This window comes from Meriones unguiculatus, chromosome 16 (assembly GCF_030254825.1).
Source record: "Meriones unguiculatus strain TT.TT164.6M chromosome 16, Bangor_MerUng_6.1, whole genome shotgun sequence".
Lineage (NCBI taxonomy): Eukaryota > Metazoa > Chordata > Mammalia > Rodentia > Muridae > Meriones > Meriones unguiculatus.
Genome location: NC_083363.1, coordinates 57,968,151 through 58,038,459, shown reverse-complemented (window position 1 = coordinate 58,038,459; position 70,309 = coordinate 57,968,151). Strand labels below are relative to the sequence as shown.

At 52.3% G+C, this 70,309-nt stretch overlaps 2 protein-coding genes and 2 long non-coding RNA genes across 4 annotated transcripts; 3 read left to right on the top strand and 1 right to left on the bottom strand.

Moving 5' to 3' along the window:
- Nucleotides 1–6,053: 6,053 nt before the first annotated feature.
- On the top strand, nucleotides 6,054–6,993 carry LOC110563656 (MICOS complex subunit Mic26). Its single transcript, XM_021660825.2, has one exon. It carries the CDS (start codon nucleotides 6,103–6,105, stop codon nucleotides 6,697–6,699), a length of 597 nt encoding a protein of 198 aa, XP_021516500.1. The 5' UTR covers nucleotides 6,054–6,102; the 3' UTR covers nucleotides 6,700–6,993.
- Nucleotides 6,994–11,814: 4,821 nt separating this feature from the next.
- On the bottom strand, nucleotides 11,815–50,681 carry Hs6st1 (heparan sulfate 6-O-sulfotransferase 1). The gene is made up of 2 exons (XM_021660824.2): nucleotides 49,943–50,681; nucleotides 11,815–14,714 (listed from the first exon to the last, which is right to left on the bottom strand). Exons 1-2 carry the CDS (start codon nucleotides 50,467–50,469, stop codon nucleotides 14,006–14,008), a joined length of 1,236 nt encoding a protein of 411 aa, XP_021516499.1. The 5' UTR covers nucleotides 50,470–50,681; the 3' UTR covers nucleotides 11,815–14,005.
- LOC132648398 (uncharacterized) lies at nucleotides 30,628–31,829 on the top strand. The gene is made up of 2 exons (XR_009586810.1): nucleotides 30,628–30,792; nucleotides 31,713–31,829. It is a non-coding gene; the product is annotated as an uncharacterized LOC132648398 (long non-coding RNA).
- Nucleotides 50,682–56,793: 6,112 nt separating the features above from the next.
- On the top strand, nucleotides 56,794–61,885 carry LOC132648397 (uncharacterized). Its single transcript, XR_009586809.1, has 2 exons — nucleotides 56,794–57,355; nucleotides 57,981–61,885. It is a non-coding gene; the product is annotated as an uncharacterized LOC132648397 (long non-coding RNA).
- Nucleotides 61,886–70,309: the final 8,424 nt, after the last annotated feature.

The window sequence follows — 70,309 nt, the reverse complement described above, 5'->3', positions numbered from 1 at the left end:
AAATGGCACACAGGTATAAAGATGAAGTGCTACACTGCAGTGGTATCAATGAGGACAGCACCCAGAGGCTTATCTATTTGAGTGCTTGGTCCCCAGTTGGTGGGACTGTTTGGGAAGGATTAGGAGGTGTGGCCTTGCTGGAGCAGGTGTGTCAGTGGGGGTGGGCTTTGTAGTTTCAAAAAGCCCACACTTCCAGCTATCTCTCTCTGCCCGTCCCTGTGGACCAGGGTGGGAGGTCTCGGCTACTGCTACGGTCCTATGTTTGCCTGCCTGCTCCTCACCAATGTTGTCTTTCATAAGTTGTCTGGTCATGACGTCTCTTCACAGCAATAGGAAAGTAACTAAAGCACCTACACACAAAAAGAAATAAATAATTTAAAAATTAAATTAAAAAAGATTAGCTGAGCTGGGGTGATTTCATTTCAAGAAAACACCATTTTGCAAACTGCTTCTGCACACACATAAATCTCTAGTGTCTACTGCCTGGAGTCTAACTTTTGATTCTCCTGAGTCTTTCCTGTCCGCAGGAATGTCAGCTACTCCACACACTGTGCAATAGTATAACAGTGTGTCCAGAGTAAAAGGCGCAGAACCCTCGTGTTAGGAATAAAACCCCAGCAGGATCCCCACTCAGTGTGCATGTTGCTAGAATTTGTCGTGATTCCCTCCCCTTCTCCAGAAGAGGATGTCGAGATACTGCAGAGATACTTTAGACTGTGTAGCCATCTTGTGACACTCTGATCCCCAGCCTCTTTCTTATATCTGGAAGCCTGTGGGCCAGCTAGCCGAGCCCCCACAGTGAGACCCTACCTCAGAGAAGATAGAAGGTAAGGACTGACATGCAAGGTTGTCCTCTGACATAGGAACTTGTGCGTGTGGGTGGGCGCGTGCGCACGCACGCACGCACACGCGCGCACACACACACACACACACACACACAGAATGAAAAGGTAAAAAAGACTGAAACAAAGACTCAAAAACAAAAAGATGAAAGAGAGCAAAGACAACAAATAGAAAATGGCAACTGTCTTGGGGTTTTATGGCTGTGAAGAGACACCATGGCCACGGCAGCTCTCATAAAGAAAACATTTAATTGGGGCTGCCTCACAATTTCAGAAGTTTAGTCCACCATCATCATGGTGGACAGCATGGCATGGCAGCATCTAGGCAGACACGGTGCTGGAGAAGTTGCTGAGGGTTCTACATGTTGATCCACAGGCAACAGAAGGGGCTGTGTGCCACCCTGGTCACAGCCTGAGTATATGAGACCTGTGGAGGTGGTGACCCCAACATGCTGGAATTCTCTGCAGAATAAACACTGGATAACCCCTACCCAAGGTAGTGGAGCGTTTGAGGGATCCTTTTCCTCCCTAGCCAATCGGTAAGTCTTGGGATGCCCCTTGTCTGGTCTGGTGTCTTTGTGTTCTGGAAGCTGCTTAAGTACAGTCTGGAGGCCAAAAGGGACTTAGCAGACATGCGCACAGTCCAACAGCCGGGGGGGGGGGGGAAAGGGAGGATGCTTCCAACCCCTAGAGAGGGCCTGGAGGTCCTGATCAAGTTCTGGGAGAATTGGATGATTCTTACCTGTCTTGGCGGCAGGTCTTTTTGCCTCGTGCGTGGAGAGCAAGGCCAAGAGACATCAGGGTTTTGTTTTTGTTTGTCCTCTTATGTCTATCTGTCATTGTGTCATACTCATCATTGTCTTACTGTGGACTTTTCTTGATTAAATGTTAGTAGTAATAGGCCAAACTTCATCTGCTGACTGTTTGTTTAGCTCTTAACTTGGTAAACATAACTAGCCAGTAGCTTATTTCAAAGATTTTTCAGAGAAAAGCAGCTAAATTGGGACAGGAAAAAAATGATCAACTGGCTCTGGCCTCGGAGCCCCGCTCTTGCAGCGGGAGCCTCCTGCCTGGATCTAGCTGGCAGCCGCCGGGGCTGCCTGTACATGCTGCTCGTGGAGGGTCACCAGCAACTTCTCAGTTTCCCTGGGCAGAACACTACTGGCTCGTTATGCCTCCGTGGCTGTGAGAAATGGATCCAACGAATAGCAAGAAGCTCCTCCCTTAAACTTACAGCTGAAAGAAGTAAGGAACGTTTTGTCTGTCTGTTTTGAATGTATAAATGTATGTGTGGCCACAAGTTTACTTCTGACTAGCTTTACATGTATAAGTTTACTATATTCTGTCTGTCTTGGTTATAAATGATTGGTTATTGGATATAATTAAAAACCTGTAACGTCTGTAAAGTTATCATAAACTTGCAACTTAGGGTTGGAGCCATTCTGAACAACAAATAGCATGAGCCAACTAAAGAAACAGGTCTCCAAAGTTATTTTCAATTGGGATAAGAGTTTACCTAATTCCTGTCTTACCTTAAAAACCAGGTTTATAACAAATAAGATGTAAAACTCTGGTTGATTAATGAGGTGTTAGAGCTGTACCTCCATGTGTTTGCATACAAGAACTTTTCTTACTGGTAACTAAACTTTATATCATCAAAATAATTCAGTTTGTATTGATTTTAGAGACACTAAATTGTTTACACTGATAAAATTTGGTTTTGACTTCTAAAATTATGGTTATGCTTTGTGACTTCACTCTTCAAAAAGGGTGCTTTGTTTTGATGGTTATAAAAGATAACTCTGTTCTGTCATAGTTTTGTTTTTTTTTTCACTTGGCCTTTCTTTTTTTTTTCTGTCATAGTTTGTTAATGGTGACTAAACTTATGACTAAGAAAAAATTAAAATACATCCGGGGACAAAAATGAACTACAATGAAACAATGACCTTGGACAGTCTAGCAAAGAACTTGGAACAGTTTCTCAACCCTTTAGGGGAGGTCAAAAGACCTTTTTTACAGAATGGCTTAAGATTGCCTGCAAATCAGATATTTATTTTATTAATTTTACCAAAGTGAAACCGAGCCATACTGTTTGAGCCAATTAAGAAGACAGTTGTTACAGTGTATCATATCAGGATGGTAAAGACCCTAACTCTTCCTCTAGTTAAAAACCTTTGTTTACACAAGGACCCCGCTGCTTTCTCAGATCTTAAGTTGACCCCTTCCTGATTTCCTGCACTTTATGTTGTTTCTTTTAAAAGTAACCAGTCACAAAAGACGGTGAGGCTGGATTCCAGCCTGTGTGGAAAAGACACACTTGCATTAGGGTAAAAATCAAGAAAGCTGCCTGCTCCCGTGTGCTTGCTCTTCCACTTCTGTGGGGAGCACATCCTCTTGACCAAGGGTAAAGCTGGCCTTGTTGAGATGCTTCAGCTGGAGTGGTGGTTGTTTTCTTGAACTTATTTCTAATAGTATTTACAGGAAATAACTGAAAACATGGGTCCCCAGAAAGACCTTCACAATGGTTGTTGCTGATGGCATCCTCCTGTCTGAACCGAATGACTTTCTTACATGGGAGTTTGCTGAAGATGGCTACGCTGGAATTGAACCAGGATGGAAATCATTGTTAACCACCAGAGAATGTTATTGGTGTGAAGGATTGGTGAATCAGACAACTGACTGTTACAGACCAGAAGGGGTTTGGCTTCCCTGACGGGAAAGCTTCATAGAGAAAAGGCCTGTGGGCATTTGCTTTTGCTGTGTGAAAGGCTGAAGAGCAGGGGCCAAGGGCCATGAGGTTTTTATGAACGCACCAGAGAGGACCACTCAGACACTGTTTATAGCCAACTGAAAGTCTCTTCCAGCTGGATGGGACTACACTCAGGTATTTGGGGTCTAAGTAAGTGTGGCCCCAAACATTTAAAGCAAGGGGATTTTAAAGGCAAGACCTACATCTTTGCATCTTGCTCAACAGTTTCGGGCGAGTTTGCACAAGCAAGCAGTTAACATAAGCTAAGACTAGTTAGCTGGGGCATCTTGGCCTTGGGTCCTAGAATAGAGGTGGGTAATTTTCCAGGGGATTCTCCATCAAGGAGATCAAATTCTAGTTAAGCCAGAAATGGCCACGGAGGAATACAAGATGGAGGAACCTCCGTACTGCACAATCTTGTCCTGTTACATTCCCCATTGGTTCTACCGGAGTGAGTCAAATGGTTGACTCTTCCTGTCAGTGGTGGGACATAGTCGGTCCTAAGGACTAGTAACTTAACTGAGTCTATTCTCTCTTTGACATAGTTGGCTGTGAAGTTGAGGATGCAGTGTCCAACCATTAACCAGATCAAAATAGGAATCCACTAATGCTAACAGTAAGGTGGTCAGCTCTGGGGACCTGGTAAATAGAGACTAATACCAATTTCCTAATCTATGTCCTTTTTAATTTTTCCTTTTCATTGAGGTTTGACCTGACCGTGGCAAAATTTTTCTAATTACCACTGGCTGGTTGGCATAGCATCAACAAGTTTCTAAGGCCATGAAAGGTCCTTCCTGTTTCATGTAAAAGGTCTAGTCCCCTTCAGTTCTATAGGACTACTTCTGTGAGGGAGTCAGTAGAGCTCTCCAGCCTGGAAACAGAATTTCCCAAATGGCCCTGGTCTAAGTCTGTTTGAGAACTGAGCTTGTTTAAGTTCTGGTTCCCCAACATTCAAGGCTTAGATGCTTATGGCAGTTGCATTGGCCCTTCCTGCCCCTATTAGGATCAGGACCAGAAATGGGACCCGTTTGGCCATTGTGAGCATTGAGTGAAAGCCAAGATGAGCTCTACGCCTTCTCCATTATAAGAATATACCTGGGGGATAATATAGCCCCAAATAGGGAGTGTGGGGGCGTGACTTTTTAGTGAGTCAGAGGAAGAACATTTAGTCAAACTGTTAGTGCAAGCAAGCTAGGTAATTTGAGGACATCCTTGGCAGGCTGACTCACCATTAGCAGGGCATGCATAAAAATTGTAATCTCTGAAGGCTTTTCTCTAGACAGTCTTCTCCACTATCTGATTTACTGTGCCCCATCCACCCCCAAACTCATATTGTGTCATGCTTGAAAGAGACAGCAACAACAGCAGCCCAGTAGATCAGATTTCAATAAAGCCCAACTCCCAATGTCCCCCAGGCCCATCTCCTCAAGCCCAGATCCCTCGTGGGGTCTTCCTTTCTGCTTTTGGGGTCTACCTGAGCACAGACAGCATACCTAAAGATGGCATCTTTAATCAGACTTTCCAAATTTGGAACATAAAACCTGGGTCTGAGGAGGCCAGCAGTTTTCATGGGCCCCAGGTGGGTGGCATCTGTAACCAGTTGCCTTCCCAGATTCAGCATCCACCATGCTTGTTTGTTCTATTTGGCCAATTCTTGTTTAGCTCAGTCAGTCTTGCCCTGGGGCATATTCTGGGCAGTCTGCTAAGCTGGGCTCCAGCAGGTTACCAATACCTGAAGGGGACTCCTTGGTTCTGTGACCACTTCCTTGAGCGGCCAAGTCAGCTGCTCTGTGGCCTCTGGCTTCTGAGGAATCCCCTTCTTGGTGTCCTTTGCAATGGACACCCTATGGGGTAACCAGAGACTTTCCAATAGGATTAAGATGTCCTCTCCATTTGTGATTTCCTTTCCTGCTGAGGTCAGTAATCCTCTTCCCCTTTGTGGAGCCCCATGGACGTGGGCCACGCGGACGTGAGGAAAGCATACCCGCTGTCAGTGTACATGGGGATAGCCTTGTCTCTTCCACACCACAGTGCTTGAGTCAAAGCTTCAAGCTCAGCTTGTTGAGCTGAGGTTCCCTTGTTTCAAGATTGTGCCCAGATAGTCCTATCTTGGGTCACCTCTGCTGCCCTGGAACACCTAATCTTGTTTCAGGGAGAAACTGCTCTAAACTGAAAACATGACCTTGTCTGGTGTCGCCAATGGGACGTCAGTCAGATCAGGCCTGACAGATGGGCTCAGGTCAGTCACCTCAAGACAGTCATGTAGGAGACCCATGGAGTCATCGTCATTGTAGCAAATTAAAAAGAGGCTGTGGGCTATATAATGTTTGTTATTATCAGCCCTATGATTATCACGGCGGTATTATCTAACCTGTTATCACAAATAATAAGACACAGACACATGTTAGATTTATAATTGCCTTATTTACCTTGGGCTGGGCAGATATTTCATTACACTGTCTCAATATCCTCACGATCGGTGACCCTGCCGGAGTCGCGGCTGCCAGCGACATGTTCAAGGTAATTCAGAGATCTGTTGGGCCAGCCAGCCTGAGCCTGCTCACCTTCAGAGTCTATGCAGCTCCCAAAAAGGATTCAGCTCACAAAAATTGCATAAAGGTTGATGAGCTTTCACTCTACTCAGTTCCTGAGGGTCGGTCTAAATATGTGGAGGAGCCAAGGACTCAACTTGAAGAAAACATCTCAGAACTCCGACATCATTTTGAGCCATATACAAGTTGGTGTGAGGAAATATATTCCCGAACTAAACCAAAGGTGGAAGGCTTTGTCCAGTGGGGAGTAGACAAATATGAATATCTTCAAAATGCGCCTCCTGGATTTTTCCCAAGACTTGGTGTTATTGGTTTTGCTGGTTTTGTTGGACTCATTTTTGCTAGAGGTTCAAAAATAAAGAAGCTGGTGTATCCTCCTTTTTTCATGGGATTAGGTGCCTCTATCTATTACCCACAACAAGCCATCTCCATTGCCCAGGTCAGCGGAGAGAAGTTATATGACTTGGGATTACGAGGGTACATAGTTGTAGAAGATTTGTGGAAGGAACATGTCCAGAAGCCAGGAAATGTGAAGAATTCACCTGGAAATAAATAGAAAACTCCATGCTCTTCCCATTTTAATCAGTTATAGGTAAACATTGGAAACTCCAGATGGTAAATCAGTATTTCTACAGCAAATGGCAAAATCAGTATTGGATATAGTAAACTGGCTTTCTTCTTCAGGAAAAACAACACTAAGCCTTTTTGCTATCTTGGTTGATGCCATGTTATAGGCCAACTAATCTGCAATCCTTCACATGGAAATAATGTACAAGCCTTAGAACTTCTCGTTCTTATATTACTATTTATGTACATAATTAAAATCCAGATTCAAACAGAAAAAAAAAAATATCCTCACGATCCATCTCCCAGCCCCCATCCAATGCCATCCACCTTAATTGTCCTCATTTGGTCTACCTTCCATCCATAATCCCATGGTACTTGCTTGTATTCTTCATTTGGGCCTTTTTAAACCACTGGGCCCTTTTACACCATTAATGGAGTCCTTCCTTCAGGCCCATGTCATTTCTTCTCCAGGTTAACCCATTGTGGCATCCTCCTTCTTCCTCTCCTCCTGTCCATCTGTTTCCTGTGATTCTCCTCAAAAGCCTAGGAACCCTAGCCATGCCTACCCCATTCTGCCCTGCCCAGGTATAGACTGTCTAATCCACCAATCAGGTATGTCTTAGGCAGGTTTATACAAACAAAGATGGGTGTATCCTTTGGGAAGTAACCAGATCTTGAGGGCCAGTAATTAGCATTAGATCAACCTCCAACACATCATCCATCAGGAGACTGGTAGAGTTAAGAGCTGATGTCTTGTAGAACCAACCCGGGGGTTGATCCAGAAGCAGGGCTTGGCATTGAGTCACCCAGACATTAAATCTTCATTTCTCAGATGGTCCCCCATCCCCATCAACAGGGTTCCAGTAGACCATGGGCTGGGAGGAACAGTTTGTGCCCTAAAGCTAACTTGTCATCTCACACCAGCAGGGTGGCTATGGCCCTTGTGCATGCCACCTTCCAGCTGCAACTGGGTCTCTTGGACAGATGCCACCTGTCTTTTCCAGGGTCCCAGGGTTTGTGTGAGGGCCCCCCCACCCAAGACAATGCCTCTGGCCTCATACATACACAGAATGGTTTAGTAATGCGTGGTAGGGCCAGGCCTGGGGCAGTCACCAGGGCCTTTTTCCTGGCTTTGAAGATCCCTCTGCTCAGTCTCCATCCATTCCAAAGGCTGCATACCCTTGGTGCTGCCATAGAGGGGTTTAGCTATCTCATCGAACCCCATTCTCCATAGCTGGCGGTAGCCAATGCCCCAGGAATTCCTATACTTGTTCTTCACGGAAGTGAGGATTTGCACAATGGCTGAACTGTGGTCATCAGGAGGCGTCTGCGTTCCTTCCTCTAGGACCTAGGCATGTGACCTGAGGGACACACAGCTGAGTCTTCTTGGCTGAGACTCTGTCTCCCAGGACTTGGAAGGTTTCTAAAAGATCTTCTCTTTCCTGTCCACCTTTCCCCTCAGTGGTGGGAGCCCTGAGGAAGCCAGGGCACAGTGCTCTGTGGATAGTTTTGTCTAAATTCCTCCAGATATGGACTCAGATCCCCATCAGTGTTGGGGGGTCCCTGAACCCCCTTTCCTGGCCTAGTTTCCTAATTTTTTTGCTTGTCTTTTTCCACAGCATGGGAGAGTTTCTTCCCCTCTGACTTCAGCCAAACTGTCGCTGTTCCAACGGTTGGGACCTATCAACCCTTCAAGTCTCTGATTTCTCCAGCTTTCTCCTTATATCTGGGGTCAACTGCATGACAAAGGTAATTTTAGTGGCTCACTGGTTTTCAGGGGCATCTGGGTCCATGGGAGTAAACATCTGATCTGCCTCAGCGCTTTCCCGGAAGCCCAGCAGGTGATTCATCAGGTCCCTGAATAACCTGACCTACCTTTGGTAAATTGGCGTATTTTCTGACTGAAGCTTTTAAAATCCTCCCACTAATGTTCGGGGGTGGGGGGAAGGGGCATCCAACACCTTCTTACCTTAAAACAATTATGAACAGGCTGATCAGGGCCCGTGGCTTCTCTGGAAATGGAGGGCTCTTGAGTCTTCCAATTATACAACCCATTGGTACAAAAGGAAACCCAAACTATGGAGAGAGGAGTCAAACTTCTACTTTTCCTCCGAGTGTGACTGGGAATTACTTCCCCACTCCCAGGCACAACCAACTGCATAGAGCAGGCCAGGGAAGGAACAGAGGGCTGATGGCTTGAGGACCTATTTCTCCTCCCAGTGAGCACTCTGAGACCCTCCAAGCTTCACACAGAGGACTGGATCAGTACCCCCAGGACCTCAAACAAGAGCCAAGGGGTTAAACAAGCCAGAAGTGAGTGCAGGAAGTGTGTGTGTGTGTGTGTGTGTGTGTGTGTGTGTGTGTGTTTTGGGGGGGCAGGTCAATTTCCTCTGGCTAGGCTGAGAGAACAGATGAAAGTTCTTGGGGTTCTCTGGACAACCTGATTTGACCAAAAGGATTCAGGTCCCCAACGAGAGGGTACAGGTCTTAAGTCGTGTGTGTGTGTGTGTGTGTGTGTGTGTGTGTGCACGCGCGCATGCGTGCCCGAGCTTCTTGAACCAGAGAAAGCCAGGAAATTGGTGGCTACTGCCATAGCTTGGGAGCCACTGGCATTACCATAGCAATAGTAGCAGCCAGCAGTCACTTAGGCCACTGTTACCTCTGGAAGCAGGGGCACCACGGTGCAAGTGGGTGGCTCAGCCCTGCCCTTGAGCCTGAGGGGAAATGGTGTCCTGCCTAAGGAGCAGCTACCGCCTGGGGATGACTCACCCTCCCTCCGTTTCTGATGTGTTTCCTCAATCAACAGCACTGACAGAAACACACAGTGCCAAGCCTTGCCTGATCCCTCTTACAATTTTGTTGACACTTCCTTGCATGACTCAGTGGTGGAGGGAGGCTGGGATCTTCACGTCACCATTAAGTGACAAAGGTTGCTTTTGCTGCCAGGTTACCAGTCCCTGGGGGTTCTGCAGGATGGCTGGAGTTCCTTGTGACTCTTCTCCAGGCCCCAGGATGGAACCAATGCTCAGCAGCACCAGGCCTCTGCCTTTTGTTTAGGTTTAAGACACTTAAATAACTGGATCAGCGGGGAAGGGGTCGTGCGCCTTTTAAGGGACCCGTGGTTCATTTCAGTCGATAGTATCAGTGGTGGGGCTGGGAGACAAGAGATGGCTCAGTGGGTGTTTGCCATGCAAGCGTGAGGACCCGAGTTCCTATTCCCAGAACCCAAGTAAAGGCTGGACACTTAGTACCTGTAATCCTAGCACTTCTAAGAGGAAACAGGAAGCTGAGACAGGAGAATCCCCCAGTGCTTGCAGGCCAGCCTGCCTGGCGTAGGCAAAAAAACAACAAAGAGATCCTGTCTCAAACGAGATGGAGAATAAGGTCTAACACCTAAGGTCATCCATCCATCACATTGCACCGTGGCATTCCTTCATTCACACATACATGATATCAATAGTATGATGAGGACCAGGGGAATGGGATGAGGTGGGGTGAGGTTCTAGTTAAGCCATACAGGAGGAGCACAAGAGGCAGTATTTGTTTCTAAAGACATTTATGGGATACACCAGATAGTCATCCTGCATATGGGTTATGCTTTGGGTTATGCTTGGGGGACACGGGCAGCCGGGTTGAATGGCACAGCCAAATGCTATTTTGGTAGGCATATGTGCAAGTGTTTAGGGGTGGAGGAGTCTGATGACCACAACCTTTCAGATATTCCAGAAAGTATGAGTGTACATGTGCATCTGTGTGTAGAAGACTCGGAAAATGAAGCACTGAGCAAACAGTGTGACAAATTATTACCTCCGTTGAATCCTTGGGGCTTGGCTGTGGCTTTGGCACAATTGGGGTGTCCTCTAAGGCTTTATGTATGGAGTTTAATCCACAGCAGGAAGTATTTAGGAGTGGAGCCTTGCTCTGACTATGGTATTCAGAGATGGACCCACGTGGGAAGTGATTAGGGTTAGAAAACAGCAGGGTAGAATCCCATGAATAAATCCCGTGGCTTTATTAGGGGACACACACACATGTCTTCCATTTTGGGAGCATGTTGTGTGCACCTGTGTGTATGGCCCAGAAGAGGATCCCAGCTGTCATTCCTCAGGAGCCAACCACCTTGTTTTGAGTCAGGGTCTCTCAGTGGACTGGAACTCACTAGGCTAGGCTGGCTGGAGCCCAGTGTCCGTCTCATCAGCACTGGGGTTTCAGGCATTCAGAGCCTGTGCTTGCAAGGCAAGTAAGTACTTTAGCAACGGAACTGCTTTACCAATCTTCCATATTGTTTTAGACAGGGTTATCGCTATGCAGCTCAGGCTTGCTTAGAATTTGTGATCTTCCTGCCTGTGTCTCCCGAGGGCTGGAATTACGGCAAAATAGGACTGCTTCATGCTTGGCTCACTCGCCTCTCACTTGGCGCAACCTGTCTTCAGGCATAGAGGGCTCTGCCAGCAAGAAGGCTACCACAGCAGCCCCTCTACTTTGGAGCTAAAAGAACCCTTCTCTTTGCTAGGATTGTTGACACTTGCCAGCATGCCTGGCAAACTTCTGCTCTTTGTTAAAAGTGACAGCTAAAGAACTAACATGGAGCCGACAGTCTCCAAGAACAGCTGCCCCCATCTCAACGTGAAATATTTCCAATGAACTTGTAACGTCTTATAATGAAGGATGAGCTTAGCTTTACCGAGACAGGGTTCTACACAGCCGACTTGCTGCCATTGAGGATGACCTTGAACTGACTCTCCTGCCTCCTTAGTGCTGGGCCTCCCGGCACGCTAGACAAACCCTCGGCCAACCGAGACACATCCCTACAGCCATCCTTCTCTTTGTCACCTGAAACATTTCCAAGTTAAAGCTGAGCAGAGGAAGTCGTGACAGGTGGCACTGCTTCGCTGTTGGTGACAGCCTCCCTTTCACCGGCTGTCACCCGCCCACAGGCTGGAACAAATGATGACCGTTTCTACCCTTCATGAGTGTTTTCCCTCACCCAGCGCCTCACTCTGTGCCGGGGCATTTGCGTCCCACCAGCACCCTTACCTAAACCCCAATGATGGAGGCAGCTGCCGTGCCTGGGAAGGCTCTTCCCACAGACCACAGCACACAATGACCTTTTCAGGGTTTATTTCATCTGCTATGTTCATTCTCCACCTAGACAAAGACAATTAGAAGACAACCAGTTGCTTTTCCATCATTTCTTTGTTCCGTATGAATAACCAAAAGATTCCTTCTCAACACTTTTTATTTTTATTTTTTATTTTTAATAAGAAGCCATAAATAAATAAAGCTGTAAAGCTCCTGGGTTCAAGTGAGACACTTCCAGTTCAGACACGCCGGTGGACAGTCCTGTGGCCCCCGCTTCCCACTCTGCGAGGGGGTGTCTGCAGGGCTGTGGGGTGCCTCGGGGCTGAGTTGTTAGCTTGCTGCATTTGCATGGCCTCTCCACCCCAGGGAGTATCCCCGGGGGGGCAGGGTCCTTAGAGCTGGAGGGACTGTTCTGAGATGCTGAGTACCAGGAAGCTGTGCCCCAAAGCTGGTGGCCTGAGCCTTAGGCAGGGGTGGGCCGTCGAGGGGCTGAGGCTGCCTCAGCCTGGCGCTGGCCTGAGATGGGCGGGGACAAGTTTTCAAATGCAACAAAGACTGAGAAGAGACCCGTGCTTCTGTGAGTCAGGAGGGCGGGGCACAGGTGAAAACATACTCCAATATGTCTAGAACAGATTCTGTGTTTGGGTTTTTTACACAGAGCGTTGTGAAGAGGGGTCATATGGAGCTAGGGTACTTCCTGACAGAAGCTGGCTGCAACCAACATGACCCGGAAAAGACCCCATGGATCCCCAAAGATGTCCCACGTTCCCCCCAGAAGCACATTCACACTAAACTGAGCATCTACGCCGATTCCTCTCACAGTGACCTCGACCTCCTAACTCATCTTGCTACCAACCTCCTCAGTGTGGCCACCCACCGTAAAGGTATCCCTGGACTGGACTGTGCCCATCAGAACACACCTTGCCTGTGGACCCCAAGGTCAAGTGCCTGGTATCTGAGTGTAGGTCCCATACCGCACATGTGTGAGGATCAGGCCACCACTCCTGAGCAGCAGCTACACCTGCCAACATCTGGAATATTGCTGTGCTACATCTGGCCTCCACCAGTCTGTGGCGACACCACCCCTTCTTAGCCTGAGTGCTGAGTAAGATGGACATGGGGGGAGGGCCTGTCCTGCCTCGGGGTCAGCTCACAATGCTTGGCTGCATGCAGATGGACTCTGAAAAAAGCCGTGCCTCCTACAGAACGTAAGGGGGAGGGCACCAGGTGAGGGCTGGATGTGCAACATGGCTTCTAGAAGGGTCACTGGCCGGCCCATGGAACTGCTGGAAATAGCCTGGTCATACTTTGTGAAGGGCAGGTGTCACCTGGAGAGCCAGGGTCCGGAGGGTTGTGCATTCGGGCCCCCAAAAGGACACGTAGAGCTGTTTCTCCTGATCTTAGCTGAGAATGGGAAAATCCCCATCCTGGCCATCCAGTACCAACTCAGGTTGGTGTGGTCCTGTATCCCAGCCAATGGATGCTTTCATGCGCCGGACTAAGAATTGCTGGTATGGTGGGAACAATGGCACACGAGCCCTTGTATAAATGTCCCAGTAATGGGGCTGGGGGCAGTGGATCAGAAAACATAGGGATTGGTGGGGGAGGGAGGGGGAGGGGACTCCTGGTGTCCATCCCATTCCTGCCTGAGCCTGGTTCCCCAAAGCCAGGATGCTCTGTGGATTCTGCTCATGGCCCAGAGTGCAGTGGCCAGGTGCCAGACAGTCTTCTCTGAAATAGTTGGGGCTGACCCTGACCTTGAAAGCAGCTTTGACGGGTGGGGTGTGGAGGGGGCTAGTCCAGGACACCTCAGAGATACACCTGTGTTCTCAAGGAAAAGGCTCCCCAAGATTCTGGGTTATTAGGGTTCCCCAGAGGCCAAGGAGCTTCAATTGCGCTATTAGGAGCTAGTCACGTGTTCCTAGAGGGCTGGTCATGGGGGCCAGTGCGTGCATAGTAGGTGTGGGGCTCTCGGCTGGGCAGACATGTCCCCATCGCCAGTCTTTTTTTCAAATCTTCGTCAGTTTTAACTGCGACACGGGGGCCAGGAGAGCTGGGAGGCCATCCGCCTCAAGGTCCTACCCTGCCCATCAGGGTCTTGGGTATCCTACTAGCGCGCTTCCCTCCACGCCAAACAGCAGGAAGCGCCGGCCCCACTTCTTACTTCTTTCCCCGTGAACTCTCGCCCCATCCACCCTCTGCCCCTGCCACCACTACCACTTCTCGATGATATGGCTCATGTAGTCCTCGGTGGGCACGCGGCCAGGCTCCTCCGCGTCCTCCCGTGGCAGCGCCTCCTTGGCGCGGTGCAGGAGGCGCTCTTCCCGATTGCGCAGGCGCTGCTCCCTGCGCTCCAGCTGCCGCTTGTACTGGTAACGCTGCTGGAAGAGGTCCTTGGCATAGTCATAGAGCTGCATGTCCAGGTCGTTGAGCTCCTCGATGTGGCGGATGGTGTCCTCGTCCACCTCCACGCCGCCCGCCCGCGTGCTGTTGTACTGCATGAAGGGCCGGATGAACTTGAGGTTGAACGTCCGCTCAAACAGGTACTGCGTCTTGCGCTGGAACTCCGTGAGGCCGAAGAAGGCCATGCCGCGCAGGTTCTTCTTGGCGCTCTCCAGCAGCAGCTGGGCTCGCTTGCTCTCGGGGATGAAGGACAGGTTGTAGCAGCCCACCAGGCTGAGGTCCGCCAGCATGCGCACCTGCCGGTTGTTGGCCAGGTTGTAGGGGCAGTCCATGAACTCCTGCAGCGTGCAGCCTGACCAGTCTGTGCCCTCGTAGCAGGGCGGCAGCTCCTCCGGGGTCGGCGTTCGCCCGTCACACATGTGCAGAGAGGTCTTCCACGTGGCTCCCCGCTGCACGTGTCGCCACTCACTCAGGTAGCGGGATACTGGGTCTCGCAGCAGGGTGATGTAGTAGAACTTTCTACAATGAGAAGGGGGGGGGGGGAGAGATCACAGTTCGAGGGAGAAGGGGCAGGGCAAGGGTGACTGTGTGCCTCAACACGGTCCAGCTGCGGCTCCTCTCGGCTCTGCCATTCATGTCTGAGTAGAAAGCCCTGGGCTCTGAGGGAAGGAAACTGTCAAGGGCATGCCTTCCAAGCGGGAGGACCACAGAATGGTAGGGCCTGGCTTCAGTTCCTTCTTGCCCCAGCCCAACTCATGGATGAACAACCTGCCTGTACTTTGTTGGGAGAACCAGACTGCCGCACTCTTTCACACCCAGCAAGGCCGTAGCCACAGTGCAAACATGTAGGTGAAGGAAGAATGAGCTTAGCTTTTCCTCCTCTGTGCAGCACAGACCCAGGGCAATTTCTCCTGGGTACATTCTTTTTTGTTTGTTTTTTTCAAGATAGGTTTTCTCTTGTAGCCCGGCTGTACTGGACTCGCTTTGTAGACCACGTTGGCCTCAAACTCAGAGATCTGCCCGCCTGCGCTTCCTGAGTGCTGGGATTAAAGGCGTGCACCACCATGCCTGGCTTCTCCTAGGTACATTCTGATGACTGGTGTGGGGACATCAGGGCGCTCTAGACAGATGGGTATATATGGCGGCCCTTCCCTTCCCAGACAGCGAACAAAAGCACACTCACAGGTTTTCCTGGCTAAGGCCTGGTTGAATTTCTGACTTCCCTACCCCCACTCTTGTGTGGGGCCTACCAGCAGGTGTTCCGCTGATACAGCTTAGTGAGGGAGTGAGGAGGCCCCAGCTGCCGCCAACACACATCCCGAAAGGCACAGGAGTGATAGTTCTGACAAGAGCTGTCTGGCCCTTTATGTAGAGACTGCAGAGGAAGCCCCCCCCCCCCCCCAGGGCAGCTCTTGGTCCTCCAAAGTCCTGTCATCCTCCTGGAGCTCCTGTGAGCAACCTGGAGCCAGGGGCTGTACAAGCTATGGTAAGTGAGGACAGACGTTTCTCAGTGGGTCAGAGGGTGCTGCACCCTCAAAGACCCATCTGGCCTGTGTGGGGACCTATACACCTTGGTGTCTGGTGGCCTCTGCCCTTTGGAAGCATCCTGTGTCCTTGGTATCAGAGGCCCACCAGTCCTGAACAGATGGTGACTCTAGGGTCAGGCCATGGCGTATCTCAATGGGGCTGCCTTCCTCCTGGGGGAGCTCTGTGTAGCTGAGGGCCAGCAACCCCCAGGTCTAAGTTTCCTCAACCCCGAGAATCTGCCACAGCCCATGCCTGGCTCATGTTACCCTGACTTCAGAAGCAGGCCAGGAATCCTGAAAGGTCCCACCATACCCTCCTCGGCCCTATAAAGGGCCTTCTATCTGCACGGTCAACTAGCTTATTGTACATACTGGTCTTGGGGCCAGGGGTTCCCACAAGTCTGTAACAATATGCAGTAATATTTATCAAGTTTTCAGAAATAAGAACCCTGGGGTTAGAGAGACAGATAAGCTATTCTTCCAGAGGACCCAAGCTCAGTCCCTAGAACTCATGCTGGGTGGCTCACAATTGCCAGTATTCCCACCTCAGGAGATCTGAGGTGCTTTTCTGGTTTTCTCAGTTACCCACACACAGATACACACACACACACACACACACACACACACACACACACACACACACAAATAACAAAATAAATCTTAAGAGAAAACCCCAAGAGACTGTATTTAGTGATAGGTGTTTGTGTTGAAATCACTTAGAATTTCAGGGTAATGAGACAGTATACGTGGATATTTAAGACAGGGGCTAGAGCTGATGAGCTCTGAGAATAGGTGCTGGCAGCAGCCCCAGGACACCATCCTTTGCGATGGGCTTAGGGTGTCGAGGGTACAGGTCTGCGCTGCTGTGAGCTGTACCTCACAGGCATGATGCAAGTTCTCATGTACCCCAAACACTTGAGGAAAAAGAAAACTGAGGGACAACAGAGACGACTCAGTGGATAAGAGTATGTGCTGAGCCGTGGTGGTGCACACTTTTAATCCCAGCACTCAGGGAGGCAGGCCGATCTCCGTGAGTGCAGCCTGGTCTACAAAGAGAGTACAGAATAGCCAAGGCTACACAGAGAAACCCTGCGTTGAAAAAAACAAAACAAATCAACAACCAAACACCTGCTCTTCTTGCAGAGGCCTCCCTCAGTCCCCGACACCCGCACACTATCTGTAACTCTAGCTCCAGGCGCTCTGACACCCTCCTCTGGCATTAGTGGGCACCCCCACACAAATACAAGCTTTATCAAAAAAGAAAACGGGCTGGAGAGATGGCTCAGTGGTTAGGAGCGCACTGTTTTTCCAGAGTGCTTGGACTCAGTTCCCAGCATCCAAGTCAGGAGGAGCCTCCCTGGAACAGCACCTCTGCAGGGAAGGGCTGGGATGGATGTCTCTGGGCCACATCCTACTTCTTATCTCCTTGGAATTCCGGGAAAGTTGGTCTGTTTCAGCCAGTCTGGGTAATTCTAGGCAGCTGACCCTGCCCAGGGCCACAGAGGTGGGGTGGGTGGGTAGCTGAGGGTGGGGAGCCTGTGAGACTGCCCCTTTCTTCCCTCGTAGCCCCACCCATACCATGCTGTGTGGAACCGTCACTGCAAAGTGTGTTCAGAGGGGTGGCGAACTGGGCCAAGGGGCAGGGGAGCTGAGGGTGGCCCAGGCTGGGCTCTCACTTCACCCCCGCCAGCCCCCACACTGCCTACTTCCTGGTGCCACCCGGGATCTGGCGGGGATTGACGGGGAAAGGGAAGTGGCAAGCTTTAACATTAACACGTATGACTAACAAGTGAACTTGGGAACTATTAGGGGGCACAGGAATGGGAACACAGACGGAGGAACCCTGCCTCTGAGACAGTGCTAAACCCGCCCCGCTGATGTCTACTTGTGTGAACCTCCTTGCTCTCTCCTCTTTTCTGGAGGACGTGTACCCTCTTCTCCCTTGAGCGGTGACCACCACCCATACCCGTGAGACGGCGAATTCTTCCAACTAGAAACCTGCAGTTCTCAGCTTCTGTAACTCCTTAGTTCCGGGGGTGGGGTGAGAAATACCTCCAGGAAAATCCCCCAGGATCACCCTCAAATGGTCGTCTGGATCAGACTATACCAATGGCCGCCTGTCTCTATTTAAGCTATGAAATGCCTCTAATCGAGGCTGGGTCTCTAAGCATCAGCTAGCAGCTACAAGTATGTGCTAATGACAGCTTCTCCCTTTATCTCCGAGGACAGAATTTCTCACTGGGGAAGGGTGAGTTCCCTTAACAAGATCTGGGGCCAGATCCACCCAGTGAAGGCTATGCTCCAGCCTCCACAGAGATACTTGATGAACGACACGAAATAGCAGGCCTTAGTGACGGCAGCCATGCTGACTCCATTCCACAGACGAGTTGTCCAGGGCCCAAGACAAATGGTGGCTCCTGACTAGCATTTCTGAGTTCTCTAGCCTGGACAGGTGGGAACAAGGATATGGAGGTGCCATCGCTGGCGGGAGGGGTGGGTCCCCGGGGCTTCAGGCAGCAACTCCGAAAAGGACAGTGCTGAGAGTATATGTCCTGACTTCAGAAGGGCCAGTGCTGAAGACCAGAGGCCGAATCAAGGCCAGACCAAGGAGCGCCTTCCTAGTTTGTAGAGAAAACCAGGAGGGCCTGGCAGGTGGCTCAGTGGGCAGAGCCCTTGCTGAGCAATCACAGGATTTAATCTGGCTCCCCGCACCTACATGAAGCAGAGTGTGGCTGCACATACCCAGAACAGGGTTATGGGGAGCGGGAGGGGGCAGGCGGACGATAATCGCTCCTGCAGCCTGCAGCTCCCTAACAGCTCCAGCATCTCTAGACCTCTCAGATGTTTTTAAAGACCAGGTCTCACTTACTGTAGCTTGGCTGGCCTGGAACTCCTTTGTTGACCAGGCTGGCCTCCAACTCACAGAGACCTGCCATGCCCCCCAAATGCTGGGGTTAACGGTGCGCGGCATCAGACCTGGCTCCCTTAGAATCTAATTGTGGCTGGCTTAATTGTTTAACCTTTAACCTTTTTTTTTTCTTGTGGACACTGGTTTGCCGGTTCCCCCAGTCATGTACCATCAGGGCAAGGAAGGCACTGTCTTTTGGACACTCTTAAGTTAGACTCACAAGGAGGGGACGGTGGCTTAGTGGGTAAAGACGTCTTGCTGCCAAGCCTGATGCCCGGAGCTGGAACCCTAGGCCTCCACCAGCTGTTCTCTGACCTCTACACATTTCTTGCCTCTCGAAGGCCACACCTCCCTGGGTCCTAGAACTCAGAGCCTGAAACAAAGGCAGGATTTTTTCCCCCCTTTTTAAAACCAGGGCCTGTTCAGCTGTGGTACCCTGAAAAATGGGAGTGAGGATGCTGGTCCCTACAAGCAGGAGGATGATGGAATTTAGGGCTTTAATTTAATTTTTTTTTTTAATATAGGGTCCCATTGTGTAGCCCAGGCTGGCCATCAAATCTCAGCAGTCCTCCTGCCTCAGCTTCCTGAATGTTGGGATTACAGGCATGGGGCACCAGGCCTGGCACAATTCGGTTCGTAAGCAAATATTACAGAACCACAGTAGCTCCCACGGAAGCGCTGCGAGAGAGGAATGCACTGTCTCGTGGCAGAGTCTCCAGGCCAGCTGCCTAGTAACAGTGGTGATGGTACGGTGTGTCTCACTGATTCCAAGGACAGGATTTCACCAGGTCACCGAGTGGTGGGGGCTCTCCAATTCTAACCACGTACGTCCCTCCAGTCTCTTCAGGGGAAAAACACCCTCGAGCTAGCTCACCAGTGAAGAGTGTTGACCGCTCCCGCAGAGGACCTGGGTTTAGCTCACAGCACCCACATGGTGGCTCAGAACTACCCATCACTCCCTCTTCTGGCCTCTGGAGGCTCCTGCCTGCATGCAATGCACGTGAGCTCACAGGGGCACACACATACTTATACACATACAACAAATGAACGAAGGACACAGAAGGACAATGTGGGGAAGGCCCAGATACTCAGAACACTTGAGCAGGAGGACTCCTCCCCCCGGCCTGTTGTGACTCCTGCCACCTCCCCAGAGCAGGACAGCGACTCTTTGTGTGAGGAGAGCGGACCTTGCCCTAGGTCCTTGACAGGAAGAGAACACTGTGCAGCCTGCCAAAGCCAGGGAGCCCCGGACACAAAGCACCTTGGCTGGCGTCCCAAGCGCTGCCTGCCACCAGCTCCCCAACGCCAGCTGCTCCCCACCCCACAGCGGCCTTGTGCCTCTGCTCTGGGTTCCCACTGGGACTTTAGAAAAATGAAGTGTGACTTTGGCTTCGAGTCCCACTGTGGGACAGAAGCCACGAGGGGCTGGCTACCTTCTCCTTTCTCCAGCAGCAGAATGGGGCTTACGGGGAAGGCTCCTTGAGATCACAAGGCTGTGTCATCACCCTTCCCAGAGGGCACAGCCACAGGCCAGGAGGCAAAGGATCAAGCGGATGACCTGGAGGAGACAACAGTTTACTGAGCAGGTGCCCAGGACCTGCCTCTCACCTCCCTGCTCCTGACCCTGTATGCGGGGCTCCCAACCCTTCTCAGCCCATCAAGTCTGAATGGCCCAGGGAGGGGAGGGGAGGGTGTGGTTTTCTCTCCAAATGCAGCACAGAAAGTACTGGTCCAAGGCCACCCTTCTGCTAATACCCAAAGAAAAGCAGTGGTTATTTCTGTTGAGTCTGTTTCCAAAAATACCCAGGTGCAGGTCCAGGCCTCATGACGTTGGGGTCAGGTACTATATGGGCACAGAAGCAGGCAGACCCGGCTCAGAGCCTTCCTATTTACTCCTTCCTTTGAGCTCCCTCTGCCCTAAGGACCCCCAGAGCAGGTCGTGTCCATGGCAAACATCCCTTGTGGAATCCTGTCTTGGGTCGGGGTGAGGGTAGCTGAGCCCTGGACGGCCCTCGTCAGTGACCTATGCAACCTGCTGATGCAGCTGGCTGGAGAAATGAGAAATGAATACCCAGAGAGGCTGGCCTAGCATCAATCACCCAGGCACTTGCAGAGCCCCGCCTAGGCTGACATCTTATAGACAGTGCAAAAGGCCCACAGACATAGCAGCTATGTTTGTATGTACCCTCAAGATAACAGCGTTGAGCTACAGCTAAGTATGGTTATGCGACTAAGTCTGGCCGTCAGGATGTCCCTGGAGACACTCCTGTTTGCCCTCTTTTCTTCCTGCTGGCTGGAGCGGAGATGTGACTGCTGAGTGTCTGCAGTCACCTTGGACCCTAAGTAGACAGTCCGCTTTCTGGCCAGGTGAAGGCAAGAGGAAGAGCATGACCCTCTGAACCTTGTCCATCTACTCAGGCAGGGCTGACACACGGAGGGCATTAGGCAACGTGAGGGTAGGCTCCTAGGTTCAAGGCTATAGGGCTCTGGGGTAGCAGAGTTTCAGCAACAATCACATTGATTAATTCAGTGAACCTGAAGGCCAGGTAAATGAGTGTGTGTGTGCCTGGACAACTTGCTGACAGCTGCCCAAACCACAGCCTGAGTGGCAGTGCTTGTAACTCAGCCCTGAGCAAACACGCCCCCTCCTGCCACCCCCACTGCCATCTGTACCACTGGTCATTTCTGCTAAGGGACATTAGTTATAAGCCAGAGAGGGCCATGTGAAGGAAACTGAGCCAGCCCTGCAGGAAAATGCAGCATCCCAGGGGAGTGACTTTAGACAGAAATCGGCACTGTCCTAGGGGCCTGAGCATACACTCTGGACAGCTCTGCCGAGCTATGAGCTCTTGGACAGTTCCCCAACCCCCATCACACACACCCCCATCTCACCCTAGAGTCCAAGGGTAGAGAGCTGAGGACTGGAATCCTACCAGCTTCTTGTTAGAGGAATGAGATGCTGGACACTTGGGGTGACAGTGGGTGCGGGTGGTGACTCCCCCCCTGTGTCCTCGTGTCCCCAGAAAGGCAGATGCAGGAAAAGGCTGCCATGAGGGAACCCCACTCCTTGACACTGCCCGCCCCTTCCCAACTCTGCTATAAAGTCCAGCTGCTGGGCAGGAGGCCACAAATCCAGGGCAGAAGTCCGAGCCACGCCAGGGCGCAGCGCCCACTGTTCAGCAAGGCATGCAGGTGTGAGCACTAAGGCCCCGGCCCAACAGACTGTGGTGTCAGTGTGTGTCTCTGACCCACGAGGAAGCCGCCTGCTGGTTTTTGGTTTTTGGAATTAGGGGTCTCTGGCGCCCTGGTTGGCCTCAATTTCACTATGTAGCTGCGAAGGGACCTTGAACTTCTGGCCTTCTCCCTCCCACCCCGAGTGCTGGGGTTGCAGGCAGATGCCACCACACTTGTGCACAGCCGGGGGCGGAACCAGGGCTCTGGGCATGCCAGGTGGGCATGCTAGCATCGCAGTCATATCCCAGCGCCGCTTACCTCCCCTCCTGGGTCACTTACGCCGCTGTTATTTTAAACCTCAGGCCCCCAGACGGGAGGATTCACATTGACGGCGCTCAGGCTGTCAGGCTGACATCCCAGGACCTGCCCACAGCATGGGGAACTGCAGGCCTGTCACCATCACCCTGCCTAACAGCTCAGGCCCGGGCAGGAGAGCAGCGCTAGGCCTCTCCTCTCCACAGGGCAGCTCCTACAGTGCCAGATGCTCACAGACAGCCCCAGGTGTAGAATGGACCCTGGTGGGTTTCTGTGCAGCTATACCGCTGGAAGATTTGTTATAAGCTCAAAGCAGGAGAGGCCCCCAGAGGAGGTGACCCCTGGCTGGGGTCTCTAGAATCCAGTGGTGGCCTTCAGTGGTTACGTTCACACCCAGAACTGCGCAAGGGCTGCCAGTGGGATATCCTGGGCTTCAGCCTGGCTGGGATGGAGGTGCTGGTATCTGTGCCAAGGAGACAGCCCTCTTGGTAAAGTCTTGGGGATCCCTTGCTTGCTCCCTGCATTCAGAGGCAACTTCTATTGCAGAAGCAGCTGTCTTACTGCACCTCCTAAGGCTTTGGGAAAACACTTACGGAAACGGCGAAATCAGACACGCTGGCAAGAAGCCCACTTCTGGGCTGAACACAGGCAGGGCAGGGAGGCTCCTGGCCTACAGAAAAACCGGCCCCAGTCAAGCTGGAAATGGGCTGGGATCTGCCCCAGCTCCACCCCCAAGTCAGCCCTGCAACCTAATTCTAAAAGAGAGCACTGTCTCTCTTTGCCAGGTCTATGGCCATCATTCCTGCTCAGCCCTGGCCACCGTCAAGAGGCGGCCTGCCTGGCCCAGGCCTCCAGACTTCGGCTGAGCCTGCAGCTCGGCGGTCTGAAGGTTCAGGGGTCCACGGCTCAGGCATGCTTTGGGGCCCATGTCCATGGCCACGAACACTGGCTGTCTTTCATCTCTGGGGCCTCCCCTTGCGCCCTTCCCATCTGTCCCCCGCCACACTTGGCTCCAGGTCGCCGCCATCTGCCTTGTACAGCACAGGTGCTCTCCCCTTTCTTTTCAGTCAGTGCTTACGCTCCTTCCTTTAACTCCAATTCCTGAGAGGCTGTCACTGTTCTGGGCTACAGCCAGGATATGAAGACGCTGTGGCTACCTTCCACGCCCCACCCCCTCTCTGGCCATTGGTGGTCTGGCCGAGCGGGCTCCTGCCCTGCTCTGGGCCTCGGATCATTCGTGCCAGCAAACCCATCTCCAGTCTCCAGCGGCACAAGCATCTCCCCAAACATTCACCGACAGAGTTGCTCCAGCTAACCGGCTCACTGGTCTCAGGGCCCGGGGTCACTCTCCTGAGGATGTGGGCTCAGAAAGCTGAGCATGCGCACTTGAACTTGGTTCCCGCTGTTTTCACAGGCAGATATGAGGGGGCAGCACCGAATGGTTTCGACGCAGCAAGGGGGTGGGTAGTGTCCCACAGATCCGACCTGGCCAGTGCAGCTCCTTCCCAGAAAACTAGTTTTCCATGCTTCTCTCTCTTGGGTGTGTGTGCATGAGTGTGGCCATGCATACAAGAAATGTGTGAGGTCTGAGGAGGCCAGGTGTCGATTCTTGCCTTCAGTTCTGTTTGAGACAGGATTTCTTTCCATTCTCTGGTAAGACCAAGGTAGCCCTGAGGTGACATCTCCAGCTGCCCTTTGTGGTCTGCAGACCCAGTGGGACCCAACAGGCATGGCTGGTGCAGACACAGGACATAAGGGCCCACCTTCCCTTGTGCCAGGCACCTCTGTGCTGAGTCCTCCTAGGGCCTCCCCTCAGCTGGCATCACAGCCAAGCTGCTTACCAGGTAGATCCCAGGGAGGCTGCCGCCTAGGTCTGACTGTCCTGTGCCGGTCTGGTTCCTGACAAGAGGCCAGGCCCCGGCTATTGGAAGTTGTCAGAAGAGACTGTCCAGGTAGAGCCCTCATGTGTATGGGTAAGGGTGTGGAGGACTGCCAGCAGGCCTGAAGAGAGCGGCTGCCCGGCTGAGGACCGGTGTGACTGGACACTGCAGATGTGCAAGACAGCAGAGGCCATCCATCCACATCCCCCTGCCTCACAACAGGCACGATGATTCCTAAGGCCGACTGGGTGGCATGTGGAATTGCCAAGGCGAGCCTCTGGCGGTGGTGAGGCATTATCTAGGCTGGGTTAAATGAGGCGAGACGACTCGCCCTACACGGAGGCAGAAGCACCTCGGGGGCTGGAGTGCCAGAGCGAAGAGAGCGTGAGACCAACGTTGGCATGCGTCTCTGAGGCCGCATGTGGCCAGCTGCCTCACGCTCCTGTCACTACGGCCCCTGGCTGGAGCACACCAGGAACAACACAACCTTTGTCCCGAAGCTGCTTCTGCCAGGTGTTCCACTGCAGCAACGAGGAAAGTCGCTAATAAGGGGCTGGAGAGAAGGCTCAGCGGTTAAGAGCACTGGCTGCTCTCCCAGAAGACCTGGGTTTGATTCCCAGCACCCACATGGCAGCTCATAACCATCTGTTAGCCCCAGTTCCAGGGAATCTGACAGCCTCACACAGACATACAGGCAAAACACCAATGCACACAAAATAAAAGAGAAGAAAGTGGCTAACAAATCCTGTCCAGGCCAGCCCCCCGGGCCTGATGGGTGCTGGATGGACTTTATCTGTAGGGTGCATGGTGTGTGTGTGTGTGTGTGTGTGTGTGTGTGTGTGTGCTCATTCCTGCCCTAGCATTTAAGACTGCTGACCTCCACTGCCCTGGCTGCAGTAACGGGCAGCAGAGTAAAGGGTCCAGGGCTAGACTGACAGAAAGGACCTCCCTTGGCTAGCTGTCCTCTGGCTAGCTGTCGTCCTATGTGGCTTGGAGGGGGGAGGTCTAGGTGCTTTCGTCTGTTAAACAGGCTGGCAGAAAATAGTTACTTCCAGGTCCAAGATTTGGTGAGGTGGCATCTATCAAAGAACACTGCTGAAATGGGGGACGGGGATGGCGATGGGGAGATGGAAATGAGGAGATGGGGGAACAGGGAAATGGCTCAGCTGCTAAGATGATCACTTTGAAAGCATGAGGAACCAAGTTCAATCCCCAGAACCCACAGAAATAGCTGGGAACGGAACACATTTGTAATCTCAGTGCCAGCGAGATGGGAGACAGGCCAGCCCTTGAGGAAGCGTGCTGGCCAGCTAGCCTAGAAGGATCAGGTGTGGCTGAGTCCTGAGGCCTTGGCCGGCCAGGGAGCACTGTCCTCTCAGCTATGGTTGGCCGATCCCTTTCCTATTCGTGGAGTATCTCCTGTATGCAGGGCAAGATAGGGCCCTGTCGTGAACAAAATGGTATTTTTCATTCTTGTTTTAAAACACCAAACTATTAAAAAAAAAAAAAAAAAAAGGTGAGAAAGTGCAGCTTTGCTCAGTCAGCTGCAGGAAACCCTGATGGTCCCCATCTTGCTGGCGGCACCCAGTGGCTCAGTGGGAGTGTGAAAATCTTTGCTCACTTTATAAATGAGGCTGGCTGCTCTACTGAGAAGCCTTACTGCCAAAGAGCTACACCCACAGAGAAACTGAGCTATTGCATAGGCACATGGGCGGCTGCACGAAGGTCCCCAAAATGCCTTTTCTCCCTAGGATAGGACCAGGAGTTGTGGCCCCCCCCTGCGGGTAAGGGCAAGCTATTTCAAAGTTCCTGGCCATGCCGATCCCATGAGGCCCAGACAAAGCCCAGGAGAGCTCAGGGCCGCCTTCTGGCCCAGTCTGTGTGCTGACCGGGCATGCCAAGGCGCAGGTGAGGCCCCTTCCCCATGACTCACTTCCTCCTTTCCCGCTGAACAACCCCAAGCCTTCACCAGAGAGACCCACAGGAAGCTCTGCACAGAGGACTGGGCTAGGGCTGAGATACGAGGCCCACGAGTGGTTTTCACATGGCTGGTATTGGTGTGGTTGGTAGTTGCTCAGGGGAGGTGGGGGAGGGATCCCTTCCAGGGAAGGGCTGTAGGAAGAGGCCCTATCAATGCTTTCAAGCAGGACAGCCCATAAAGCCAGATCTATAAGCTATCCGCTCTCTTGAGGGAAGAGGGGGTGAGCGGCTGGGTCTGGGGGGGCTCTCGCTTACTGTGCCCCTCCAGGCTCGCTGCAGGGCTTTCTTGAAGACAAGCTAAGCATCACTGCGCTTGGACCTTCCCACCTCCAGGTGCCCTCCCCCCACCCCCTGTCTTGGCATTTGTCTGAGGCATCCAGGCAGGACTCCAGTGAGTGGGCCTCTCTAGTGAGAAGAGGCTGCCTGGGGCCTCATGCCAGGAGAGAGGGGACAAGGGCTGGCTTGCTGTAACTCATTCATAGTTCACGCCCACCTGCCTGGCACTTGCTGGCTTTTGATGCCGGGCAGGCAAGATGCCACTTGTGCGTGCATGCACGCACTCACGCTCTGAGGTCAAGGAAGGGTGGCAGGGCACTGTTCCTCTGCTGGGTGTGTGCAGGAGGAGGTGGCGAGGGCCTGCTCACTCAGGGCTGGGAGTGGGTGGGGGAGGGTAGGAAGGGCAATTTGCTCTTTCGGCCTCGCCGCCTCTGTGCGGGTGGGCGCTCAGAATTCACACTGCTCTTCCTCACGTCCTCATCGCCTGATGCCGGCTTCTACCCTCCTGCCCCCATGAACATCAAGCCAACAAAGGCACACGGAAGCTGGTGAGGAGGGTGGTGCTGGGCTCTGCCCGTGTGCACAGTGTATGTGCCTGGCTGGGCAGAGGCACCCACCCATAGCCCGGCTCCACTTGCTTCTGCCACTACCCAGGCAGCACCCACCTCTGGTTGTCTGTGCCAGGCTTGTGTGCTACACACAGCCACAACCACACAAAGCACCATACAGGACCCACAGCGTGACAGAAACCATCTGGGCTAGGACCAGGCCAACAAGCCAGAGTCGGTGACAATCTCTGTACCTATAATCTACATGGTGGGTGTGAGCCTCAGGCCTCAAGCTAGTGCTCAGGCCTCTGTCTATTTGCTTTCCCTGTATTTTTTCCGTTTTTTTTTTTTTTTTATAACCAAAGAAATAAAAAAAATGTGTACAGTCCAAAATGACTCCAGAAAATTGTCCTCTGATCCATATATACCATCACCACCACCACCACCACACACACACACACACACATGCACACGCACACTGAATTAAATGTGCCTAGTAGGGTGTTCTGGGACACCCTCAGGCCCAGCTTGGTGAACTCAAGAGATGGTGGCTGGCTCCTTCCCACAGTCCTAAGCCACAGCCTACCAGCATTTGTCTTACAGGCGGCCGCTACAAGCAGTGCTCCTCAGAAGGGCGCTGACACCTACTCACCACACCTCTGCCCACCCCTTGCTCGACTTTTTCCCAAAGAAATCAGAGCCTCGACAACCATTCTAGACAGAACCGCTCTGGGACCAGATCAGCCGCAATGTCCCAATTTCTATGGGCCCGTGGCTCTGCTGACTCAGCCTGGTTCACAGGGAAGGCGCTGGCTACCTTCGGTTGATACGATGGGACCCTGTAACGACCCCAGGTCCTGGAGACTACTGGTCTTTTTAGAGTCAGGGATCCCTTCCCGCCCTATCTGGCCACTTCGGCTCCCCAGTCAGTGTCCTTCTGTTTGGTACCTCCAAAGAAGCGGGGTGGGGGGGAAGGGGGGAGGGCTGCCAGGTACTTGCTGGCCCCGCTCCTGGTCACATTTAGAACTCTCCATGGATTGGTAAACTCGGCTCTCAAGGGCACAAGCCACACAAGATCTAATCCTGACTGTCTTCACAAGGAACCCGGAGGGAACTGGGTGTGCCACAGTCTCCATATGGGCACACTTCTCCCACCTGCCAAGGGCTTGCCACCGATGAGCTGTGTGGCTGGCACAGGGTCCCCACAGAACAGCCCTGACATGTTTCTTCCTGGAATACAGACGGTACATCTCCCGAGGTCCGGAGCACGGCACCCAGCAGGAGGAGGAGTCTAGCTGGACTCAGCCCAGCCCGGAAGGGAGAAGCAGCTGAAACACACTTACCTGTTCTCACGCATCACCATCGGAGGCAGAGGTACCAGAACATGCAGGAGAAGTCACTTGTCAAATACTGTGTACAAGATGTCCAGAGAGCCCTCCCATCTCGAAAATAACACCAAAACCGGGCTGCGCAGACGGCTCAGTCAAGTTCTTGTCTCACAAGCATGAGGGTGTGAGTTCAAGTCCCCAGAACCACATTAAAAAAAAAAGCCAGGTGTGGGACTGGCAGAGGGCTCAGTGTCGAGCCCTGCAAGCCTCAGGACCAAGCCTGACTCCCCAGCACCCAAGTAAAAGGCCAGGCAGGCTGTAGCTGCTGTGCTGAGGAGAGACAGGAGAGCTCGCTGGCCAGCCAACGTAGGCTAAACTGCGGCTATCCAGTTCCGTGAGAGCCCCGTCTCAAAGGCAGCAAAGTCCTGCTCTGGCCCCCACATGTGCTCCTACGTACCTGCAGAATGTGCAGACACACTCAGACACACGCAGACACACACACATACACACAGCGTGGTGGCACACATTTATAATCTCAGCATTGGGGATATGGAGACATGCGTCCCTGGGGAGCTCTGGCCAGGCAAGTCACAGACCCTGTCTCACAAATCAAGGTGGGTGGCACCTGAGGAATGACTTCCGAGGCTGTCTTCTGACCCCATATGCACACATGCAACCATATTATGTGTGTGTGCGCTCCACTCCCGCCCCCCAACACATCAAAGTAAGTGAAAACCCTGCTACGGGTTCTGGATGTGGGCATGAAAATCTATACTGGTAGCACTGGGAGGCTGAAGCAGTCTCAGTGTGTACAGTAGCCTGAGGCCAGCCTGGGCTATAGAGAGAACTATGTCAGGACAAAATTCCCTAAACGTCTCACAGGATATGCACACACACACACACACACACGCACACACACACACGCACACACACACGCACACACACACACGCACACACACACGCACACACACACGCACACACACCGGTGTGCGCACACACCTAAGTGCACATATATCCTAAAGTTCGCGCAGTGTATTTAGAAACTGAGTGGGTTTTCACACAGACAGTTAAGGGAGAGTGCATTATTTTGGCTGTTTGAAGAGCTGATCTTGCACGTGCACGTGTGTGCAGATGTGGCTCAGCTCTTCTCCTCTCCGTCGTTCTAGGACCTGAGCCCACGGGATGGTGCCAACCACACTGAGGCTCTGACTTTCGAACCTCGACGAACCTAACCTGGAGCCCCCCCCCCCCTCAGCCACTCGCAGCAGCTCGTTTCCACGGTGACTCTCAGTCAATGGCCTGACAATCACGATTAAGTACCATGCAGGTGTGCAGGATGAGCGTGCAGAGAGAACCACCCCCCCTGTGGTGGGCGCTGCACTGGCGGGCCCTGGGGACCATTCGCTAGGACGGAATGCCTCTTCAGTTTTAAGGCCCCAGGAAAGGAGGGGTGCAGAATGCCCACCACGGGAGACTTCGTGCAACCCGGGTCAATCATGGCCACATGCCCGCATTAACTCCCTGCTGATGTAACGTGGCACAGGGTCCAAGGCACCCCTGTCCATAGGTTCCCTCCCATGTGCACGGACAACTTCACTCCCAGCAGGCTTTGCCTTGGGTCCTAGCAGCTAAGCTGTGTGTGTGCACACGACACTGTGCGTCCTGGGGCCGGAGGTGGAAATGGAGTGGGCAGTGGCCCTCTTAGCCATGTCCTCCTTGCCCTGGCCTGGTCTCCTGGGCACCAGTGAGCTCAGGAGTGCGTCAGCCAGGGCACAGTTCAACACCCTCAGGGAGGCTCTGGCTGCGACATGGGGCCTTGGGGCCTCCAGGGGCCAGTGCCCTGCCTGGAGGAGGGGTTGTATACCCTGCCTGGAGGGTGTTTGTTTATGTGTGTGAATGTGTGTGGTGTTTGTTTATGTATGTGAATGTGTGTGTGTCAGAGGGCAGCAGCGTGCAGAAATCAGCTCTCTCCTTCCACCATGTGGGTTGGACTTAGATCATCGGGCTTTCCGGCCGGTACCTTTACCCAGGGAGCCTTCTCACTTCTCACTAGCCGGGGCAGGGTGTTTAAGGACACGCACCCGGGCCACGCTGGGCCTCTCGTCTTCCGCTGCCTTCCTTCTGTTTCTGTGGGAGGCTGGAGATGGGCATGGGGCAAGGCCTGCCTTGCAGCTTGGCTGCACGCCCACAGGTGCCTCTGCCTGCGGACACATTTAACTGTTCTTTAAGGCGATCTCAGTTTTTCTCCCCTGCCCAACCTGGGCAGTACCGCCAAATACTGTCAAAGGAGCCCCCCAGCTCCTGCATCCCATGGTGTGGAAGGCAGTGTAGCCCAGGAGGCCTTCAAGCATTTTGAGAAGGCAGGCTTGCCCTAGGCCAGGACAGTCCCCACGGGAAAGGGTTAACAGGGAGCAGCTAGAACTGGGAAGTGGGAGGGCAGAGCAAACACAATAGGGACTTAGCCCAGCCAGCGCCCCAGGCCCTCCTACTGCACTAAGTCAGGCCAAGAGGATCTAGGGGATCATGCAGGCCTGGACAGGCTCAGGGCTGCCTCTGGGCCCCCTCAGCTCTGACCTGCTCCGGCTGGGAGCAGCTAGGCTCCTGCAATAGTAGGAATGCTCCCAGCTTCTGGCCCGTCTGTCCCCCAGACACTTCTTCAGGGGTAGGTACCTGCACACCCACCCAGGGAAGGGCCAGGGTTTGAGGCTCACCCAGCAAAAGAAGAGCCTTCTCTTCCAGCTGTGGGACCACACTTCTTCCTGGGAGCAGCCGGGAGAGTTCACTTTGTCCAGGCATTTGTGCAGGACGATGGGGTCCTCAGTGCCTTGGGAAAGCCAAGGCACAGGGTTGCGTTGTCAGGTGTGGAGGAGGATAATCAAAGGGGCGGGGGCTGGACCCCTGACATGGGATGCAAAGGGCTGAAGGCACAGGGCCCCTGACATGGGGGAGTTGACTCAGAAGGACAATGGGAGGGGCAAATGCAGTGGTGTCAGCTGACAGGCTCCCAGAGGAACTGAAGTCTTGACTCACCAAGGAGAAGCCTGAGACAGGAGCTGAGAGGGAGGGCAGCTTGTAGCTGGGAGCCGTGGCCTGGCCCTTCATCTGTCCTTGTCATTACTGCTCCTCCTGTAATGGGGACCTGGGCACCAGCGCCTACAGGGTGCTACCATGCTTCCTGGTGGGGATGTGCCAGCAGATAGGAGCTAAGTGTCAGAGGTGGGCGTCCCATAATGTGAGAGACCTGTGGGGTCTAGAGGCAAGGAAGATCCCGTCATGGAGCAGGGCCCCGTCAGGCCCAACAGCAGAGCATGAGGCATCTAAACGTCCACCCCATTAAGAAGGAACAAAGAGCTAGAGCTCAGGACCCCAGTGCCATGCTGTGGCCACATGGCCCCACCCTGTTTGCCACTGGCTCTGTCTCCTTATGCTTCAGGGTGTGTGTGTGTGGGAACCTGTCCCTGCCGTCCCCAGAAGATCTGTCTCAAGTGCAAAGGGTATACCCATGGGAACACACAGACCCTTTTGCACACTGGACTGGGTGCAGGTGGCACTGAGGTCACATCACCCCCCCCCCTTTTGCAGGAAGGCCACCTCAACCTTGGCCCTGATCGGCTCTGGAAGGCAGGTCCCAGCTCTGCCACTGGGACGTCACTGAACCTCACATTGGTTTTTCCTTTTTAATTAAACCTGTATCATCACTATGGTGTGCATCTGTTCATGGATGTGTGCACACCGTGTGTGCACACAGAGGGCAAAGGACAACTGTGGAGTCACCTCTCTTTCCTGCTTGTGCACAAATGTTCTGTCTCCCTCTTTCCTCCTCTCTCTTTTAAAAGGGGCCATACAGATCGCCCAGGGGCACACTCGGAGTCCTGGTTCTCCTGGAGCCCCTTGCTTAGAGCCCCCACAGGAGGGCCTTCCCAGTGTTACGCCACAGCTACACACCTTGCCACGGTATTGGGAAGCCAGCACAGGCCACACAAGCCGGTGGCCCACCCCACACCTGTGGGCACGTCAGGGGGTGCCGCTCTTAGCCATGCTCTCCTTGAGGGCCCAGCGCACACCAGGCAGAGCGGTGCTGTTTTTCTCTCCCGCTTTGTTTCTCCACTAGTCTGGCCCCATGGGGCCTAGGCAGAATGAGGCCTCAACTAAGCTTTGGAGGTGAGGCTTGGCAAGAAGCCCACCGGCCCACAATCCCAACGCCACTCCCTAAAACCGAGAGCAAATCACCGGCAGTGACTATCTTCAGCAAGCGCTGGGTGGGGGTAGGGAAGCCCTGGGTGGTCAGAGCAGAAAGATCTGAGAAGAGAAATCAAGGAAGGGTCTCTAGGTGCTGCACCCTAGGAGTCAGGCCCCCACCTGTAAGGGCACGGCCTCTGGGTGTGAGTATCCCCGCCTGGAAAGCAGCGTGGGTCTGAGCACAGGAGAAAGCAGGCAGCAGGTAGGTGTCAAATTTCCTTCCCTAACACACCTTTTTTTTTTTTTTTTTGTACTGCCCTGGCCTGAGGCTCTAAAGGAAGCAAGAACTGACTAGTCAACAAACAAGACAAGACAGATAGACAAATAGGGTCGGGCTAGGAAGAGGGATGGCTGCTGGGAAAGGGCTCAGGGCTATCAGGAACAAAACAAAGGCGCCCACTTGCCCTTTCTAGTCAACAGAATCCTAGAAATAGAGATCCCAGAAATAGGCAAGAAAAAGGAATAAGAGCCATCCAAACAGGAAGAGGCAAAGTTCTGTTTGCAGAGGAACAATTTTATGTGGGTAAGACCCCAAACAGCGGGAGGGGAGAGAAAACCAAAACTAATTAACTTGGCAATGCTGTAGGACATAAATTTAAAAATCAGCTGAATATACTAGCAATAAACAATCTGAAAGGGAAATTAACAAAACAGCTACATTTACAGCAGCATTAAAGGTAAGCTAACCATGGAGGTGAAAGATTTGTATGCCGAAGACGGTACACAAATGAAAGAAACGAAAACTGACACAGAGAGCTGCAAGGACCCTCATGTTGATGATTTAGGACCTAACCAGATCTACAGGACGTTATACCTCTCAGAACGACGAGATATTTTCCATGTATACGGAGCTCATCTTAGGAGTCTTACGGAAGAGATCGCAAATAACCGAAGTATGTCGTAAAGAGCAAAGGCAAAGGACACACATTCCTAAACTTACTAGAACATGGTGGTAATCAGGGCAGCAGGGGCACTGGCACAAAGACAGAGATGGAACACAAGGAGTCCTTGAAACAAGTACTTACATGTAAGTACTTTGCAGGCACGCAGGCACACACACACACACACACACACACACACACACACACACTAATCTAATAAAAATGCCAAGATCATTCTATCGGGAAAGAGATGGGAGAACCAGACAGCCATATTCTAGAGTGAGTTTGAAACCTTATTGCCAGTGCTCTGAGCAGGAGGAATGGCCCTCACAATGAATGCTTGGCCCATAGGGAGTGGCACTGTGAGGAGTCGGTGTGGCTTGATGGAGGAAGGGTGTCACTGTGGAGGCGGGCTTTGAGGTGTCCTATGCTCAAGCTAGGCCTAGTGTGGCAGTTCTTCTGCTGACTGCAGATCAAGATGCAGAGCTCCCCGGCACCAAGTCTGTCTGCCTGGATGCCGCCATGCTTCCCATCGTGGTAACGGACTAACCCTCTGAAGCTGTAAGCCAGCCCCAATTTAATGTTTTCCTTTGTAAGAGTTGCTGAGGTCACGGCGTCTCTCTACAGCAATCAAGCCCTAAGGAAGACATTACCCCACCCCTCCTTGTGGCGCTGGGAACAGGATCCAGGGCCTGGTGGGATACAGATGACTAAGACACGCGCAAGAAGCCGCTCACCACCACTGAGCATGAGAGTGCCGATACCCAGAGCCCGTGAGGAGGCTGGCGAGACGGCCCAGTGGCTAAAGCACGCCCACACAGGCAAGAGGATCCAGTCTCCAGCACCCGTATGAAAGTAGGACGTGGTGGGCTTGCAACCCCAGCCCTGGGTGTGTGACAGGGTATAGAGACAGGGGGATCTCTAAGCTTGCTGGACAGTCCCAGTGAGAAACCCTGTCTCAAAAAGAAAACGAGCCTGAGGCTGGGCGAGGCGGTTCACCACTCCAGTCCCAGTACCCAGAGTGCAGCAGGGAGATCTCCCCTTGAGCTGGAGGGCAGCCTGGTCTCCACAGCGGGTTCCAGGCTAGCCAGGGATACGCAGCAACACCCCGTCTCAAAGAGGCAAAAGCGAAACTACAAGACCAAACAGCCAAACAAAAAGGTGGAGAGGGCTGGGAGGAGACGCCTGACGTTGACCTTCAACTTGCACACACGTGACCGCACAGACATACACTAGAGACCAGAGCTAAGCACCGGCTTATAAGGGTCGGTGTGCGGCCACTGAACACCAGCCAAGCAAGCGTCGCTCTGCACAGCCACAGCCCCAGCAACTCCAGAGGCTGCGGTGTGCTCTGCGGTCACAGCAGTGGGACTAGGCGGAGAGCAGCTATTGTCCCCTAGCCTGGGCAAGGGGAGACGTCATCACAAAACAGAGCAACCCGGAGAACAGGAACCGAGGGCAGGTAAGAGGAGAGATGAGAATCCTTACAGTCCTGCTGACCTGTGGACAGGCGGAGATTTGCGACTCTCCTTTTGGATATAAACCACTGAAGAACTGAAAGCAGAGGCTTGAGGGGACATCTGCACACCCACGTGGACAGCCTCGTCATCCCCGAGAAAGGAGAGCAGCCACACAGCCACGGACGCACGAACAAACCCGCAAGATGCAGCGTACGACACAGCGGGACAACCACTCAGCCTTAAACAGGGGCTGGGGGGAGGGGCCACAGGGGAGGGGCTGGGAGGTGGCTCACCGGATGACACGCTTGCTGCACAGACTTGACGGCTGGAGAAAAAGCCGGGCAGGTGGCAGTTGTGTCTGGAACTGAGGGGCTCGGGGATAGAGAAGCTGGCTGGGTGGACTAGCCAAATCCACAGACCCTGGGTTCGGCGAGACACCCCGCCACAGGCAGTGAAGGGAGAGTGACTGAGTGAGACCCCTGACGTCTCGCTCAGTGAGAAGAGAAATCCTGTCGTCAGCCTCTAGCTTACACGTGAGCAGGCGTGTACACCTGCACACTCCAACAAGTGAGAACACGCGAGAACACATACATACGCAGAGCATTCTGAAAAGGCCTTCTGGACTTGTTATAAATAAACCCTGAAGATACGCTAAGCCAGTCACCAAACAGCAATGCCACACAGTCCCACTTACGTAAGGCGCCTAGATCTGGCAGATTCCTCAGGACAGAGTCAAATTGTGGTTGCTAGAGGCCACGGAGGAGGCCCGGAGGGTGAGGGTTTGAAGGAGACGGGGGTCTCAGCTTAGGAAGTTGATGATGGTCTGGAGGTGGACAGTGCACACACACAGATGCCACTCACAGGCGGGACCAGCTGGCACAGGTGGAAGGCTCTTTAACACTGCCAACCTCACCCCGTCCCTCATGTGCCTACCCTGGGCTTCTGTGCTGAGAGCTGCCTTCCAACTGTCCCAATAGTAGGAGCCAGAGGTGGGACCCTAGGCCTGTCTGGGCTGTTAGAACAGAGGCCTAGAATTTCCTTCCGTCTGTCCCAGTTGCTGGTCCCCATCCTTCCCACGGGAGGGTCACAGCACGCACTGGCTGTGAGGACAAGTGTGACACAGGTTTGTAATCCTCCCAGATGGGCGCCCTCTCTCCCAGGAGGGCACAAGGGGAGAAAGGAGGACCCTGGCTTGCTCCCATCACCTCAGTGAAAGCTCTCACATACCCAGGCACCCCAGCAGCCGTCTCTGCAAGGCCTGGCGGCCTGACCCAGAGGCTTCAGCCTACCCTCTGCAGTGAGAGGTCACCCTGGAACACGTCCTCCCACACCCCGGTGGTTCTGAGGGTTGTGAAGGGCCAGGCTGTAGAAACTGCCCAGCCGCCACCTGGAAAACTGCTCAGCTCTTAGCGGGCACTGGTGGGAAGGAGTCCCAAGCGGCAGGAAGTAGCTCAGTGCCAAGCGCTTGCAAGGAGAAATGGGATCCCCACTCTGGAATGCTTGAGTCACTACCGGCTGCTTAGCACGAGCTGGTGGGGGTGCGTGTGTGAACACTTACACACAGGTGCTCATTCGGGTGATGGGTGTCCATCCTGTCTGCCTCTGTTTTATCCCAGGGGTTTCCCAAACTCTTGTGCTGGGGTGCATATGTGTAGGTGAACCCTGTGCCAGCTGCCATGGTCCGGTCTACAGCAGGATCCCGGGGAATCACAGCTACGTCCTTCAGGCTTGGCAAGTTTCCACACCGGCTCGGGGGCAGCAGGGTGAGGCAGTCAGGGCACACTCTGGCACCTCATGGGTCCAGATAGTGTGGGTCTTGGGCTGGGTCTAAAAGGATGAAGGCAAGTCCCCATGGCCCAGGTCTAATCATCCCAACAGGAGGAGGTGGAGGTGGGACCTGCACGCGCGCACACACATGCCACTTAAAAGAGCTTGTGTCTTAAAGTCAGTCCACACTACGAAGTGGTTCTTACTGTGCACCGTGCAGCGGCTGGGTGCAGACCCTGGGCACTGGGTCTCCGGCCAGGCCTGTGCGCTTCCCTCAGGGGCCTCTTATGTGTGGCAAAAGAGGACACTCAGTAGTACTGACTAGCAGGCCCCGAGGTCACAGGTGTTGTCCAGGGGTTAAGGGTGCTGTTGTTGGGGGCAGGCAGAGGGCAAAGTCTGTTTAATCAAGACTAGAACATGTGCAAATGAGTGTTCCTTGTTGAGCCTTCAGCTGAGACCGCCTGCACCCACAGCACCCCCTTTCCTCGGGTCCCTCTGTGGCTCCCCAGGTATGCAGGGCAGCCCCTTAGGGGTCTAAGTCCCTCCCTGGTTTCAGAAGGGCCCCACAGGTGACCAAGGCAAGGCTCTCCACAATACTCGCTACCAACTCACCCTGCCTCCTACGCCCATGGACCACCTCATACGGAGCTACTGTGTGCTTTTCTTAGCCACGGGGTGTGGACAGAACCAACAATGTGACAGAACCTAACTCCATCGGCAGAGCGCGGCGAAGCCGCAGGCAGCCCAGTGGATCTGTGGGGACATCTGTGTCTCGCTGACAGCTGGTCTTATTTCACCTTTGCTAGGGCTCGGGGTGTGGAATCCCGTTCGTGGCCGACAGCTGGTGGTGGTGTGTAAGTAGCAGCAAGCAGCCTGGAATGAGGAATGTGGCTGGCAGGAGACACCAGGGTACCGGCCTCCCTCTCCTAACACACAGCTTAAGGAAGGGGAGGCCTCGCTGGGCCCAGCCCTTTGAGCTGTTCTGCCTTCTCTGGCTTCCCAGCTCTCTCCTCTTGGGGCCTTGATGCTTGGGCCTCCATCCACGGTGGGGGTAATTTGGTCGGCCTTGTTGGGTACACGTTTGTTACCTGCTAACCATGACAACAACGCCCGATTGTTCTGCAGTGCCCAGCCTGGCCTTTCTGGACATCAAGTAGGGACCCGGGCATGGTGGTCATTTTGACTGGGTACTTCACATTGCATCTGGTCTTCTGTACTGTGTCAAAGGGCGCCACGATGACTAACTTCACGTGTCACCTGTCTGCACTAAGGGCTCCTGGAGGGCTGGGAAAGCACGCCTGGCACTGGAGTCAGGGGTCTAAGGAAGGCTCTCTCCCCGAGCGTGGGCAGGTACCACGAGAACAGCCCAGGGCTCTGCACAGGAAGCGGTACAGCAGGGGTGGGTATGTGCTCTTCAGCACATCATTACCTCAGGTTATCAGTGTCTGCCGGGTTCAGAGGTCCTCAGACAGGGACTGAGCCATGGTCTCTCTGGATTTCCGGCTTGCAGAGAACGTCTTGAAAGAATGCAGCCTCCATGACCATGTGAGCTAATTCCCATAAGTCCACTTTCAACAGCCTCCCTCCCTGTATCCTATGGGTTTTGTTTCTCTGGAGAATTAGTGTAGCCACCCTTTGGGGACACTGCTGGCCAGGTCCAGCCTTCCAATAGTTTGATCTCTTCTTGCGTAGGATGACAGAGAGAAGAGGACCACGAGGCCTTCAGGGCAGAACCCACTGCTCGAAGTACCTGTTCTAAGCACAGGTACTTCGAGAGTCACTTGTGGGGGGAAGTAAAAAATTAAGCACCTACCACAGACTGTGAAAGTATGGCGTGCCTCAGGGACAGCCTTGGAAACAGATGTTGGCACAGGCCTCTGGAAAGACTGGGCTAGAACATCTTCCAGCTTGGGATCATGAGGAGTCCTCAACTCTGGGTGGCCTTCCTGCCTGCAGCTGGGACATGAGCCTCAGAGGTTGCATGGAGGATGGCTGTGTCCCGGCTGAGGCCTTGAAGCCTGGCAGTGTAGCAGCCGTGCACGGATGTCCAGCTCTGCTAGAGAACCCCGCGGTAACAGCTCAGCATCTATCTCCTCAAGGGGTGGTCCGCTGTTCTCTTTCTTACAACCAAGTACCACTCCCTATAGGACATCATTACCCTGTGTCTCTATGGCAACCCCTCCTATGGACCCGACAAACTTCCTGTCATATATCACAAGGATAGGGCCACTCACAGCTCCCTCCCTCCACCTGTCTGTTGCACTCTGCAAAGCAGTGCTGAGCCAAGACCACACACACACACACACACACACACACACACACACACACACACGGACTGAGCCAGAGGATACCTGCGCTGACTGTCTCGACTGCATCTGGAGTCGCCTAAGAGACATCTCCGGGTAGGCCTCTGAAAGCACTTCCAGGAACTGGGGGAGGACCACTATCCCACCACCTCCCAGTGACAGCTGAGATGTACAGCGGCCGGAGGGGAAAGCCTAGCTGTTTGGTCTGCCTTCACTCCTTGGCCAAGGGTTATGTACACCCGGAGTCGCTACCATTCTCCACTGACGTCAGCCGTCAGCCTGTTTTGGTTCCAGCACAGACTGACGACTGGGGATGTTCCAGGACTGCTCTAGGCCTTCAGAGGCATCGCCTCTTGGACTCAGCAGCAGCTGGGCTACTAGGCTCTTAGCCTCTCCAGCATGCACAAGGTCTGATGTTGCCTGCCCAAGATGTTCTAATAAATCTTCTCCCCTCTCCCCGCTCAGTTCTGCCCCTCTAAAAACCCTATGAAACACGGCAATCCCAGACTACTGAGGTGGGCTCTGGATCCTCCGAGGCTGGTGGCCTGATTCGTATTTTGTGTACGACTGCCGGGTCCCTTTCCAAGCCACCTCCCTCAGAGTTTCAGGTATGAGATGTGCTTCTGCTTCAAATGGCCTATTGGCCCCACTCCTGCCTTCTACCCATGTGACTAAAAGCAGCTGGTTGTCCCCTTCAGAAGCTGCATTTTCTGCTGGGCATGTTGCCAGCCCAGCTTCCAGGAAAGCAAACGCATAAACCTGTCCTTATGGGCCTCAACTTCCTGATGGCTATAAGCAGATTGATGGGAGAGGCAGTGAACCCTCTCAGAGTTCAGGAGGAGGGCTGGCAAGTATGCCTGGACTTTCATGAGCAAAACAATCCACACCTGCCCAGCCGCCTGTCACAAGAACGAAGATGGCCCGAGGAAGCCCAAGCCCCTCCAGGCTGTTGGACACGGCCACCCAAGTCTTTGTTCACAAACAAGAGCTATAACACACCCTCCCTGTGGCCCATTCTCTCCTGCCTGGGCAGGGCCCCTCTTTCCAACAGAAACTGAACTCAGGCTACCGAGGTGACTCAGCAGGTAAAGAAACTTTCCACCCAGCCTGGCCACCTAGTTTGACTCCTGGAACCCCACATGGTGGAAGGAGGGAATCACTCCTACAAGTTGTCCTTTGACTTCTACACGCGGCCCCCAATCAGCCTAAATTAGAGGCTGGAGAGAGCTCAGCACTTACGAGCCTTTGCTGCTCTTGCAGAGGATCCGGGTTCGGTTCCACAGTGGGTGATTCACAACCACCTGTAACTCTAGATCCAGGGGACCCATGGCCTTCTTCTGGCCTCTGAAGCTACCCACACATACTTGGCACACACTCACACAGAAACATACATGCCATACACATAAAAACAACATAAAAATACAAGAATTGCACTTAAAAGGGCCTCTGGATAACTAGGGAAGGCGTCTACTCACTCCATCCCCCTAAGCTTGATCTCTGGAGAGCCGTCATGCCACAGTTAATGACGTGGGGCAACTGTTCATTTAGCTGGACTCTGTAGGAACTTGGTAGTCACTCTGGGATCTCCACCCAGACCCTCCACATTATCCCAGGCCCCACCATGACCAGCCACATTTGCCCCATTACAGAGAGAGAGCATGGTAGGCCCAAGACCCTGGCATGAGCCACACTCCTAGATCCCCTGATAGGAGGGCTACCTTGCTGCCTGTCACTGGGGAGGGGTAGGAGAGGAGGAGAGGGATTAGGGGACTTTGGAGCCATAAGCTTGCAGCTCTACCATGGATGACCTCATGTGACAATTTATTTAGGCTCTCTGCCCCTCAGTTGACTATCTGTGGAATAGGGCCCCTAATGATGAGGGCTGAACGGAGAAAGCCTGGCAAGAGTGAGGGTTGTAGTGGGTCATGGTTACCATCTATCCTGGCACTTTCTCCACTTCCAGCAGTGCTGGTGACAAAGCTTTCCAGGAGGTCTAGGATTCAGGAAGGCTCATACTATACCCTACACCCTCAATTTCCCTGCTTGATAGGACATCCATCTCGCCTCTCACCACGGTGACGCCAAAACCAAAACTCAGTGTCTCCAGTCCCTATTTCCCAAGGACACCAAAGCTCCAGAGAGGTAAATATTTACATGGGAGTTTTAGCACTGACTCGGAGGGAGACGCTTTCCTTTGCTGCCCATGAGCTAGAAGCAATTTGTCCCCTGGGCTCTGCAAACCCCGAAGCATTTGAATTCTCAGTCAGGGAGTCAAGGGGCCCACTCTGTCAGGCTCTCCTGTCCCAGCCTAGTGGGGGTGAGGCCTCGGAGGCTGGAGCTGCGTGTGTGGGGGCATCCCATGATAAGCTCCCGTTCCTCCCGTTCTGAGAGGGCAGTGCTATGCGCTTCGTCCACAAAGCAGCATCATTCAGGGTGTGTGTGTGTGGGGGGGGTCTGGGGTGTGGCTGCAGCAGATGGTGCTGACTATGGATGGGGAGGGGAGTAGGGCCAGGTACCAGATACAGACAAGAGGTGTCCAAGGTCCTGGTCAGGCTATGGGTAACACTTTCCCATGCCTAGAGATGGAGCCTGGGTTTTTCAAGCAGCTCCAGTTTCTCTCTGAGACCCCGGTAAGTGAGGTCTGCAGGAGGAGACCCTGTGGACTCACCCGGCCTCCCTGGGCTCAGCCTATGTATCTGGGCCCTCCTGAGGACTTCTGAAGGCAGCCTTGGGGTAGCCACACTGCTGCGGGGACAGTAATGAGACAGCCATCTGTCCACCTCCCTAGGCCTCTGACTGAGACTGCCTCTATCAGCAAGGTCCCAGAGGGGTTCAGAGGTCAGCAGGCATACCCTTTCCTCACGTGGTCACAGGGACAGGACACAGGGTGCCCGGGCTGACTTGCATGTTAACTACTGTGGGTGCCCATGTACGCCACAAGCCTAGAGCCACATAAAGGTGGACAGGCATGTAGGCGTTGGCACCTGCTGGGCAGATCACTCATGGAACTAGGCCCTAAGGCACACAGAGGACCCTACCAAACAACAGGGAGAGGATCAACAACTCACACAGAGAAACCAAGGCCAAATGCACAAACAGGTCCAGGCAGAGAAAGCCTCGATGGCCAGCACAGCCCAACAGCCCCAAGGCCACTGAGGCTTATTCCAGGGCAGATAAACCACACGCCTAAGTCTGTTCTGAGAAATGGAGTACCCTGCCTCACCGGATGGGGCAGACAGGACCACAGACAGGCGCAGTTTTAATAAGCTCCACTGTGGCAGCCAACATGAAATGAAGCTCCCCCAGGCTGCTTACAGAACAAAGCCGGGAAAACGGGAGCCATGTCTAGACAGCCGTGGGGCTCAATTGGGAGGGAGTAGATTAAACATGCCTGTCATGGACCAGCCATGACGTCTCAGAGATGGAATAAGGATGGGTACAGGCAGCAGGCTGCAGATGGCCAGGTGCAGCTGTATTCGGGGCCTAGAAAGTTTGTGACATTGAAACAGCGCAGTGTGGTGCTGCTCAGACAGTAAAAAAGACAGGAGAATCATGAAACGGCAGACAGCAGGCTGGGCCGCTGTGGGGAGGCTCCACCTTGGGCCTACACAGGAGTAGCAGATGTACCCCCAGGCTCTTCACTGTACCCTTGTGGGCTGTGCGGGTGATTAGAGCCTGGGCTTGACCCAAAGCCACATTCCAAGGAGCACACCACATGGCCTGTTCACCCTTCCTGCTCTGGCCCCTTCCCTCCCTGTAGGTCCTTCAAGCGTCTCAGAGGAACAGAAGGAGTGTGGGGGGTCAGTCCACGGACACCAGGTTCTCATGCCTTGTCACCACATTTGGGCTGGGGGATGTAGCTCAGCTGACAGAGTACTTGCCCTGCATGCTGAGGCCTGAGGTCCATCCACAACACAGAATAAACCATGCATGGCGCTGCTTGCCTCTAATCTTAACATTAGGAGGATGCAGGCAGGACATTAGCTCAAGATCACCCTCCGCTACATACGGGAGTTCAAGGACAACCTGGAATACACATGTGGCCCTGCCTAGGCTTTAGCTGTTGGCCTCAGATCGCACCAGTTCATGGAGTAAGGTCAAGAGCCAGCTCTGCACGTCCCTCGGCTCTGTCCCCGGAAGTGGCAGCATTCATTGTAACCTCTCAAAGAAGCAGGACCCTGGGGGAACTGTATGTGCAGGCCCTGGTCTCTAGCCCTTTTGCAGGCAGTTAAGGTGACCATTTACAGAAGGAGAAGCTTCTCGGCCCATGTTGCAGATTCATGAAAAGTCACGAAAGGCCAAGCTGGGACTGTACGTGGCTGGACCAGCTTTAAGCCTGAGCCCTCACTCCTCCGCTGTCACCTCAGTGGGGCTCTGTAGATGTCTGTGGCCCCAGCTCCTGCTCTCCTGTCTCCCCAGCTGCTGGGTAGCCAGAGCAGCTCCTGTCTTTACCTGCCCCACTAGACTGAGTTGGGCTGTTGGGCTCTAGACATTTACCATTCCATGAGGGCATAAGCTGAAAACAGAGAATGAGGCCTTGAGTGGTCCAGGCAGGAAGCAGCCAAGCTAGACCCTGCACTGTTCCGACTGCAGATGGACGCACAGCAGCGTCCCTGTGGCAAGCTTGCTTTCTGAGGAGTGGCCTGGCTAACTGGTAGAGGGCCCTATGCGGGAGCAGCCTGACCTCTGAAGGCAGAGGCCTGCCATTGAGGGAAGTGTCCTACACCTGCTTATGATCTCGGGGGTGGGGTAGATGACTTGGCCACTGACCTCTGTGCTTTACAGTTCTGGAAACCATTAATTCCCAGTCTAATCTTTCCAGACAACTACTGATTTGTTCTGATGTCCCTGCTGCTGGGCCTTTTAACATTCTCCATGTCAACAAACAAAGGCAGTTGCTCCGCTCATGGCCTGCAGAGCTGGACCAGATGCTGGAATGTGGGGAATGGCTTCTCTCCAAAGACCTGTGCGTATGTGCAAGGCCACTCAGCAGTGCCCACCACGGTACCAAAGACAGCCTGCTCTCCAGATGGGGAGCTGGGCCCTCTCTGCTGGAGGACTGTGGAACTCAAGTGGTCATGAGTGGCCACGGCTCCCACAGATGCGGGCACAATCTTCAGCCGGAGGCACCTCAAGGTCATCTGCCCTTCATAGACCCCAATGGAGGATGGACATCTCTACAATAAAGATGGAGATGTGTCCACTGAACCCTAGAGTCATGGGCTCCAGTCACAAGAGAGAAGAGGCCGGCTCAGAGGCTCTCTCTTGCTTTGGGGTTCAGCTCTGGAACCCCGCTTAACATACGCCCCTAGAACACGGACAACCATGCAGACAGGCAGGCTACTGTGTGTTCTCACCCTGGGCGCCTAAGCCGTGTGTGTAGAGAGGATCTGAACATTCCCAGAACTTGGTTTTGTTTCCTGCGACAGGCTCACCAGGCCAAAGTCTATGGCTCAGTGAATCCATGAATGAATAACTGGGTAACTGGGAGCCGGGTGGAGCCTCTCAATGGTCCAATCGCCTGGATGGCATCTCAGGCGGAGCACGAGCGGACCACAGAGGGCACAGAAGCTTCCTCGACGTGACGAGTTTTATGGATGAATAGGCGTGTGGCAGGAAAGGGCTGCTGGAGGGCTGTGCCCCTAGCCAAGCTCCAGTGCCCACAGAACGGGGCCTGGCCTCAGAGGTAGAGGGAAGAAGGCTTATCCAAAACAGGTTTGCCAGGCCCCGGCTTCCACCAAGACTGAAGCCAGGTGAACTTCTTCAGTGGAAACTTCCTGGAAGCTGGAAAGCCTTTGCTTTGGGTCAGAGGTCAGGAGCGACTGGCTGTTCGCTCTCTCCTGTGTGTGGAAATGTACATGCCATTTCTGCCAAGTGACGGACCCTGTACTCTGGGGACTTGGGACAATAGCAAAGCAGGAAGGGGCATTTTGTTCAGGGACAAACAAGGCCAGAAGTTCCACAGTCAGCAAAGGACAGGCCTGAATTCTAAGGCACAGGAGACGCTAACACTTGGGCTATCTCTCTCTACTCGGGCTATCTCCAGGTATGGTTCCTGCTCCTATTCATCCTTGTCACCAGCTTTGGGCCACATCCTGCACCTTAGCTGCTGCCCAGATGATTTCCCACTGGCACCACACACCCTCTGCCTGTCACTGTGTCTTGAGCTTATTGCCGACAGTCTAACACACTCTCCCTTCAACACAAAAGCAAAATAACAAAGTCTTGCTTGGGAGAGAAAAAGGCAACTAAGTTTCCCCACGGGAAAAGTCTTCAAAGACGGCAGACACTTAGTGACATGGCCTTGATGATGGGTCCTGAAAGGAGGGACAGAGGTCCTCGTCCCATCTGCACAGTCTATTCAGTGGGCCGGGGGGGCCTGAGCGGGACTGCTCAAAGCTTCGGCTTGGAGCCTGGCCTGATGAACTGGCCTGCCCTTCACTCTAACTGTTCTGCAAAGCACGGCCTCTTTTCAAAGCCACTAGGTGAGTGGGGGACCCTGGTGACAGCCCCTTCCCACTCTCTCTGCGGCTTCGTGTCTGCTCCGGAAACATCTCTCAAGTCCTTTGCATTGGGGACAACAGAGGAAGGCTGGGAAGGCACCTGGCTTCTGGCTTCCCCACTCAGCAGACAGAGACAGGATGGCCACATCCCCACAGCACTGCCTCTTAACTGTCTCCCCTTCCCAGGATGCGTGATGGAGTGGGCAGCCTGGCACTAACCAACCACAGGCCACTAGAAGCTTCCCTGGGCCGTCAGGGCCGGTCTCCGCTGACCATCAGCAGACCTGCCACCGTTCCCTTTTCAGGGCCAAGAGGACATGGCTTGATTCCCACCCTGCAGCTACGGCTGGAAGCTGTCAGTGGTTTCTAGTGAGCCTGATGACACAGTTTCATGTACAAATGCACATTTCTGTCCAGGGATGGAAAGCTCACACGGCCTCAATCTATGGCTGCTTTTCTTACCTGGGGACAATCATTCCCACTGGGGCAGGAGACAGCAGATGGGTGGCTGAGGCACTGGGCTCTGGATGGGCAGATATCCCAAGGCTGCCCAGGAGGACTTCCAGGCTTAGACACGCCGACCAGTTTAAAGGGGCCTGTCTTCACACACTTGCTTTATGGGGCGTTGAGGACTGCCTCATACCGCTCCCCGTTACTGTAATGAAATCTGGGGGGCTGGTCTTTCCAAAGCAAAGTTTACTGACTGAGCTCTTAGGGGTTCAAGGACATGACGCCAGAAGCAGCTCAAACCTAGCGATGGCCTTATGGTACAGAGATGACATCGTGGCGGGACCATGTGCGGAGAGAGCACGTGGCTGGACAGAAAGTCACAGAGCAACCACGGAAAGGCCTAGATCCACTCTTTCAAGAACTAGCTGGGATCTCCCAGTTCCTCTTCAGGAAGGTGTCCTCAGATAACCAGATATTTAGGGCTCCACCTCTTAAAGGCCTAAACCTCAAAATCACCCCCCTTGGGACAGAACTCCCAGCAAGCCACGGGGCTAACTGAGATCACCACCAAGAGCCTGGGGACACATCCTGCGCTGCCCCCAGCACCTCAGTCTGCCCTCTGACCCCTGCTGTAGACCTCTCTAGGCAGGTGGAGAGGCAAACTGGGGTGACAGGACACAGCCATGTCCTGTTCCCCTCAGCGGTATGAGTAGGGTAGGGCCTTGCACTAGAAAACACAAGGTCAGTACTTTTTGCTCACTAAAAAACAAAACAAAAAACTTTGGGGGACCAGTCAGATGGACGGTCCAGCAGATAAATGAGCTTGTCAGGAAACCTGGTGACTCAATCACCTGGACCCGCATGGTGGAAGGAGGGAAGCCCTGGTGCATGTCTATGGCAGGTATGTACACACATGTGGGGACACACACACACACACACACACACACACACACACACGCTACACAATAAGCGAAATGTAGTAAGAGTTTTGGAATTTACTATGTAGCCAAGAATGACCTGACCTCTGACCCCCCACCCCATTCCCTGGAGTGCTGAAAGCAGAGGGGTACCTCTCCATGTCTGGTTTGATGTGGTACTGGGGACTGGACCTAGGGCCTTCTGCATGCTGAGCTAGCACCCTACCACGTGAGCTACCTTCCTAGCCCACTAAACTTTTCAAAACCACAGTCGTGACCCTAGCGAGGTAGCAGGCCGGAAGGGTGGGCCAAGCAAGGCCGTCCCCAGGAGTAGGCTAACGTGGCTGCTCTCCAGCGCTGTGAAGCCTTCACATGCTCTGCTCAGAGGAATTTCCAAAGGACATCGCAGCTATGGGAAGTATTTGCACACAGGAGTGTCCACTCGGCAGTCATTCCTTACAGAAGTGAAGCAATTCCCACTGCCTGGCGGCCAAGAACCGGCATGCAGAGGGCCCCGACTGCAGCTGCCACAGACTGAGTTCTTCATGGTGCTCAGTCGCAGAGAACCATCACTACAGAAGGGCGCACGCGAGAGAGACTCAAGGCCTCTTACTATAATGCCAGACTCCTCCCCTCACTCCCTATGGTGCTACCCCTGCACGGCCTCCCAACCTCCCACCCCCAGCCACTAATGAAGTCACCAAACCGAGCCCATAGGCACCAAGTGTGGCCTTCACTGGCCCCCACAGCCCTGCTGTGTCCCCGAGGAAGGACTCTGACCCAGGGAGTCACACGGCAGACTAGAGCTGGCCCAGGCGCCGGCGGTCCTTGGCAGCTCCATCTGGCCCAGGGCAGCCTCTGCAGACCGGCCCTGTAGGCACATGGGCTTATGCTAGCAGATGTGAGACATCTGTAGTAGACAGAGGCCACGCTCCGCTCACACACCTGCTCCCCTGCTGAGGCAGGAAGGACCAAGAGATGCTGTACCTAGGAAGGCGTGTCCTGCCCCATTAGTCACCCAAATGTGTGCCCAGTTCAGAGCAGCCACAGGCAGATGTGCCTTGGGGAGGCTGGGAGCTGGCCAGAGTCATTTGTCCAAGCCCGACCGTAACCCTGAGGGCAGAGAGAAGACCCACCCCTCCCAGTTCTCAAGGAGTCTGGGGAGGGAACAGGCCTTAAAGGTGACAGTGCTGGCTCAAAACCAGCCACCCTGCCAGCACAGGCTCTGCCCCAACCCTGACAGGTCCCTGAGCAGATTGGAGTACAGCTCTTCCCCAAGACAGGGCCAGCTGGGGAACTGTGCAGCCAGGATGTCAATGCATAAAAGTCTCCTAGGTTTGTGTGTATGTGTGTGTGTGTGTGAAAGCTATATACCTAGTGCCTAGAAAAGAAACCAAGGTAGAAGAGTGGCACAGTTAGAGGCTTTAGAACCGAGGGCCCTAGAGGCCCCTCCCCCACCTAGCCCACTATGGTTGAGTCAGCAACTTCCTGGCTGGGGGTTAGCAGTCCACACAGCAATTTTCATCTTTAATTCCCACCCACCCCCCCATACACACACCCACTCTCTGCAGGCAGTGGAGGCCTAGGCACAGCATCTGGGACCAACCACATCCCCTATTCCTTTCCTTCACCGCCATGAAGCCACACGAGTCTCTGCTCTGGGATAACCCTAGCCGAGGGGGGCACTGGGGTCCTTAATCCTGGGAACCCTGGTGACAATCTGTGGCCAACATCACCCACTTGGGGTAGGCTCACTCCAAAGCTCCGTTCTCCCTGCAGCTAGGAGCAGCACGCATGGTTTGCCTGGACCTCCTATAAACAGGGTGTCCACCGTTTCAAGTCCCGCATCCTGCAGATAGAGAGGGCCTCCCTGGGCCTGCTGGGGTGTGCCCAGCACTGGGCACCCACGGCCTTGATTGGTCAGTGAGCGGGCAGCTGCTATGGCCAGTTCAGCTCCAAACAGCCCAAGGCTGAACCATTGGGATGGGTTCTGTACCTGAAACCTGTATGTGGCACAGCAGAGCTCCGGTGGCCAGGAAGCAGTTTCAAAGGTCTGGAAAGGGGCATCTGGGTCCAGGTTAGGGCCCTGGAACACATCCACTGAGACCGGGAACTGCCGAGGGTGTGGGGAAGTGGGTATGGGAAAAGAAAGTAGATCTTTCACCCAACTCTAGCGTGCCAGTGTTCTGACAGTTTGGGAAATACAGACTTGGGACTGAAAGGCAAGCACTGCAAACAGCTCCAGGCTGGCTGGACCCTGAAGGGTCCCAACACCACCAGTACGCCAGCACCCTCCTCCCCCGGGAGTACTAAAGAAATAAGCGACATCAGTCAAGACCTGCCCACACCCACTTCCCAGCTCCTCTGTAAATTCAGTCCTATAGTGAATACGGAAGAGAAACAAAGGCAGGCAAGAAGCCCTAATTCCTGGCGCTTCCAGGGGTGAGGTGGGATCGGGGTAGATGATCCCAGAAGGACCAGTGAGCGCCTCAGGAAGAGGACGACGATGGACAGATCGCAACTTTACAAAGTGCTTCCAGAGGGGCTAGCCCAACCCTCTTAGCCCCCACCCGCACCCCAGACAAGGAGAGTGAAGGGCCTTGCTGGAAGGTCCCTGGCTGCAAAAGTAGCCGTAACTGCCTCAGCTATCCCTAGTCTGGCTGACGATAGGTTTCCAGGGAAGGCAGTCCCCCACCGGAGGCTTTTGTTCCACTTTTGTGGCGGAGTGGCCAGGTGGTGCTGCCTCCTCCCCGCCTTCAGCCCGGGTCACACGGGGCCTTTGTTCTACCTGCACACACCGGCAGACAGAGCCCACCCCTTTCCTGGCAGCTCCTCCCCAGGCCGGCAGGCACCGGAGGGCCTGCAGATAGCACAGGTGCAGGGAGAGAGGGACCTCATTTCTCTTGCTCCACTTTTGGTACTAGCCAGGACCGGCCACACATACACACAGAAGCACACCTGTTCTTCTGCTTCCAGACCCAAGGCTGGACCCTTAGTCTCAGGCTAGCCAGCAGTGCACCCCAGGTGAGGTGGTCAGAGGGCAGCGGGCGGTGACCCAAGAGGAAGTCAGGACATTGCGCAGCCAGGCCAGTGGTGAGGACAGGCACAGTACAGGGGGTGAAGGGAGGGATCAGAGGTCAGCAGTGGCAGCTGCAGGGGACAGAGGAGATGGGATCCAGGAGGTCGGAAGCAGCCCCAAGAGAGCAAGGAGTACAGATCTGGCCTGGCCCGGGCTTTAGGGACCCCCCCCCCGCCCCCCGCCATCACACCGGCCGCGGCGGGCGCTCACCTGGGCGATCGCAGACCTGCTGGGTCGCGGCGGTCCAGCACACCGGGCACGCAGTTGGTGAGCTCGGTCCAGTCTGCGTGCAGCCCGCAGCTCCAGCCCGTGGAGAAGCGAGAGAAGAGCCACGTCTCGCGGCGGTTGGGCCGATAGCAGGTGCACTTCTTCTGGCCCGGCCGGCAGTCGCACGGCACCTCGAGGCGCACGTTCTGCACTAGGTGGCGGCCGAAGGTGGTGCCGCCGGTCTTCTGGATGTGCAGGAAGACGATCACGTCGTCGCCCTTCATGTCGAAGCGCAGCGAGCGCTCCAGCTCGCGCACGGGGAAGTAGTACTTTTTCTCGTAATGGGGGTCCGGCGTGGGGAAGAGATCCAGGTCGTCGGGTGGCGCGCGGCCCCCGGGCGCGCCCAGGCTCAGCCCCGGGCCCGCGTACTGGTACAGGATGAGCATGAAGCACGCCGAGCCCGCCACCACCAGCACGAACTTGCTGGCGCGCTCAACCATGGTCCTGCCGCCGGCGCGCCGCCGCCGCATGTGTCACCATCGCCGGCCGCCCGGGCGCCGGGCCTGGGAGGGCGGGGGGCGCAGCTGCTCTGCCACCGCCGCCGCCGCCGCCGCCTGCGCTCCGGCCCGGCCCGGCTACTCGGCGCCCGGGCTGTGCGCAGCGTCGCGGGCCCCGGGCCTCCGCGGCGCCGTGGCCGCTCCCCGCCCCGCTCCCCGGCTTGGCTAGCGTACAGCCCGGCCCCCGCCACAGCGCCCCGCGGCCGCGCGCGCCCGCACCCGCCCGCAAAGCCCGGCGCCGAGAACGCTCTGCACCGCCCCGTGCGCCGCCGCGTCTCCGCAGTCCGTCGCGGCCCCGCCCCGGCCCGCCCCCGGCCCGCCCTCGCGGCGCCTCTTGCCGTCGCCGACCGCTCGGATCCTCAGCTCCGCCTCTGGAGCGCCCTGCGGGGGAGGGGCTGCAGGAGACCGGGGCACCGGGCAGCGCTGGGCGCCGGGTCGCGCGTCTCTCGCTGGGTCAACGCTGATCGCGACTACGGAAAGGGAATTGGTTCCAGCTCGCGGACCTGTGGGTGGCGACTGGGTTGTCCCGAGCCCAGGAGTGGGTGGGCTTTTTTCGGGCCTTGGCGGTGGCTTTGGGACCGAGTCTCTTCACCGTCTCTGGTCGTGACGGTTCTGCCTCACCTGTACTCGCTCCCGCGGGAATGCGGAGGGAGGCTTTGACCTTCACACTAAAGCATCTGAAGTTGCAAGTTCGAGAGCGCTGGGAGTCGCGACCGCCTTGCGGTTTGGGGCTAGCAGCAAAGGTGGGGAAGGAGAAGAGAGGCTGAGGGCATGGATCCGGGTCCTAAGTGGACCTCACCATTCCCCTGGTGGCATTGGGACAGTGACCCAAAGCCCTCAGTGGATAAGCCGGAATGTCTGCAGAGGCCCGCAGACCAGCTTCATGCTGCCCCTCTCCTCCAGTGGTCGCTGTTTTGATCCTGGTCATACTCCAAAAACTAGTTACCAAAATCCAACCACATTTAAAATTCCGACTTCCTTGACTTTTTGGGGTTGGCGGCAGGACCCGCAGGTCTTGATTGGTTCTCTGCTTGCAGCGGGGTGCGGCCTGGGCCCGAACCTGCAAGTGTGGAAGCTCTAGTGAGCAGCTCCATGGAGCCTAAGGCGTCGGAAGGCCCAGCGGCCCAGCGGCCCAGCGTTGTACTCTCTACTGGGCCTCTAGCTATGCTTGGGCCGCGCGGGAGCAACTGGGCGTGGGAATTGAAACCCTCCGATCCGTCCGGAATTCCTCACCCTAGGGCAGCTGGGGTGGGCTCTGGGGTTTGGATTCAGGCTGGCATGGCCTCTGGGAGGCCCTCCTGCTGCCAGGCTCAGGTGCCCGCCTTGAGGACTGCCGGGTGATATCTTGTTTCTGTCCTGCCAAGGGGTGAATCAAAGGAGGAGAAGGGGGGTTTGCACCAGGGGGCCAGAGCATTTATTGTATGTCCAACTCCACCCCCCCAAAAAAAAACCCAAAACAGCAACAAAAAACTCCACAAAATCAAAACAAAACAAAACCCCCAAAACTGTTGAAAATAAGATCAAACCAGAACTCCCTCCCAGAAACAAACTGAGAGAACAGGGGCGACTATAAACCTACTAACATTCAATTCATCAGGAGCATGAAGAAACTGGGCTGATGGTCCAGCTGGTAAAGGGCTTGCCATCCACCAATGGGGACCTGGGTTCAGGACCTAGGACCCAGGTATGAGTGTGTTTGCTGTCTCAGGACTGAGGAGGGAGAGGCAGGCAGATCCCTGGGGCTTGCAAGCCAGCCAGGCTAGCCTATTTGGTCAAAGTGAGACACTGTCTCAGGAACCACAGCGGGCACCTCTCAAGGTCAATATCCAGGGTGCCCATTGTCCTCTGCCGTCCACACACACACACACACACACACACACACACACACAGGCACCGAACATGTTTTGCAGACAGACTGAAGAAGTTACCACTGTGGTCATGAATGCATGGCCTTGAATAAAGTACATGGTGACCTAGCAGCAGGGGAAGGAGCGTCCTTGGTGAGATCCAGGGCCCTTTGCCCCGGGCCATCTTATAAGCTGAGCTTGTGTGTTGGCCCTGTCCTGGGCCCAGAGGAACCCAAGACCAGCCTGTTCGGTAATGATAAACTCTGGCTAGGTATGGTGAACCAGCAGTGTGCTGGGGGAGCTGCCTTTTAGTCCTTGGCCAGGGCAGTATCCCTGCACGGGGCTTGCTTGACAGCAGGCCAGACTTTCAGGGCCGTGCCGCAAGCTAAGCCACCGGGTGTTTTCACTCAGATGCTGAAGGCTCTACCAACAGGCAAATCCTAAACAGGGCTGCTCCTACCTCACACACCATTCCCAAGCCCACCAGCAAGCCTTGCAAGCGCAGGCTAGAGTGACCACTGTACAGAAGAGAAAACTGAGGTTGGGTGGGGAGTGGGAGATCTCCACAGCCAGACAAACCCTCTCCACTCTGTTCCCTGGCTACCTGAAGGCCCTTCCAGAACTCTGCCCTTGCCTGGCCTGTGCTCCCTTCTGCTCCCCAGTGACGAAGAGGGTCACTACTGCTGTCTTTATTGCCAAGCGGCCCCAGAGTGTTCAAGAGAAAGCCGCCTAGGCTTGACTGTCCCACAGACGACCAAAGCCCCGTGGAGGCCGGAGAGTGCTATAGGTGCCCAGTCAGAGGTTGGCGCTGTGACAAACTGCAGTTGTAGCCATAGGGCCAAGTGTGGACGACATCTCATCTCTGGTAAAGGGCCCCCTCCTTAGCCAGAAAGACCCGTCTCTCCTACACCGGTCCCAGGAAGGTTTTACTCACTCTTCCTATTTTAGCCCAGCAGGTGCAGACGAATACTCCATCGGGGACTGGGAACTACCCAGGAATCAAGTCCCCAGCCTTATGTCAAGGGGTGAGGCCTTTGCAGCCCAACTAGCCAAACTTCACCAGGCTCTTTCCCAGCGGGTGGGGGTGGGGGCTGGCAGAGAGGTCACTGAGGGTTTGCTGTGGCCGGCCAGTGAGATCGATGCGGCCCAGCTGTCACCTGGCACTCCTCGAAGGTTCTATTTGCTGTTTCCGTTCTCTCCCTGGTAGCCAGTCCTCGCCCCTGTAGCCCTAGGAGTGCATGCTGAGAAGAGAAGCCTCTCTAAGCATTTGCAGGAGGCAGTTCCCAGCCTCAGTGTCCTTCCCTACCTTTGTCCTCAGAAATCATCCTTCAGAGCTCTGAGCTAAATCAGAGGAAAAAGAAAAGGACACGGCTAGTGGGAGGATGTGATGACCCAACGAAAACAGGGTACCACACTTTTTGTTGGAGAAAACATTAGGATTTCTGTAGCAAGCTAACAAAATTCCCTACCCACCATGCGTCCTTATAGTCTGAGAACCAGGAGATCAATCTCCACACCCACCCCCCCATCCCCGGGCATGCAGTCCCGCAGGCGGACACGCGGGGGCACAGCCACTGGCTGTTCCCTCGTTCAGCAGTTGACATTGTAAAATTGGGGGATTTTCCACACTTGCTTCCCCAGTTCTCCGTCGGCTGTCTGCCCATTGTTTTTGGAGGAGTGGAGGGAGCAGTCGCGTTGTCTTTTAGAGCGTCCCCTGGGGCTGCAGGCAGGTTTTGCTTGAGGACAAAGTTTTAAAGGTGACTCGGTGTAGCCATGAAATCTCAGGCTAATGGACTGAGTCCAGAGCCGCTACTGTGGGGGCCCGGGGAGAGGAGCTGGGCCACTCTTGTGGAATCTGAGCCCACCAGTCCCCGTAGATCCTGTCTGCACCATGTACCCTCTGCTGTTGCCTGGTCTCCTGAAGGGCTGGAGTCTCCTGTATCCTTTTCTCCCATTCCCTTCCCTCCCATGGCATAATTGTCCTGTGTCCAGGCGGGCCCCTGCTCCAGAACTCTGCAGTACCCTGCCAACGCCTTGAGCAAAGGCCTGCCTGCTCGGAGCCGAGGAGAACATACATGATCTAGTTGCCGCTAATTCTCTGCTTCCGGTGGATTGAAGGGCTCAGACTTAAGTGACCACTGGAGCCCCTGGAATGTCCACTGTCCCTAATTTCAAAGCCCCTACTTTCTCTTGGCCTTTCCAGGGCTGAACCCCTCTTCCCAGGGCACACCTCTGAGACTAGCTGGTGGCCCCACAGTGCCAGGCTGGGCAAGGCAGATGCCTACAGCTTCATGAGACACGGGCAGACATACTGCAACCCCAAGGGTTTTGCCTATTTGTGTGTTTGTACATCTCTTTGCATGCACGGGCAGACGTGTTTGAGTGTGTGTGAAGGTCAGGGGGTGACAACTTGTGTCTTTCCCGATGTCTTCCTAGTGTTCGGCATTGACCGCGTGGCTGCCAGCAGCTCCCCTCCTTTGTCACCCGCGTGGGGTGACTCCTCTGTCAGCTGGGTGGCCCTGTATCTCTCTTGTGGTGGGAGTGCCCGGGCTGGAAGATAGCAGAGGCTCCCTTATCTAGCTGATTCTTTAACTGCTCATCTCCACTGACGTTAACGGTTGCTTTCCTGCGGTCAGTGGGAGTTGCTGTCTTAGGGCAGTTTGGGGGTTGGGGGGGGCAGCAAGATCCTGGCAGTGAGAAGTGGGGGTGCACATGTGTGCATGTACATGAAAGCCGAAAGTCAGGCTCCAGGATTGCTCCCCAGAAGACATCCACTCTGTTTTTTGAGACAAGGTCCTTTACAGGGATCCGGGCTTGCCGATAGAGTTAGGTTGAGTGGCCAGCGAGGGTCTCCTTAATTCCCTTCCAGGGCCAGGTTTCTAAACATGTGCCACAAAAAAAGCCATGCCTGGCTTTTTGTGGGGATGCTAGAAGTTGAGCTTAGGCCCTCATTCTTGGGATGGCTGGCATTTTACCAACCGAGCCATCTCTCTGGCACTCCAAAGAGCAACATTCCTGCCACCCATTTCTGTCTCTTACCCTCATAAACTGCCCTCCGCTAAGGAGAGGATGTCAGAGGAAGTGGGCCTGGTCTAGGGGTGCACAGCAGTTTGGGCTGGAGAGAAAGGCTAGCAACCCATTGTGGGTCTAAGAGAAGAGTGTCGGGCCTGCGGGTGACCATACAAAATCCCACAGCCCTCAGGACACAGGGCACTGCCCACCCGACCAAAGGCCTGTGCTTTTAACAGATCTCTGTAGCAGGGGCCCCCAGGAGGAGGCCAGCCCCTACAGGAGTGTCAGGGCACAGGCTGGCTCTCCTTCAGCAGTAGAGATGGGTGCTCAGACCTGTTGGGTCTGAGGGTGCTCACTCAGCTCAGAGCCCTGCGTGTCTTGTGACAATAGCCGGGCCTTTGGTAAGACTGGGCCAGCTGTGTTCAGCCATCACGGGCAGCATTGACAGTGTTGCATTGGGGTGCTGTGTGCGGGGCCTTCTTTATCTCCTCTTTCCTGATGGAAAGAGTTCACTGGTAAGGCCACAGAACTAAAAGCTGAGTTGAGCGGAGCTCAGAGGTCTATGGACACAGAGGCCTCCTGGCAGGTGCTTGGTCCCTGAATGGCTTTTGAGTGATTCTGGTTTTGCCTACTTCTTCCACATTCCCAGCTAGGTTAGAGGGTCCAAAGATAGCGTTGGTCTCAGATTATGAGGGCCAAATCTGAGTTGAGGGTGTAGCTCAGGAGGTTCAGTGCTTGTTGAGCGCATATGAATCCTAGAGCCTTACTTAGGTTTTCATTGCTGTGTTAGAACACCACGTCCAAAAGCAAGCTGGGGAGAAAAGGCTTCGTTTTAGCTTACAGCTCTCCCTCCTAGATTACGCGCATAGTTCCTTGTTGGGAGAGAAGGGTCCGGCAGGACTCCAGGCCATCCCTGGAGTCTTTGGTGCAGATAGGGCCCAGGGGCTACTGTGCCCCAAATGGAGATGCAGAAACTCAGAGATCTAGGCTAAGGCGGGGTGGGTGCTGTGGAGACCTGGGCCAAGTTACCCCATGACAATCAAATTTGGGGCTGTCCTTGGAGTCTCAGACCTGCTGTCCCAGCTCTCACAGGCCCAGAGCCTCACTGTGTCAGACTGTGGACACCCAAGGATAGGCTTCCCCTTTTGTCACACAGTGGGAAGCTTGTTGGGGGTCCCCCTAAGACCCTCTAGATCTAGAAACTTCAAAGACCGTAAATGCCCTTGAGCCACACAAATAGACACCAGACTGTCCAAAGAGGTGGGTGTTGTCTGATCACCGCCGGAGATAGGACGAAGAGCTCTGTAAGAGGAATGCGCAGTCTAGGCTTAGCTTCAGATGTTCCCTGAGGCTGCGGGGAAACCTGATGATCTTCTAGCTGGGGGTGGGGGCGAGGGTGGGGGCGGGGGTGGGGGCGGGGGCGGGGGCGGACTGGGAAAGAGCAAATCCATTGTGATGCCCCCTCCCTCCCCCCCACAGCCTGTGTCAGTTTAACTTTTTCACAAACAAAAGCTAAGGCACAAAAGAAAGCCTCAGTGGTTACTGTACCCAGCGGCTCCGAGGGTGGGGCTGTCAGATTTTCTCTCTTTTACAGCAGATTGGCTCCCAGGCAGGTGGGAACAGGTCTAGCAAAAGTAGCGCTCCCATTCTGGTCTGGACAAGGTGGCTTAGCGTCTTTTTGTCTGTTGTTCATTGAGTGTTGTTTGAACCATGGAAATAGCATCGGAGACTGGCAAAGAAGGCTGATGGAAGGTGGGGGGTAGGGATGAGAGAGAGAGAGAGAGAGAGAGAGAGAGAAGCTGATCTGAAACCTGAGGCTAGGAAAAACAGCTGAGGAAGGTGGGTCAGGTGGGTGGGTCTTCCTCAGGGGCCCTGCCTCCTCTCTGGGTGTGGCTCACTGGGTGTATCTTTCCAGGTACAACTCTCAAGATGACCCCCACAGATGGGTCATCTGGTGTGTTCCTGTGTAGATAGGCCGGCCGTGCTGTTGGGAATTCCAGGTGAGCCTTGCATCTCCTGATGTGATAAGAGACTAGATGTGCTGTTGGGAATTCCAGGTGAGCCTTGCATCTCCTGATGTGATAAGAGACTAGACCGCAATTTCCTTTTCCTGAGGCTCCATCTCTGTCCCCACAAGTCACCGTGGCACCAGCAAAGTGCAGCCCCATCCCTCACCCACCCACACTCACAGTGGCCTAGCTTGTGCGAGAAGTAAATCGTTATAGTCCGTTGTGGACCATAATGCAGATCATTATGTAGTGTGCTTAGGGCTCATTGAAGAATCATTGAAGATAAGCAGGAAACTCTCGGCCTCAAGCTTCCCTAGCTGCTAGCGAGGGGCTGGGAGCTGCTCTGAGAAATGGGAGATTGCAGGCAGCCTGCTACGTGATGGAGCCCACTGTCAGAAAAGGGACAGTCTCAAGGCCCAGGACATAGATAAAGCTTTGCATTCCGAACCAATGGGATAAGGACCTGGGAAGAGAGTATGCTAAAAGATCTCAGATTGTAACTCTAGGGAAAGCCAGCCCACGGGGAAAGAGGGCTGGGGTGTCTCGCAATCCAGGGCTTCCAAAGCCATTTTTAATTTTTCTCTGGGCTAGCGCCCCCCCCCTTTTCATTTTGCAGAGTGGAATTAAAAGCTACCTCTCCTTGGATGGTCTCTTGACCTCGCTGTTGGAGGTGGGGCCTTTGTTTCTTACACCGGAAGCCCCTTTAGCTCAACTGGCTGGAACATCCCCCCGCCTCGTGGAGGGCTAGCTGATTCACTCGGCCCCCAGTCACCAGGAGCAGCCCGTGGAAGTACCAGAAGAACCAGATAAACCACATATGGACAAAAGCAGCGCAGGAAAAGGCTTCAGAAACGAGACCTCTTGCAGAGCCCTGGCCCCCATACAGGCTGCGACCTGCCTGCTCTGCCTGATGGAGACTGGCTGGCTGCTGAAATAAAACAGCAGCACTCTGCTGCTTCTTAATGTAATAGGAAATGTGTCAGTGACACAACAACAACAACGAAAATCACTCATCATTCCCCCAAACCAGGCAAATTGGAACTTGAGCATGGAAAGAAAATCAGCCGGTGTCAACAGAGTTAAGTCAGGTGTTGGAGTCGTTGGGAAGGATTTTCAAGTAGCCATCCTACAAATGCTTCAATAAGCAATTAGAGACTCCCTTGAAACACATTTCAAAATAGAACGTCGTAGGCAAGAAATAGAAGCAGTAAGTATTTATTTAAAAACGATGCCACGCACACAGCAGATATATGAAAGAGAGTTATTGGATGGAGGTGGAGAGACAGAGAGGGAAAGGAGAAAGAGAGAGACATGGTGGGGGTCCCAGGAAAGAAAGCGAGGTGGAGAGAGCAAGAGAGGAGAGGAAGAGAGGAAGAGAGAGACTAAGTGGTGGGTTGGTCCTTTTGTAGCTTGTGCATGCTCAGTTGAACCAGGCCTGCCACACACCTGGTGGGCGACACATGATGACGTCATAGGTTACCAGGCAACCCAGAAGCAGGCTGCCTATACGCTAACAGAAGCTAAAGGGTTGGGGAGACTATTGTGCAGACAAGGTTCCTCCTCTGCAAGCAGGAGGGCTTGATGGCCTCTTCTGGATGTGTTTTAATGCCTCTGAAATCCCAGCATGCCTAGGGGAGCTGGGAGTGGAGACGGAAAACTCTGGAAGCTTGCGGGACAGCTAGCCCAGGAGATGCATGCAGTGACCAAGAACGAGAGAGACTCCATCTGGAAAAAGAACAAAGAAAAAAGAAAAAGAAAAAGAGCAAAGACCAGCACCCCAGGTGGTCCTCCACACATGCTCCTGCATCCAAACTTCGTACCAAAAAGAACGAAGTTGTTTCTTTCTTCAACCCTCCAAGGGTCCGTTTTATTACTTTATTTACTTGTTTAAATCTTAGTTATAGATTTAAATAAGTAAAGTCTTAGGATTTCTACTGCTGTGATAAAACACATAACCAAAACCAACTTTGAGAGGGAAAAGGGCTTATTTTTCTGAATCTTCCACACTGAAGGAAGTCATAGTGGGAACTCAAGCAGGGCAGGAACCCAGAGGCAGGAGCTGATGCAGAGGCCATGGATGGTGCTGCTTACTGCTTTCTCCTCATGGCTTGCTCAGCCTGTCTTCTTATAGAACCCAGGACCACCAGCCCAGGGCTGGCTCCACCCACAGTGGGCTGGGCCCTCCCTCATCAAGCACAGTTAACCAAAGGTCCTAGTCATATCCCTGCATTCTGATCTTGGGAAGCATTTTCTTAATTGGCGTTCTCCTCAGATGGCTCTAGCTTGTGTCAGGTTGACATAAAGCTAGCCTGCACAGTATGTGTGTGTGATGCGTATATCCAGGCACACACGCCATGGGTGTGCAGGTCATGGAGGTCAAAGGCAACTGTTGAGTCATTTCTCCTCTTTCTCCCCTATGTGCGTCCCAGGGACTAAACACTGGTTGTAAGGCTTGCAAGGCAAGTCCTTTTTGCCAGCTGAGCCATTTCCCCACCCCTCTAATTGTTTTAGCCCCTAAGTTGTTAAGATTTCACAAATAATTTTCATAGTTTTTTATATGGTCAGTTAATTTGGGGGGCATGTATAAGTTCTTGCTTTCTATTTAGTAAAATCAATCTTTCTCACTCATGTTTTATTACCTTACTGTTATAATTTGACTATGTAACTTTGCATCTCATAACTATACTTTTATATATAATTACTTTGAATACACATGTATGTGCTGGTGATCTAGCCCAGGACTTCATACATGTTAGGTAAGTGCTCTCTCACTGTGCTACACCCTCCTTATTCTATCTTTTTAATATTTAAAATTCAAATTTAGTTAGAATTAGTTTTGCCACATGACAAAAATTATGAATCAGTTCAAATCTGAATCAATCTCTCTCTTTGCTTTTCAAGACGGGGTTTCTCTGTGCAACAGCCCTGGCTGTCTTGGAACTCACTCTGTAGACCATGCTGGCCTCGAACTCTCAGAGATCAACCTGCCTCTGCTTCCCGAGTGCTGGGAATAAAGGCGTGTGTCACCATGCCCAATGAGTCAGTTTCTCAGTAACACTCATTAATTTTACCCTACCTGTGAGAGAGGGGTATGTGTGTGTATGTATGGGGTGTCTGTGTGTGTGCGTGTATGTTGTATGTGTAGGTATGGTGTGTGTGGTGTGTATGTGTATGGTGTGTACATGTATGTTATATGTGTATATATGGTGTGTATGTAGCGTGTGTGTATAGTGCATGTGATATGTATGTGTATGATGTATATAGACTACAAACATAGCTAAAACAACCTTTTATGTGTGGATGTATGGTGTGTGTATGTATATGTGTATGTGGTCGTGTGATTATGTATGGTGTGCGTGTGTGTATGTGTGTGTGCACGTGTGTGTACCGTTGTGTGCAGATGCCATAATGTGCATGTGTGGAGGTCAGAGGAAAAACTCAAGCGTTTCTCTTTGCCTTCATCTTCTTTGCGACAGGGTCTCTTGCTCATCTCTGCCGTGCACTAGGCTGTTTGGCTTAGAGGGTCCTGGGGAGGATCCTGTCTCCAATGGCCTTGCTGCAGAAGTGCTGGGGTTACAGACCAATGCTACCACATCTGCTTTACATAGGTTCTGGGCACTCGGACTCTAGTTCTCACATTTGCATGACAGGTATTTCCCCATTAAGCCACCACCTCAGTCACAAACCATAGTTTTAAGAAACTCATCAGACATCTGGGGTTATGAGAAATGATGAGACACTGAACTTCAGAAAGTGGGTGAAGGTCAGGACAGCTTCCATCTTGGAAGAACGGTGAGGGAGGGAGGAAAGTCTGCTGCAGGGGAGGAGGAGGCAGCCTGCACTGTTGGGCTTTGTGTTGAGACAGGGTCTCGCTGTGTAGCCTTGGCTGGTGTGGAACTTGTGTGTGGACCAGGCTGACCTTGAACCCACAGAGAACCTACTCCAGCTTCTACTGCCCAAGCTCTGGGACTAAAGGTGTGCGCCAGCACCATGACTGCTGACAGCCATGCGCTGTGTAGCCCCATGTGGCTGGGTAGCACCCTGAGCAGACGCTGCAAGGAGAGTCCCTGTGGTCTGCCGACTTCAGAGGGCTAAAACCAAATGTGGCTTCTCTCTACACGGCTGTGGCTGCATCGGAAAAAGGGCTGTTTCCCTGGGAGTGTGTGTCATTAACTTCAGTCTCAACTATTATTTTACAGGCAGAATCTGGTATGGAGAACCAGTCGTGAGGCCACAAAGAAATGATAGATGGCCACAGCCAAGAGGGGAAGTAATGTACAACAACAGAAGTGGGCCCAGATGTTAGACTTCTCAGACAGGTGTGAAGACAGTTATGAAACATATGTTAAAGGATTCAGTGGCAGAGAGAGACAACATGCATGAATCTGCTTCAGGCATTTTAACAGAGATATGGGAACTGTAACAAGCTACAATTTCCTCAGAACTCTGGTCAGGACACTTAAGATTTTGAACCAAAATAAAGGGGTTCCAGAGCAGGAAGTAATAAACTCTTTTACTCTCTGTGGCATCTGTTTTTTTTTTTTTTCTTTCTCCTTTTACAAATTTCTCATAAATTTCCTTGGCTCATCTGTCTGTTGAAGTATCTATGACTATATTTATAATAGCCTTTAAATATTCATGGTATGATGGACGTGGTGGCACGCACTTGGAGACAGAGGCAGGAGGACTGACAATTTAAGGTCAATTGGATCCATGGCCTCTACTTCAGTTCCTGCCCTGAGTTCCTGCGCTGACCTTCCTTCAGAATGGATTGTCAACTGTAAGGCTTTCGTGGTAAGTGTGCATCCTTGGTGTGGACCAAGATGCTGGGCATGCCTTATTTGCATAGAAGGGAATTCTAGGTGCTTGCTGGACATGACCTTATAAGGAGAAGGGAAGTTTAACATGCAACATGGCTGCCAGGCTACATGACCACCTCAAGGGTAGCAGAAGTGGGGGCTGTAAGACTACGCGGCCAGGGTGGACTGGAACTGCCTCTGCCGGTCTTAAGATGAGACGTTTACCTCGACCTCACTCTCGCTCCAGGCTGACTACCCCAGCTGCATGGCCTTACAGCCCCGTGTGAAATAAACCCTTTCCTCCCCAAATTGCTTTTGCTCGTGGTGCTTCATCACACCAAGAGAATGCAAACTGAGACAAGGGGTGAGCCCGAGGAAGTAGCGAGAGGAACGGAGCGGATGGAGACGTTGGGAGTGATGGGAGTGTTACAGATCTTGACTTGCATGTCTGCAGCTGTCAGCATGTATTGCATGAAGCTCACCCTGCTTCTGTCCTGCACAGCCTCCCTAGGGTGGCCCTCCTCTCCCACCACCTGCCTTGCCGGAGCCATGGTCACAGTAGCCGTTGCTGCTGTGGTTTGGATCTCTTTTTTAATGGTGTGTGCATTTATCTGTGTGTATGTGTATGATGTGTGTATGTTCGTTCTTCTGTATGTGTGTAAGTGTGCATGTGCCACAGCACCATGTGTGGGGAGGTCAGAGGACAGACTTGGATGCTGGGCCTTGTCTTCTACTGCGTCTAGGGCAGGATCTCTTGTTCCTGGCTGTATGTCAGGCTGGCTGGCTTGGAAGCTTTTAGAGCAGTGGTTCTCAACCTTCCTGATGCTGTGACCCCCCCCACCATAAAGTTATTTTTGTGGCTACTTCATAACTGTGATTTTGCTGTTGTTATGGATTGTAATGTAAATATCTCGTATACAGGACAGCTGCTGTGTAACCCCTGTGGGGAAGGGACCCACAGGTTGAGAACCACTGTTCTGGGGTTTTACCTGCCTTCATTTCCTATCTTGCCCCGTGTGCTTTGGGATTACAGATGCCTGTGTTATTATATTCACCTGTAAGTGATGACATCACGGATCTGGGGGGGGAGGCTCTGTTATCATGCCTGTCTGGAATCAAATACCCACCAAACAGTTTTCCTGGCCCTGTGGTTTGGATCCCCCAAAAGCCCATGAGTCAAAGGTCTTGTCTTGGGCCTGTGACCCTGATGAGAGCTTGTGAATCCTTCAGGAGGTGGAGCCTTTGGGGAAGAAGTTATGCCATTAGGGAATCCCCTTTGGAAAAAATACACCAGCACGTACCCTTCCTGTCTGTCTTTGTTTTTTGGCTGCAATGAGGTAAGTGAACCTTTCCCAGTCACCCCCACCATAACACGTCCAGACGCAAACATCTAACAACTATAGCACCAAGACCAGCCCTTCCTGGCTGTTGATTTCTGTGTGCGCACGTGTGTGCATGCCAGTGTCCTCCTCAGTCATTTCTTTAATTTTTTGAGACAAGGTCTCTCACTGGACCGGAGGTCATCAAGTTGGCTAACCTGGCTGGAAAGGAGTCCCAAGAATCTTTCCACCTCTTCCTCCCAGTGCAGGGGCTGGGGGTGTGCAGCGATGTGCTAGGACTGTCGCGTGAGCGCTGGGGACTCGAACTCAAGTCTTCACGCTTGCACAAGGGACGCTTTACCAGTGTAGCCATCGTCTCGCGCCACCTCTGCCGCTTCTCTTTTAAGTGGATTTAACTCACAGTGACAGAAAGCTAACATAATTGCTCTCGGTTGTTGAAAGTAAATTCAACTCATTACCAGTAGGAATAGCACAGGAGAGAAATGGAAATAGTAGGCGTTTAGAACATTAGTGGGTTTAAGCATGCAAATCTGGAAGCGGCAATATCTTTCCGAACAGATTTTGTTTTTGCAGTTCAGAAAGTAAAATTTTCTCCTTGAATATCATTTGCTCCATCTTACCTTCTAACAAAGTATTCTGTGTTTTGTGAAAAAAAAAAAAAAAAAAAAAAAAAAAAAAAAGTCAAACTGTTTAATGAGCCAGGGCTTCACTTCTAAGCCACTTCCCTGCACTTTGCTCCATACACCTGAAAACAACTTTGGGTCTTATCAAATTTCACCAAAGGCCATGTGACACGGACAATGGCTTTTGTTCCTCCTGTGAGGGACACTGGGGTCCAGCTTTCAGAGAATCATCAAATCCTAGGATTTTTTTTTTTTTGCCTTTTTCAGGTGGAAATCGCAAACCTACTCTTGGTTGGTTTTTAAAATGCAGAGACTTTAGTGACTTTTAAACAAGGACAAGTTTTCAAGCTGAGAGCTGATAGTTGGCTTTGAACCATAGAGTTTAATCTTCAGATCTTCCTTCTGTCCTCATCAGACAAATCCCATGTATACACCCATGGTTTGTATACAGCGGTGATTGTAATCAACTGAACAGTGTGCTTTCCTAAGCTGGGTAAAGTCACCTCCTGCCACTTTCTTTCCATGATGCTTTTTCTTTCTTCAGCCAGTTCCTTACATGCACCTATAATCAAGAACGCTCCCACCAAATTCCTCTTGTCATCTTGTGGAAATAAGTGACCCCATCAGAAAAAGGAGTGTATGTTTGTGTGTGGGTTGAGTGGAAGGGCAGTGACAGAGGATGGTGAGAGTGTCAAGACAACGGGAGCTCCGTCTCCTGTGTTGACTGTCACAGAAGTGTCCAGGAGCATTTGGGGAGCACCACCGCTCATTCCCTGACTGGTTCAAAGTACAGGTTAAAGGATTTAGAGGACACATAGAGAAGACATGGTGGAAGACAAGTGCTCTGCAGGGTTGATGAGCCTGCTGGTGATGGTGGTGTTGCTACCTGGTGACGGTAGCAGTGAGTGTTAGAGATGACGGTTGTAGTAGTGGTGATGGCGTTAGGGGTGGTGGTGGTGATGTTAGGGATGCTGCTGCTACTTGAAAGTCCAGATTGTGTCCCATCAAGCCAAGTTCAGCCGTCTGTTCTCAATAAGCCAATTAAAACAGCCAAGTTAATGATGAAAACAGAAAAGGAACATTTATTCACTGTGATCACATTGGAAAGAGGGGAAGAACCAGTGATCCTGAGTCGGGATCCTGAGATCTTTGGTATCTTGAAGTGAGCGTAAGTATGAGGTAGCTGGCTGTAGTTACATATATCTAAGCAGTCCTGGTCAGGTTGTAGCCATATCCATCATCGACACACACTGTCTTTTCTATAAGATTGTCTAACAACGTGTAATCTCTGAGAGAAAAGTTATCTGCCTGACTAGCTTAGGCTCTTGACAGTTTCTTCTCCCAGTATGAGATTCCTGAGGGAGTTCTGATTCCTTCGGGTCCATTGCTTCAACTGCTTGATGTCCAAAGTGAGGAACACAATGGTCTCTTCAGCATGTCTTCATCCTTGCCAGGCCAGCCGCAATAGTGGTGGTGCTGGAGGTGGTGATGATAGGAATGGTGGTGAAAAGATGCTGCTGCTGCTGGTGGGTGTCGAGATAGTGGCATCAAAGATAATGCTGATGTGCTATGGTGATGGGTGGAGGAGATCAGAATATGGTAGTGTGGTGATAGATTCATGATGTTGGCCGAGATGATGACGATGGTGGTAGTTTGAAGAAAGCATAGATAAAGATAGTTATTATTTCCCCATTTCCTGTCTGTAATCACACAGAACCTGGAGGAATAGCAGCTCTCTCATAGCCACGAGGTCATGGATGGCAGAGCATAAAATGATGGATGGCAGTTATTTAGTAAGAGCAGTTAAATGGAGAGAGATGGAAGCTGGGAACCACAGAAGAACAGCTAGAGCAGTGTAGACAGAAACCTGCCCTCTGACTTACAGATATTTTGGGGAAAAACAATCCCTCTTTGTTTTAGCTACAAAGGTCAGATGTCTTTTTTTTTTTTTTTTTTTTTTTTTTTTTTACTAGATATTAACAAGTATGATCCACTTGGAAATGAGGAAATTCAGACCCACAAGGCACACAGGCATGGGTGCCGCATTCACATCTGCTTTTCTTTTTCTGTGCAAACCTGTTTGTATGTCTTTTATTTTCTTCTGTTTTATATAGACGTGAGTTTAGAGGGAAGTTTGATACCTTGCCTACTTAACATTGTAACAGTAGCTTCACCACTGGGGTTTGTGAGCTTCCAACCGTGGGTTCTTGGCGAGATTTGTTGTACCAAGCATCCGTTTCCTCTTGTGGAATAGTTTTTAAATTCAGCCAGGAAGTGGCTAGTTAACCCTATAGCACGTATGCCACTATTTCCCCAGTGGGTATATCTTTCCATGCTGCTCATAATTATAATTCACAGGGTTCACAGTTGGGTAAGACTGTTGATGACCACCTACCACCACTGAAAAACAAACAAACAGACAGACAGACAAACAGCCTGCTTAGCAGCTTCCACTACTATAAAAACTAGCCAGCAAGGAGGAGACTTCCTGGACTGTCAGTCCTGCCTTGATTTCTCAATTTTCTGTTTCCAATGTGTGTGATGACTTTGGCAATAGGATCTTACCTCCAAGTTCCATATGGCTTTTCAAACATCCTTACAATTATTTATTGCTCTCTCAACCCCACCTCTGCTCTCTTCCCATGTAAATCCCTCCTCTCCACCATTTCCTCTCCTTTTTATATCACTGGCATTCTAGAATTCCACATCCCTGGTGATTCTTCTTTCCCCTTTCTACCAACGGTTCTCATTTCCTGTGTTCTACAGGCACTCCACATTAAACCCAGAAATCAAAAGATCTGACACTCAGACCCACAGATGAGCAAGAACATGTGACGTTTGTCTTACTGGGTCTGGGTTACCTCACTTGGTATAATGTTTTCCAGATCTCTCCATTTACCTGAAGTTTTCATAATTAAATTCTTTTCATCTTACGTAGGTGCACATTTTCATTACCCATTCATTTGTTGGTGGGCCTCTAGGATGTTTCCAGGTCCTGGCTATTGTGACACCAATGAGTAGGTGTCTCTGGAGTAGGATGTGCAGTCCTTTGGGTACATTCTCAGGAACGGTATAGTTGGGTCAGAATGTAGACATACTTCTGATTTTATGAAGAATCTGCACGTGGTTTTCTAGAGTGGGGGCAGTTTACGCTCCCTCCAGTGTTGGAGGGTTCCCGACGCCCCACATCCCACCGGCATGTGTTATTCTTGGCCTTTCTGACTGGGGCAGGTTGAAATCGTCAAGTGGTTTTAACTCGCATTTCTCCGGTGACTAAGGATGGTGGACACTTTTAAAAGGGCTTCTTAGACATTCGTATTCCTTCTTCTGAGAACTCTCTGTTTAGTTTCACAGCCCACTTTTTAACTGGGTTGTTTGTTTTCCTATTGTTTCGTTTTTTGAGTTCCTTGTATATTCCAGACACTAATTTTTGGTCAGATGTAGAGCTGGTAAAGATTTCTCTCTCTTCTCGTAGGCTCCCTTTTTAGCCGATTAAGTTTCCTTTGCAGTGAAGAACCTTGTAATTTCACGACGTTCCATCTGTGCATTGTTGGTCTCATACCCTGGGCAGCCAGAGTCCTCTCCAGAAAGTGCTCACCGGGGCTGTCCTGGAGCAGACACATACTCCTTCCTCTAGACACTTCAGTTTCAGGTCTAGCACTGAGATCTTTAATTGATTTATGTGAGAGTAAGAGAGAAGAATGTGATTTCATTCTTTTCTATGCAGTTTTCCTAACGCTGTTTTCCTAACACTGTATATTGGAGATAGATATAGATATAGATATAGATATTTTCTCCAATGTATGTTTTTAGAGTTTTTGTTAAAAATCTGGTACCTATGGGTTGTGGACTTATGCCTATGTCCTCGATTATAGTCTATTGATAGATGTGCTCATTTTTGTTTTAGGACCTCTATTATGCTTAACATGAATTTTCACTATTGTTTTCACTATTATGTTTAACTTGAATTCTGGTTTATTGATTCCCCACAGCAGTGTTTTTATTGTTCAGAATTGTCTTGTCTATCCAGGGTCTTTTCTGCTTCCATATAAATTTTAAGATTGATTTTCCATTTCTGTGAAGAATCATGTTGAGATTTTGATGGGGTAGCATTGGATCTGTATATTGCTTTTGGTAAAATAGCCATTTTCACACTATTAGTCCCATCAATCCACGAGATTAGAACTTTTTCCATCTTCTGATATCTTCCTCAATTCATTTTTTCAGTGTCTTAAAGTTTTTACTGTTCGAATCTTTCACTTCCTTGGTTAGGTTTATTAAAAATTGTTTTGAGGACATTGTGAATGAAATTGCTTCTTTGATTTCTTTTTTTTGGTATATTTGGCATTGGTATATAGGAAAACTGATGTTTGTATAATAATTTTATATTCTGCTGCTTTGCTTAATGTGCTTATCTGCTTTAGGAAATTTCTGATTAGAGTTTCTTCTATGCAGAATCATGTTTTATGCAGATAAAGACACATTGACTTCCTCCTTTCTTATTTGTATCCCCTTTATCTTATTCTCTAGCTAAGACTTGAAGCACTATGCTGAACAGGAGGTGACAGAGTGGGCATCCTTACCTTGTTCCTTATTTTAGCAGAAACATTTCAAAAATTTTTTCATTTGATAGATGTTGGCTTGTTGTATATTGTTTTCATTATATTGAGATATGTCTCTGTATCCCTAGATTCTCCAGGGCTTTTATCATGAAGGGATGATAGTTTTTGTCAAAGGCCTTTTATGAATCTCGTGATCTGACTGTTTGGTTGCAGTCCTTGAATCTTTATTGGTGGATGACATGTATTGATTTTCATATGTTGAGCCACCCTCCTTCTTTGGGATGAAGCCCACTTGATCATGGTGGGTAATCTTTTTGATGTGATCTCAAATTCAGTTTGCAGGCATCTTTATTGGGAGATTTTTCATCTACATTCATCAGGGAGATTGGCCTGAAGTCTCATTTTTTTGTTGGGTCTCTGGTTTTGGTATCAGGATAATACTGGCTTTGTAAAAAGAATTTTGAAGAAATCCTTCTTTTTTTCTCTATTACATGAGGCAATTTGAGAATTGTTGGTGGTATTCTTGAACATCTTACAGAATTCTGGGCTGAATACAATTGGCCTGGACATTTTTTTTTTTTCCAAGACAGGGCTTCTCTGTATAGCCTTGGTTGTCCTGGACTCACTTTTGTAGACCAGGTTGGTCTTGAACTCACAGAGATCCATCTGACTCTGCCTTCCTGAATGCTGGAATTACATACAGGCTTGGCCTGGACATTTTTTAGTTGAGGAATTTTTAAATCACTGTTTCTATCTCTTTGATTGTTATAGATCTTCTTAGATTATTTACTTCATTTTGATTTAGCCTTGGCAGGTCATATACATCTAGAAAGGCATCCATTTCTTGTAGATTTTCCAGTTGGTGGAATATAAAATTTTTGAAGTATGTCTTTATGATTCCCTTTTCCTCAGTATCCATTGTAATGTTTCCTTTTTAATATCTAATTTTCTTAATTTGAGTCTTAAATCTCATTCCTTTGATTAATTTGGCTAATATTGTCAACCTTTTCTAAGTATCAACTCAGTTCCACTGATTTTTAAATATTTTTGTTTCTGTTTTATTAGTTTTAGCACTGACATTATTTTTTTTTCTGTGTACTGTTCTTTGCTGTTGCTTGTTCTTATATTTCCAAGGTCTTCAGGTACATTGATAACTTATTAATTAAAATTCTCTCAAAGTTTTTATGTAGCCACTTAGTGCTGTGCACTTTCCTCTTAGGATTGCCTTCACTGTGCCTTACAGGTTTGTCTGTGTTGTGCTTTCATTTTTGTTCAATTCTATGAGTTTTAGAATTTTTTTCCTGGTTTCTTTCTTGGTCTAATCATCATTCAGAAGTGTGTTATCTAGTTTCCATGGCTTTGATTATTTTCTGCAATTTCTATTGAAAACTACTTTATTATGTTGTGGTCAGACAGAATGCAGGATGTGATTTTAATTTTCTTATATATTGTTTTTGAAACACACTTTGTGTCCTAAAATGGTGCCAGTTTTGGAGAAAGTTCCACAGGCTGCGAGAGGAATGTGTATTCTTTAGTGTTTGGATAAGATGTTCTATAGATGTTTGTTATGTATACTCAATTTATCTAACTCCAGTGTTTCTTTAATGTTTGTCCAGATGAT

Coding starts and splice junctions, on each gene's coding strand:
- Hs6st1 (XM_021660824.2), bottom strand. CDS start 50,469: ATGCGGCGGCGGCGCGCCGGCGGCAGGACCATGGTTGAGCGCGCCAGC. Junction 14,715..49,942: donor GCAGGTCTGCGATCGCCCAG/GTGAGCGCCCGC, acceptor TTCTCATTGTAG/AAAGTTCTACTACATCACCC.
- LOC110563656 (XM_021660825.2), top strand. CDS start 6,103: ATGTTCAAGGTAATTCAGAGATCTGTTGGGCCAGCCAGCCTGAGCCTG.